This window comes from Amblyomma mixtum, chromosome 7 (genome assembly GCF_055824585.1).
Source record: "Amblyomma mixtum isolate Tamu chromosome 7, ASM5582458v1, whole genome shotgun sequence".
Lineage (NCBI taxonomy): Eukaryota > Metazoa > Arthropoda > Arachnida > Ixodida > Ixodidae > Amblyomma > Amblyomma mixtum.
In genome coordinates this window covers 36,996,397-37,068,485 of record NC_143018.1, presented here as the reverse complement: position 1 = coordinate 37,068,485, position 72,089 = coordinate 36,996,397, and the positions used below count along the sequence as shown (strand labels likewise).

Below are 72,089 nucleotides of genomic sequence, written 5' to 3'. Positions count from 1 at the left end.
GCAACGCTGACACAGTGCAAATGGTGAGAATTTTGTAGCCCTCCAATCTCCGAGATTAGACATGAAGGCATGCTGATGTCCTGCTGCATCCCAGTCTCCATGGGTCACACATGAAGTATTGCTGATGTCCTGCTCCATAAGGTCGGTGGTCATGTCTTCATGCAGATGATGTTAAACTAGTCGCGAAACCTATGCCGGGTTTTCTATCAGTGACCTCACCACATTGCATACCTTGAGAGCCATCCCTAAGCTCATACCCATGACATTTGTTAGGTAGTCCTCAGTAAACATAAAAAAACCTTCCCTGTCAGTTAGCTGTGCAGTGAATTCTTCGACGCATCCTGTGCAGCTTGGAATTTCCGCGATGTAGGGAATAGCCTCCGGAACCGTCCAGCCACGAGGGCTTTCAGACCAGCAACGCCAGATGCTCCAGCAGGTTTTCCACTTTCTTTTCGTCAACCATGTTCCACTGAGGATCATAGTCAGCAGTCGTGTTGTCCGGGATCCAGGCAGCAGGCGGGGTAGGGGTCCTGAAGCCAGTGTACTCCTGCGTAGAGTAAATATGCCGACTCTAGATCGAGAGCTCCACATTCTTGGAACTGCTGTCGCAGCCTTTATGGCAACACATCTTAGCCAAATTATAGTGGCAATGTATTCTAGACACAATGAACAAATATTACTATGCAGACCAAATACAGCGCGTACTCAGTAGTGTTCTCCAAATTATAGTACCAGTATAATGTAAGCACTTTGAACAAATTTTACTGCACACAAAATGCTGAGCGTACTCAGCAGCGTCCTGCCGCACCGCGGTGGCTCAGTGGTTACGGCGCTCAGCTGCTGGCCCGAATGACGCGGGTTCGATCCCGGCCGCGGCGGCTGAATTTCGATGGAGGCGAAATTCTAGAGGCCTGTGTGCTGTGCGATGTCAGTGCACGCTAAAGAACCCCAGGTGGTCGCAATTTCCGGAGCCCTTCACTACGGCATCCCCCATAGCCTGAGTCGCTTTGGGACGTTGAACCCCATAAAACCAAATCATAAACCAATCAGCAGCGTCCTGCTCCGTTGATGTGATCACGTTATCTAACTATTTCCGTGATAGCAGGACTGCGACGCTTTTAAGTCCTCAAATAGGTAAAAAATATTCTCCTTAATAATACTTAACTGGGAACGCGGGCAGAAAATTTTTTACTGGGGAGGAGCGGAGAATTAATTTTTACGTAGGCATGGTGCCTGCGTGACTGTTTTTGCCGCTGCCCGTCGCGTACCCTTGACGCCGTCACTGATTTTCAACGCTTGTTGAGCCTCGTTTTGAGCAAGCATCGCAGGAGTTAACTAACACGACTTCCCCTCAGCGCTTTGCCACCCTTCTTCCTGGAGCACAGCCAGTAATTTTTTCTAGGGCTATCTGTTGTTTTTTTTTTTTCAATACATAATGACATGACCATCGACCCGCAAGCGCTAGATTGATTTGTGATTTTGTGACTTGTGATTTTTTTTTCCTTTCAAGAACGCTTGCAACATCGAATGGCGATTCATTCCCGCCACCTGCATAGAGGCGATTACAAACCCCGCCAGCCCAGGAGAAATAAGCCGGGTGCCGCTTCCAAACCTGTCTTCCAGCTTAAAATAAATAGAATTTGCACATGGCATGCTTACACGGAGAAAAATTTGGGATTTACCTTTCTCAGCTCGAGCAGAATACGCCAACGCTTTTTCGAGGTGGTGATCCTGCTAAAAACAATCGCCGCGAGAGGCGTCAATCGTCGAAAGCACGTTGTGGGCATTTAAAGCACTGCATCCAACGCAAAACTGTCGCAAAAGTAGGCCCTCACAGCATACATGTATATTTAGCCGGGGTATGTTGCGTATTTAGCGAATGGAACATATGTGATCGTGCACGGTGGCCAAAGAGTTGCGAAGTCATCTGACCAATGGTCGTCCTATTTAGTTTCATTAGCATGGTATGCAAACCATTTCCTATCAAGGACGTAGGCTGCTAGCCAAGTGTGATGGACATTGAGAGGATTCCGAGACGTGTCCAATGATAAATGATCGGCCACTGCAGTGTCCCCTGCGGGAGAGGAATCAACGCTGGTTCACGGGGCTTTCGCTTGTGCCCCACTAATGGATGAAATAGCATGCACTTCTTTCCATCTGTTCTTCCGAAGCGTACAACTAGTCGAATATTCTTGAGAAATTGGAAGGCCCAGCATCAGGTTTGAAGTGCTCTCGTTTCAATGATGTTTTCCGAGGGTCCTCAACAGTGTGAGACTTGTCCTGCAGCCGACGTTGACGAAATGGTCCGAGCAAAGAAAGTCGTTTTCGGAAAGTGTCTTATGTCGATCGAGATAGCTGTGCCGCACTGACCCATGCCCTCTAGAGATTGCTATCCTTTCGAAAGGGTATCACAGCTCGTCAGCGCCACACACGATGTGTTACACGGTGGAGGCACACTCTAATTAACTTTTGCAACAATTTTTATCCGAGCAAATACCCCCTGCGTCCTGTTTCGCCGGTCACAAAACTACATATTGCAATGCAGCAGATTGAAGTGGCCAGCTACCATATAGTACACCAGGTGACTGTGCTATCCGTGCTTCCGCTACTTGAAGGACGCATCGATGCAGCTGCAGCAGGGGCGCGCCGTAGGTGACACCGGGCTAACCGCGTGCTGTGAAAAAGTGTGACGTCATGGCTGCCAAGAGGCTGCTGTGTCAAGCCCCCCTAATGAACTTGCGCAGGTCACGACTGTACGCAAAAGCGGCGTTGGATGACTGAAGGTGCTGGACGCGTTCTCCAAGTGCGGCTTCGGACGGCACAGAGCTCACCGTCGCCGAGGACAGGCACACGGTGAGCAGCTCACTCATTTCAGCCCGCGCGAGAATGCCGCACCCACAGCTATACGGTCTGTAGACGAAGCACGAGCACGTACAGTCGGACGAGTAAAAGCAGGACAGCGTAGAGTGAAATTTTAGTGCGAAACACCGACTAAAAAATTTGGCTGTGGCTTAGCTAAGGTTAAGCCTGGATATCTCAAAGCGAAAAGCTCTCGCTGCTTTTCAGCCAACTCCAAAGCTACCACTTCTGGATCGGTGTTGATGATGATGACGATGTCCTCAGGCTTAATGGCACATACCCTTGGCGGGGGATTGGCCAGGGTGTTTCTGCGCCGTCCGACTGTTGCTTTTTCTTCTCCTTCTATGGCGAGTGTCTGCGCCTGTTCTATGGGGAAGCGCGCCTTATGTACCCCTCCTTACAAATGCGCACTGCGCACGGATGTGGCGAAAGGTCAAACGCTAAACAGAGCGTATTTCTCTTTGACCAAAAATGCCCTACATGAGGCACACACTCTGCCCACGGTTTCACTCAATGTTGTACCAAAATCTATGTCCAACCATAATTGACCAAGCCAAACACGATGGCGACCTCCAAATTTGAATTGAGGCATTTCCAAAGTATGACCCGGGCCACACCCGAAATTTGACCTTAGCCTATTGGGACCAAATAATACTTGGTATAGGCAAAAACTAGAGCTTTCGCACTAGTAGGTTTAACCAAGTTAAAACCCTGACATCTTTTCTTGGATGCGTTTAGTATGCGCTCCCCGTACTGTCACACTTGTGTTGTAACCATATGTTTATGAACTTTCACAAGGCAACCATTTTTGGTGTATTAATGATGGAATCAAGCTCTTCAGTGTGATTTTTGCAATGGAATGACTAATTTTCACAAAACTACCTGCGGCAGAGAGACGACGACAGAACGAGCGTTTTCTCTCAAGTGCTACTTATAGTATACAAGCCACGAAGCTATCCAAACTTGCATTACTGGAAAGACGCGCCGACGCAGCTGCAGTAGGGGCTCGCCGTTGCTCGCACCGCGCTAACCATGTGCTCCGGAAAAGTGTGACATCAGGGCTGCTGTTTGAAGCCCCCGTAACGAATTTGTGCAGGACTCGACTGTTTACGAGCGCGGCGTTGGATGCCTGGAGGTGCTGGACGTGTTCTCCACGTAGCTCCAAGTGCAGCTTCGGATGGCAGAGCTTACCGAAGACAAGCACACGGTGAGCACATCATTCATTTCAGGCCGCGCAAGAATGCAGCACAGTTTACTGAATGGTCTGTAGACGAAGCACAAACTCTGACAGTGGCGCGAGTAGCAACAGGACTGCGGAAAGCGCAGTTTTTTTATATGTCTATAGTATGTGCTCCTCATGCATACAGCGACAGCGGTGTTGTAGCCGTGATATTTATGAAGAATCCCAAGGAAACCTGTTTTTGGTATACTGAGAGAGCAATCATGCTTGTGTGTGATTCTTGAAGTGAAGCGATAACCTTGACAGGAAGGCCTGAAGCAGAGAGACGACAAACAGAACGAGCGATTACTTTCAACCGTTTTATTTTTTTGGCGGGAAAAGCTTTTCTAGGAATGGCGGAGGGTGGGCACACACAGTTATGCCTGTGCTGTCTTGGTGAGCTTGACGGATAGGCTGCTCACATAGTCATCCGTCAGTGCATGTCAGTAGGACACGCACGAAGGTATACGTCGTCCAGAAAGCGTAACCCCCCCCAAGAGGCCATTCACAACCAACAGGCTCATCTCCACCGTCACGTACACCATATACCACTCACCAAGGAGTCGAACAATACATTCAGACAAAAGAATTCCACACCAAACGCAGTTACGCAGGAACAAGCAACCTGTACATTAAAGGGGTCATTTATGATCTCCCAACAAATCGTGGCGTTCTAGCCACGACCGTTGTTATGCATACTTAAAAAAAGAAGCAGGGCTCTACGTGGGCATTTTAGCTAAAAATTGCAATTTGAAGTTGACTCTAAGCCCCTCCCCCGACAGCGCCGCCGTCTGGTGGAAAACCGATGCAAAATCACCTTGACACATTACAGTTAAGCCGCCGAGATCGGCAGTAGACAGAAAAGGGAAGGACACGGACCTCTGTTGCCTTTGTCCCCCTGCCGTCACTCCCCCCCCCCCCCCTTTACCCTCAGCACTCCTATCCCGAACAGCGAGCCACCCACTCCCCTACGCTCGTTACGAGGAGTGCGCAGTTCACTCGTTCAGTTGAGAGAAAGCACCTGAGCGTTGGTTCACGGCGTCATGAATCGCGAGCGCGTTAGTCTTACCTGACTACCACACGGTACAGCACAAGTTTTAAAAATTCAATTACAAATTACTCGTTGCACCAAATGACCTCATTCCCATTTGTTCCGAGAGTCATAGCGAACAAAATGAGTCTGAAAAACGCAGTCATAACCCATTTAAATGTTATTCGGTGACAGCACCCACACATCACACAGCCATCCTCACTCCTTAAACCTTACCAGTTATCAACAGTACACCGACACAAACCTAAACACACCCGCAAGAATCGGCACGTGTTACATGCGGGCCCTCGGTGACCTTGCTTACATATGCAAGCCCGCACGTCTTGGTTAAGCCACAGGGTGTCTTAGCAGATTATCTCGGCAGCAACCTCCCCATCTTTATCACTATCCATACATTCAAAACCAAAATATTTCTTCCCCACTCTTCTCTTCCGTGATATGTCAGTGCACATTAAAGAACCCCAGGTGGTCGAAATTTCCGGAGCCCTTCACTACGGCGTCCCTCATAGCCTGAGTCGCTTTGGCACGTTAAACTCCGATAACCCAAAGCACTCAACTCCTCTGAGAGCGAGACAAACTTGGCTCTCATCTTGCGCCAGAACCAGCTCCCTGGGCGAGTAGGATTGAGCAAGCTTTACACACCCCCAGCAAACGAGGGAACAGGAACAAGGAAGGGGAAGGGGGCTTCTGTTCACCTGGGCCATACGAAGTCTTCTTGCCGAAACGCTGGCAAGCATCCTGAGGCTTTCCTCTTCCTTGTTCTCTTTGTGATTGCGAGAACCGTCTCGATACCTTGATCTACAAAAAGGGCACTGACATCAACCGAACTCTACAAGACATATGCACTGCGAAAACAATTCTATCGATTGGGACGGACAAACTTGTCCTGGGCCCCCTCGGCCTAATCCGAACCTCGACAAGGACAACACCCTTGATGAAGTCGAACGATCACTGATTACCATACGCCGCCCAACAGCCCTCGGACCAGACCACATGACACACAAGGTCCTCCGCAACCTTGACGACACCTCACTTTAGGAACTGATGGAGCGCTGCCCTCCACCTGGAAACATGCACACATCACTTTTATTCCCAAACCCAGCAAGGCAGTCATCCTCCGAAACCTTTGCCCTGTCTCCCTCATCAGTTGCGTGAAAAAACTGTTTGAACATGTTTTCCAGCGAGCACTATACTATCCGTCCCCATCCAGGTCAGGTATGTTGGTGAGTTGTTTAGCCAGGAACTGCACCTTGTGGAGTGTTCTGGATTGGGAGGGTTAATAAAGGTGACACTCCACAAGGTGCAGTTCTCTGCTCCCTCCTACTGAAATTAGCGTTAGCCCACTATCATACCTGACCTCCGCGCGGCACTATACACCTACGACACCACTTCATGGACGACAAAAGGCTCCATAGGAGAGGCATAAAATACTTTACAATATACAATTGATATTATCACTTCGAAACTGACCTTTATGGGCCTTAAGTGTTTTCCATTCAAATGATCACTCCACGTGATCAGACAACTTCCTCGGGTTCTACGCATACACTGCGACGCACCCCTGGCCAACAGACTTGGAATCCTTGGCCTCTATATATACAAGACACTTTGGGTGCCACCCTCATATAGAACTCCTAGACAAGGAAACCGAAATTAACGGCAGGCTTAATTCGCAGATTTGCTATATGCAATCACGGCCTGCCGAAGAGGGGAACCCTTAACATGACAGACGCCCGAATCACCAGCCGATTGAGTTATCACCTTTCCTACCACTTTCTCATAAAAACACAACAAGATAAAGCTGATGTCCTTATCATAAATACGACCGCCTGAGCACTCCGCCTGCAACTGTCAGTTTGGTACATTCCTTATTAGATTATGGGTTCACTGTACGGTTGGGCAGGTCTGTCATGCCGTAAAAATTGGATCGAGTACAAAACTGAGGCCTAGCGCTCTCATGTGGCGCATACAGAACAACTCCCATAGTCAACCTCTGTGCAGAAATAAATGAAACCTCCCTTGAATACAGAAGAATCGCTACCAAAACATATATACTATCCAGTTGTGGCGAAATGTCGTTGTTGAATATTATTTACCCACAAACCGCAAGCTACCTGGCCACTGGTATTGCGATTCGAAGAGATATGCCAGAATCTCAATATACAGGACACATTACCTGACAAATAGATTCACAACAGCGCTACGGAACGAGGACAGAAGGAACACGAAAAACACAGGACGGGCGCTGTCCTGACATTTGTGCAGCTGCAGGAAAAATAGTAAACGAGAATCTCACGAACAGTATTATTTACACAGGCCCCCTAATGGTACTGACATCTCTTCACTCTAGAAGTGCAGTCACTCCGTCACTGGGTGACACCATTCACAACATAGCAAAAGACAAAATTATGCTGGGTCCCCAGTCATGTCAGAATGAAAGGCAACGACAGAGCAGATTTGTGCGCTGCTGAAGCTTGTGGGAAGACAAAATAAACAATGTATACCATTTAAGGATTGCACGAATTTAGTACAACGTAAATTAAAAAAAAAGGGCATTCGCCTTGGAAAAATGAAGTAAATAGCAAACTGCGCTTGGTAAAGATAGCTTTAGGGTGAATGGAAGTCATGTGTGCAGCAGGAACGTTTCAAGCAAGTGGTTCTCTGTCATCTCCGAATAGGCCACACACACCTTACGGACCAATTCCTGCTAACAAAACAAGACAACAAGGATAGCTGCTGAGGTGTCCAACCCCCTTTAAAGGTTTTAATATTAGCCATTTCTAGAAATTCTTTCCTATGTGATCACTAGGTCGCACTAACGTTTTAGGCCCCCTACACCACCGATGATTCTTCACTTTTCTATAAAATTCAGCGGAAAAATTTTCGTAACACCGTATGCTTGGCGCATGATGGCCTTAGTTGCCTGTGTGCCATAAAACACTACACACACACCAACCGCCCGATGCATCCCGAGGTCTGATGGCAAAATCAGACAAACCGTTGCATCTCCCCCTCCGTCCCAAAGCAGAAGAAGCCCCAGCTTGTTCATCCTCAACACGTACAGCGCGCCAAAAAGCAGCGGAGCCCCCCCCCCCCCCCCACCCTTCGCCCCCTCCGCTTGCGGTTATTACAAAAGTGCTAAACAACCGCGCGAAGAACCCGAGGAGATTTTAACGCAAGAAACGTAAGCTGGGGTTACAAGCAAAAGTGCAGAAAAGAATCGCAACACTGGACATTAATGCAAAATGAGGCCCTAACCCGTTAACGATACACAACAGCGCGCAGCTAAACACCAACCCAATCCCACGATCACCAAAAACATCGCACAGTGTTTGTGAACCAACACGCAGACCTCCCTAGGCAGCGACGACTACAACATTCAAACAACTTCCGCACTGAAGTCAATCTCTCCCTCTGTAAAAAGGACACTAAAAATCACAGACTGGGATAAATTCAGGAATCTCCGGAAGAAATCCACTGCTGAGATAGAGAACCTTGCAAACTGGGTGAATGCACTCACATAGGACGTCGGAAGTGCCACATCCCGAGTAATCGGGAAACGAAAATCGTGGACAGCAGACTTGTCCACATGTGGGAAACACACTCCAGTATGCAAAAAAGATGGCTGAAAAACAAACACGGCCTCTTAAACTAAGGATAGCAGCCTTAGGAAAAAGATTGAAGCACACGCAGTACACCTAACCCGTCAACAGTGGGACCAGATTTGCAACTGCATGGAAGCAAATCTGGATTTGCTTCCATGCGGTTGCAAATCTGGGACTGAAAAACACGTGGAAGCTTCTACGTTGCCTCTTAGAAGCATAAAACACTAAAGACTCCCAACAACGTAACGTAAATCGCAGCGCTAAGAAATTAAATGTGGAAGACAGCGCTTTGATCCAAAACTTAAAAGACGGGTATCTCACAACCACAGCTAGAAGCCTACCCCTCAAATACTCAAGCCCTCTGAACCCCGTGTTTGACGAAGACATATCGACAAGGGAAGTGAGAGTAGGTATGCACAAGCTGCGCACCATGTCGGCGCCGGGCGCGGATAAAATCACCAACAAAACATTACTGAACCTGGACGAAAATTTGGTTCAAGCCGTAACCAAGCTTTTCGATGAACACTGGAGAGGGGCACCCCCTCCCGGAATGGACCTACGCTAAGGTCACCTTTATTCTAAAACCAGGTAAACCAGTTCAATTGGCAAGCCTCCGTTCCATGACGGTCACCTCGTGCCTAGGAAAACTGTACGAACACGCTATCCTCGGCCGTTTCCAAACCCACATGCAAAAACACGGCCTCTTCCCCCATGCGAGGCTGGGATTTAGAAGCAAACTGTACACGACGCAGGACGTGATGCTTCAAATCTCAGAAGTAGGGGTGTGCGAATATCAAATTTTTCGAATACGAATCGAATACGAATAATCAAGGACAGACACATTTAACCAGTACAAAACATTTATTTGAGCACCCAAGAACATCACAGTTCAACTATCAGTGATGAAATGAGCACGAAAGGTGCGTGTGGCTGCACAAAAAGTATCAGTCTCGAACACTGTTCTTAGGAGAGTGAAAATATCAGAGAAGGTGGCTAGGACACAGCATTGATCAAGGCTAGCTTGCCATAAGCACAAAAGCGCGTTGCTGGGATGAACATAAAAGGTTGTCGGCTGCTCTACTTGGTCAGGCAGAAGTAGTTCCCTTCTAGCTGAAACAACTTCTCCAGCTACAGAAAATGCCCTCTCAATTGGCACTGAACTGGCTCGTATTGCGAGGTATTTCGTGCACTGCTCTGACTATACCAGCTTCGCAGGTATAGCCACAAAAAAGTTCACCAGTGCAGTCAGCTACTGCATGGCCCAACTGTAGTGCCTAGAACCCAACGTTACGCATTGCTCTGGGCGCCGCCATGTTGTTATGTCTCTGTCGATAGGACTTGCGGACCGAAATGAACGCCGGTGCTCGCAGTAGAATATTCGCGTCGTGTCGAATAATCGAAACAACACGAATATGTGGATTTCGAATCGAACACGATTAATAAAAAAATAATATTCGAATTATATTCGAAAATTTCGAATATTCGCACACCCCTACTCAGAAGAAATTCTACACCTGAGACACGGCAGACGCACGAAACCAAACTAAACGCACTATCTTACTGAGGTGTAGGGGCTAGAGCACACGCGTATTTAACCGCCTTTATGAGTAACAGGACGGCGGAGATATGGTTTGGGTCCACACAATCCCCCTCGTTAGCTCTAGAAAGCAGGGGCACATCTCAAGGCTGAGTTTTATCTCCACTACTCTTCGACACCACTCCCATACCCATGGGCCGAAAATAAGAGCGGATCCCACTCCTACGCAGATGACCACGGCAAAATGCCGGCGAAATGGAGGAAAGCCTCCAAGCGGAAGCGGTACGGACTGCGTGGCCTGTATAGGCCTTGCACACTCGCTGACCGAATCCTGCTGCTCCACCCGACTGCGGGCCGTCACAAAAAGGGAAAACCCTCTATACAAGTGACGGTCGACGGCCTCCCAGTATCGGAGGTACAGAAACTCCGCATCTGGGAACGTTTGTCCAAACACACGGTCATGACACATCAAAGCATCAGGCTAATAAAAAAAATACCAAACAAGCATTCGTGATTAGCAGAATGGTATACTCACTGCCCTATATTCCACCTCACAAAGATAGAAGAGGAAAGAGTAAGCGTGCTAATAAGACAGGGAGAGACGATCTCACCTATGCTATTAACCGCATGTTTACAGGAGGTATTCCGGGGCCCGGAATGTGAACAGATGGGGATAAGATTTAGCGGAGAATACCTTAGTAATCTGCGATTCGCTGATGATATTGCCTTGCTAAGTCGATCAGGGTATGAACTGCAAAGTATGATCAATGAGTTATACTCAACCGTCTAGGAAGAAAATATGGCTGTTTAGGGCAGGTAGTGACAGCTGATCATGATCATGAGAGGGAACTAACTAGAAGAATAAGAATGAGGTGAAGCGCATATGGCAGTTTACCAATACCCCTCAAGAGAAAAGTCTACACCCAATGTATCTTACCGGTACTCACCTATGGGGCAGAAGCGTGGAGGGTAACAAAGAGGGTTCAGCTTAAAGACAACGCAGCGAGTTATGCAAAGAAAAATAATAGGCGTGACGTTAACAAATCGGAAGCGGGCGAGGGAACAAACGCGGGTTAATGACATTCTAGTCGAAATCAAGAGGCAGAAATGGGCATGTAATGCGAAGGCAAGATAACCGCTGGCCCTGATGGGTAACGGAGTGGATTCTAACAGGAGGCAAGCTCAGCAGGGGGTTGCAGAAAGTTAAGTGGGCGGATGAGATCAAGAAATGTGTAGTAATACGGTGGCCGCAGCTGGGAAAGGACAGGGTAAATTGGAGAGGCATGGGAGCGGCCTTTGTCCTGCAGTGGGCGTAGTCAGGCTGATGCTGATGACAAATCGGGCCTAAATCCGCCTCAAGGGACTTCAACCAACAGGCTCCTCCGCATGTGGGTCCGTAACACTCTACAAGAACTGTCTGAAGCCCGTTGTACTGCTGGCTATCCTCCACAAACACAGGCAGATACATCCCAAGCCCCCCCCCCCCCCCCCCCCCTCTGGACAACACCCTCAGCAAATCACGGAAAACCTAATCGTCCACCCAACCAACAACCGGGAAAGAGCTGATTTCACTTCATTTTTTGCTTGAAAGTAAAGTTGTTACTAACACCATGCTACAAATGCTTTTCCCGCCTGAAGAATAAGTAATGGAAACCGAGTGCTCGTTCTGTCAAAGGTAACGTTTACATTTCGAAAATGCTATAGCAACTGGCCCGAATAATCGGGTGAGTGTAAGTGTCAGCTCCGAACTGAATTCTCGAAAACTGCACAAGTGTGCTTTCGGTGAAGAGTGAGTGTTATGAAAAGTACGAGAGACTGATGTTATATTCCGAGGGTTGCCTTGCGTGAGCAATTCGAAGTCGAAGGCAGGATGAACGTTATAATTGTAATAAAAAAAGAAAAAGAAATGAGCACAGTTTTTGCATTGACTGCTGCGCAGACATACAGGCCGGAATGTATTGCGAAACCTCCCCCGGTCTGGTTCCGGTCCTAGGCCCGAGCTAAATGATGCAAGTGCTCTCAGCAGGTGTGTGGACGACCGTACGCAGAAAATGTTTCAGAAGGCTAGGCCATTAGGGTGTGTCCCCGAAGACAGTACAGGATTTCTTAAAAATAAAAGTAATGAGTTAGAACACTTTTTTTCGGCTTAGAATTGTCATCTGAGTATTACATCAGAATACAGCTAACACATTCTAAATATCAGGCTGATTAACAAATACTCATTAGCTGTCTTTTTAACTATTACTAGTAGGCTGCTTAGTTATTGAGACCCCTGTAGCCTATCGTAATTTCTACATCAGTTTTTATAATTTCGAAAATACGCTTACCCTCGACGGTGTGGGCCAACAAATCTTGGCTATTTCGACGAGTTACGTGGCTACATCGAGGCAAAATGCACGCTCTTTCAAGAAGCTTGGAGGCACAGCAAACTCCCTAGTGCATGTAAGACGTCGAAACAGACAACGTTTGTTGGGCCACAGCGCTGAGGGTAGCCGTTATTATTGTAAAAACTTTGGATGCTACTGTGGGCTGCAGGCCTCTTAAAGGTGCAGTGAAGCGAAATCTGAACTCGTCTTTTTGCCGCGGGAACTCAATCAACACGTTTCTCGCATTCTTAGAAACTGCGATTTATTGCCCTGTGTGGTCGATTTCCCTAATTAAATCAAATTAACGTCCGGCTCCCACCTTTTTTTTTGTTTTGAATTCTCCCCGTACGGTGGGCGGAGTCGACCAACGCGCCACCCAGTGCCGTGGCGGAGTAATACGTATGCTTCGTCTCACAAGATGTTTGCAGCACTACGGAAGGCAGAGCACTCTCGTCCAATCAGGGCTGCAGGAACACAAAAAATAGTCCCTCGAATATTTGAGCAGTGTAGGACTATTAATCAAACAATGAGCACAGCAATTGAAAGCATAATGTGGACTAAGCCGCCGCGGTGGCTCAGTGGCTATGGTGCTCGGCTGCTGGCCCGAAAGACGTGGGTTCGATCCCGGCCGCGGCGGCTGAATTTCTTTGGAGGAGAAATTCGAGGCCCGTGTAATGTGCTATGTCAGTGCACGTTAAAGAACCCCAGGTGGTCGAAATTTCCGGAGCCCTCCACTACGGCGTCTCTCATAGCCTTAGTCACTTTGGGACGTTAAACCCCATAAACCAAAGCAAACCATAATGTGGACTGGTAGATTTAGGTGGTATATAGTGCTTCAATCACTGGTGAAATTAACAAAGCCCGTACGAACACAGCTCTGTGGAGGCTTGCTGCGAGGTAGTGATGCATCGCCATTTTCCAACATGGCGCCGGCCGAGTCGGTTGTGTCTTCAGTGTGCCCTACACCGACAGTGCGCTGTTTTTTTAAGGAGACCATCGCAGTTGGCTTCTTGAAGTGCTTCGTGTCGAGAACGGGGGCAGTTCAAGTACGAATGCGCTCACCAAGAGGAGGGTAAAACTCACTCAGGTGAGCGAGCGAACGCTTTACCAGTGGACAACGCAGACGTTGAAGGCGGGCCGAATGTTGTCCCTGAAGAAGCCGGCTGCGTTACAGCGATGGACAACGCGCCATATCATTCTGTGAAGCAGGATAAAGTGCGGCGGATGAGTAGCCTCAAAAAAAGACATAGACCTGGAAAACGGGTCGCGTGGAGTAGCGACATGGTGAAGGCCGAGCTCATGAAGCTTGGCAACAACGTGAACACAGGTGGGGACCGATACCGTGTGGACTGCAGCGACGAAGCTGCTGGCCGTCTCGATGAGCGCCTGCCACCCTACCACTGCCAATCGAACCCGATAGAGTTTGTTTGGAGCGATGTCAAGGGCTTCGTCGCCAGTCAAAACAAGACGCTTAAGCTCTAAGACGTGGAGCCTCTGGTTTGGCAAGGCATCATGCAAGTGACTACTGAGAAATGGAAGAATTACGTGCAGCATGCTATTAGTGAGGAAGATGGGATGAGGAAACTGGACCATGTCATTGACGATGCTGTTGACCAAGACCATCTGTTGTTGTCAACCTGGACGACGACACAAACCAGCAGAGTTGAGTGGAGTTGTGATAAGCCCCATTAATGTGCTAACGTACGCGCGAAAGTCGGAGTACCCTCGCAGCGTCTCTCATGAGATATTGCAGACACCGTAGCAGACGGCTCCGGATTAATTTTGACCGCTTGTGCGATGACTGTAACGCAGCGCATGGGGTTTTGCATTTCGCCAACATCGACATTCGGCTGCCCCGGCCTGCATTTGACCCTTGCATTTGCTTAATAGTGTAGTGGCCATGCTGGAATAAATAAATTCATTTAAACATAGCAGGAACATTGAAAATAACTGTGACGTGACAACAGAGGAAATGATACAAACAGGTGGCGACAGGAAAAAAAGAAAAAGCGGGGCCAGTGCGTCTGCCTGTACAAAAATAAACAGACATCAAGCGTCCCCTGCTAGATGTAGAAAGAAGCTAATTAGCAGTACGCCTTCTTTTATATGGAACGAGCCACCTGATGTCCAGCCAGGTGGATCGAGCAACAGGCGCGTAGGAACACACTAATGTAGTGCGCGCCATCCTGATTGGACAAGAGAGCTCTACCTTTCGTAGTGCTGCAAACATGTAGTGAGACGGAGTATAGTAGCAAATAGTCCGCGCGTATTTTGCGACTATATTATCTGCGAATGAAACTATTTATTCGCGGAAACCAAAAAGACAAAATAAAGCGAAAGCAAAGCTTCCACGGGACTGGCTGAAGGCACTCCACGCATTGGTCGACTACGCCCACCGTACGGGGGAGCAGTCAAAAAATAATGGCGGGAGCCGGACGTTAATTCGATTGAATAAGAGAAATCGGCCACACAAGGCAACAAGTCGCAGCTTCTAACAATGCTCGGAACGTGTTCAGATTTTTCTTCACTGCACCTTTAATAATCAAGGTTCGTAACAGTAACAGTTTAGAAGATAGCTATTGAATATTGGTTTATCGTCTTGCTAGATAGCACGCAGTAGCTGCATTCTGATGTACTACACCGCCGACAGTGCGAAAAAAGTGCTTTTTGAACACAGAAAGCCTATTTTAGAAGAAAAAAAGATGTGTAAAGTCTGAAGTTGAACACTCACTATATACATCCTTCGCGGTCGCGTTTTGCTAGTTTCCCGGCAGCTGCGCACCACTGCCTGCAGGCTTCTCTAGAGCGAAGGAGTTGCTATGGAAGTTAAAACATGCAGAAAGTGCAAAATCGAAGCGGCGGAATGTCGGCGCGAGAAAAACGGGTTTCCACGGGCCAAACCAAAGATACGGTGTACGCAAGACGACTGCGCTGCATGAGTAAATTCAGCGGGGAACTACTGATTGCGACCGCAGGACGTTGATTGGCACGGTGCTGGAGGTGCCGTGGAGGACAGCTGCGAGCGTACATCGACCGGACATCCGGAAACGCGACGTACGCGTCTGGTTTTTTTGTTCCTGGATAATTGTTTTAGCATCCTCTCATATCCTGATGTCCCGTAAAAAAAAAAAAGGTCTGCCTAGTGTCTTTCTGATGTGTGCTCGCTGCGGTCTATTATGGTATTTGCAGCGGCATGCCTATTAGTATAACGATATAAAATGATCATCATAAAAGGAAATTGTTTACAGTGGCTGCGGTCCTCATCGACTCTCTCTGCACTTTCCCCATGTTTGTGACATGCAATATTGCTGTAGCACCGCGTGAACTGCACAATGTAGAACTACGTAGCGCATTCAAGACGGAGGCCAGTAATTAGAGAAGACGCGCTAAGTGTTAACGGTTCCACTTACCGGATTCTCGCAGACTTTTTTGTGGCAAATGGCCATCAATTCGGCAGTTGCAACGGACTGTGATAATTGGAAGTGGTGAGCCATTCGCACAAGGAGAATAAATTCCAATGATTGTCTGCAGCCTGCACCTTACGTTGCTCAGTTGTAGCAAGGCGATATGGACCAGCTGGCAAAGCAATAACTAGAGCTAGTGAATTTTACGTTGTGCAGTGCGCGCGCTAATACAGCAACAATACAAGACACGAAGATGTTGACAGTGCAGCCGCTGTATTGTGCGTACTTTCATGAATGTGCTAGATATTATGATACGAAAGGGCACGCTGCTGCAGGTGCCTGAAAGACCGCAGCAAGCACACACTGGGCAGAAATACGAATCACACTGCGTACGCACTTTTTCTCTTTTTTTTATGGAACATCAGGATATGAGTGCATTAAAAAAAAAACCGTACGTAGCGTTTTCGGATGCATTTCAGTATCAACATGCTGCTGCAGGTACCGTAGAAGTCCGCAATAGCAACCAAACACCGGCCAGACATCCGAAAGGCATCACGTACCCTTCTTTTTTTGTTTGCTGGACGTTTTGTTTTTCATGAACGTTCATGGAACAAAACGTCCAGTAAAAAAAAAAAAAAGAGCGTGTGTACATGGTGTCTCTCGGACGTCTCGTCAGTGTGTGGTTGCTGCGGACTTCTGCGGTGCCTGCAGCAGCGTGCGCACTCCTCCCTCGAATTCGGAACGATGGGAAAGAAAAAAAGAAACTTCCTCCCCCGGGGAAACCTCCGCAGGAGCAACGGGCATCCGCCCTCTGGATACCCGGGGGACAGCGAGAAGAAGAGCTGTGCGAAAAAGCACAGATCCTCCCCTTGTCCTCCACACACGGCGGCCGAGCTGTGACGCTGGTGGGATCAACAGCCGCAGTTTTTTCGACAGCGATCCGCTGTGCCTGCGCTGGGAATCGAACCAAGGTCGGTGGGGATATTCGCCCAAGCATTGCCAACTGGCGCGCTAACCACTCGGCTACCGTGCGGCTCTGTTTCTTGTCGGCGTCCGCGAGTGCTGATAGAAGGGAAGCGAAGAAGACCGAAAGCGAGCATGCGCGGGGGATGCGGTTATCTCGCCATCGGGCGTGGAGCGGCCGCACTAGGGCGGAAGTGCGATAGCGCGAGGGGCACCAGCCCCGTCATGGTGGTTCGTCCGTGCAGATAAAAGAAAGGTCGGAATGCCAAAGCCGCAACTTGAAACACGATCGGTGCGATTGTTCGGCGGTGAAAAAGGTAGCCGCGCGGCGAGGCAAGATGGCCGGGAACCTTTTGAACGGGTATAGGCCTCTTGCGCTGGAGTTTGCGGTAACGTGGCGGCGCCTGGTGGCAGCAAGGAAAAGCTGGCTGGGTAGTACCAGGTTGGGTAGTAGTGAGCCCTGGCTGTGACGGCGCAGCTTTCTAGCCTGCGTTTTGCGTCGATTCGCACGTTTTTCTGCACTGTTGTGAGTGCGACAAGGCTCGTCACTTGTGACCAACCACGCCGCAGCCTGGCCGTGGCTTAGTTTTTAGAAAACCGACGCTCCGTGTGCCTTAGGACGAAATGCAGGCAGCAGAAGGAATCTGCGACGCCGATCCGCCCGAGAGACCTCGCTCAGTCTCGAAAAACATCTCCGTCGTTACTGCTGCGTCGTGGGCTGCCACGAGCAAGAAGGTCTGAATCCCAGTATCAAATTCCACCGTTTTCCTTCAAGGTCTCACGAAGCGGAGCGCCGGGCGCGCTGGATAGCTGCAGTTCGACGCACTAAGTAAGCGAACCTTCGCGTTGTGCTGGCTGCTTCGCTTGCCTTGATGTTTGTTTGGTTACCCGCGTTGCTGAAATTCGTTCTTTTTGCACATGCAGTCCGGACGGCATACCGTGGGATGCAGTCGCCACTTTGTGGGTAACGAGAAAAACAATGCCAGTCATCCCTCATATATATACCTACAATCTTCCCCGCGGTCTACAGCCGGCCTCATCCTCCTTGTGTTCGTCTTCTTCTGGCGCTCACCTCTCTCAAAAAATGTATATTTAGCGAGCAGCCGCATATGCAGGCGTAGAATGAGAATTTATGCTTTCTACAACACAACTTGTGTAGTACATCCCTGCATAGGCAGTTGGACCAAGCAAGCAGCAAAGCAGCAAAAAAAAAAAAGTGTACCATGACAATCACCAAACAGTAGGGAATGCGCAACAGAGCAAGCAGCAAAAGGTGAGAAACGAACAGCATAATTCAGAGATCATATCAAGGGAATGCACAACACATCAAAGAGCACAAAAAAAAATGCATGGTATAATTCATATGTCATACCAACATCTCACTTCAGATAATCACTATTAAGGCAAATCGGCATATCAGCAGGCATGGCTGGTGGTTCACGACTAGAGACCCGGCCACTGAGACAATTGACAATTCGACCGGTGAAACGTGGTGAGGTGGCCAGGTGCGTGCAAATGACCACAAATGGGCGGGTTGATGAGGTGCGAATTCGCTGCGCACTACGAGCAGCCCAGCGTCGAGAGTGAAATGTGCACATTGTCGACCTCAAACCAGCAGGTATGTGGCAGCACGGCATCACTGATAGCAGCGGACGTGTTCGAGCGATGTCGTTTTAAGGATGAAAGGCTACATCAAGAAAACGACATCAAGCGCGCAGCGCACGAGCTCGCGCTGCAGCGTTATTCGGCGGCGAGCTCATATATGCACTGCATCATGTTAGCATTTGCTGAAGGAACAGATGGCTGCTACTACAAAGCAGGCAGTTTAGCGAGATGCAGTGCACAAAGACGGCAGGAGGCCCACCGTTTCGTGGCATGCTGAAAGACCGCTGCTGGCGCGGCGTGTACCGTCGTGCGCTCGAGCAGTCCCGTATACATGTCTGTTTAGCGCTGCTGCGAATTCATATGCAAGTATTTCATCGCGTTGGTGCGCTCAAATCTTGAAGCATGCAGACCTTATCTGAAGTTCGACTTCGTACGCGACTGTCTTCACTTGCGAATGACACCGCGCTGAAACTTCGCCGATTATTTCTTCAACAGAGTACACGTACTTGGCGTTGCATAATTTCTTCCCTTTACACAGCGTGCCAGCCCTGAAAAAATCTTCGGCGCCCGATATTCGCTGTAGGCCATGGCAGAGCACAAGCGAAAGTCGCGGGTACATACTAGCTGCCAACGTGCTTTCCGAAGCAGACGCCAGAGCCCGGTACTACCCAGCCGAGGGCAGAGGGCGCTCTTTAGCACCATTTTCGCAGCGCCCCCTGGGCAATGCAAGAGGTCTATGGCTTTGTTGTAGGTGTAGAAGCGCAAGCCAAAAACTGTGACGGCGCAGCTTTCTAGCCTGCGTTTTGCGTCGATTCGCACGTTTTTCTGCACTGTTGTGAGTGCGACAAGGCTCGTCACTTGTGACCAACCACGCCGCAGCCTGGCCGTGGCTTAGTTTTTAGAAAACCGACGCTCCGTGTGCCTTAGGACGAAATGCAGGCAGCAGAAGGAATCTGCGACGCCGATCCGCCCGAGAGACCTTGCTCAGTCTCGAAAAACATCTCCGTCGTTACTGCTGCGTCGTGGGCTGCCACGAGCAAGAAGGTCTGAATCCCAGTATCAAATTCCACCGTTTTCCTTCAAGGTCTCACGAAGAGGAGCGCCGGGCGCGCTGGATAGCTGCAGTTCGACGCACTAAGTAAGCGAACCTTCGCGTTGTGCTGGCTGCTTCGCTTGCCTTGATGTTTGTTTGGTTACCCGCGTTGCTGAAATTCGTTCTTTTTGCACATGCAGTCCGGACGGCATACCGTGGGATGCAGTCGCCACTTTGTGGGTAACGAGAAAAACAATGCCAGTCATCCCTCATATATATACCTACAATCTTCCCCGCGGTCTACAGCCGGCCTCATCCTCCTTGTGTTCGTCTTCTTCTGGCGCTCACCTCTCTCAAAAAATGTACATTTAGCGAGCAGCCGCATATGCAGGCGTAGAATGAGAATTTATGCTTTCTACAACACAACTTGTGTAGTACATCCCTGCATAGGCAGTTGGACCAAGCAAGCAGCAAAGCAGCAAAAAAAAAAAAAAGTGTACCATGACAATCACCAAACAGTAGGGAATGCGCAACAGAGCAAGCAGCAAAAGGTGAGAAACGAACAGCATAATTCAGAGATCATATCAAGGGAATGCACAACACATCAAAGAGCACAAAAAAAAATGCATGGTATAATTCATATGTCATACCAACATCTCACTTCAGATAATCACTATTAAGGCAAATCGGCATATCAGCAGGCATGGCTGGTGGTTCACGACTAGAGACCCGGCCACTGAGACAATTGACAATTCGACCGGTGAAACGTGGTGAGGTGGCCAGGTGCGTGCAAATGACCACAAATGGGCGGGTTGATGAGGTGCGAATTCGCTGCGCACTACGAGCAGCCCAGCGTCGAGAGTGAAATGTGCACATTGTCGACCTCAAACCAGCAGGTATGTGGCAGCACGGCATCACTGATAGCAGCGGACGTGTTCGAGCGATGTCGTTTTAAGGATGAAAGGCTACATCAAGAAAACGACATCAAGCGCGCAGCGCACGAGCTCGCGCTGCAGCGTTATTCGGCGGCGAGCTCATATATGCAATGCATCATGTTAGCATTTGCTGAAGGAACAGATGGCTGCTACTACAAAGCAGGCAGTTTAGCGAGATGCAGTGCACAAAGACGGCAGGAGGCCCACCGTTTCGTGGCATGCTGAAAGACCGCTGCTGGCGCGGCGTGTACCGTCGTGCGCTCGAGCAGTCCCGTATACATGTCTGTTTAGCGCTGCTGCGCTCAAATCTTGAAGCATGCAGACCTTATCTGAAGTTCGACTTCGTACGCGACTGTCTTCACTTGCGAATGACACCGCGCTGAAACTTCGCCGATTATTTCTTCAACAGAGTACACGTACTTGGCGTTGCATAATTTCTTCCCTTTACACAGCGTGCCAGCCCTGAAAAAATCTTCGGCGCCCGATATTCGCTGTAGGCCATGGCAGAGCACAAGCGAAAGTCGCGGGTACATACTAGCTGCCAACGTGCTTTCCGAAGCAGACGCCAGAGCCCGGTACTACCCAGCCGAGGGCAGAGGGCGCTCTTTAGCACCATTTTCGCAGCGCCCCCTGGGCAATGCAAGAGGTCTATGGCTTTGTTGTAGGTGTAGAAGCGCAAGCCAAAAACTTGTGGGATGCTTTAGCGTACGTATACAGTAGCACGCAAAAGCGTTGGAGGGTTGTTACATTTGGGATTCCTGGTGCCCCGTATCGGTGAGATTGACAGGTCGGGAAGGGACCTGTCGGTAATGGCGCGCGCAAAGGAGCGTTGTTTCTGTGAGCGAAACGTATGTAACCTCCTGGTAATTAATGATTCGTGAATGGCAGACATTTTGTGGCATGTGCGTGGCCTACCGCACAGAGATGCTGCCGTACTAATAATGGCAGTGTCACGTGCATTGAATGAGGAATGCGTCATCGGAGTTGTAACGACCATATGTAATCTCCACCCTCGCAGGCAGTGGCACGGATGGGAGGAGCGGAGATTTCAGTCCCAGGCCGAGGACAAGGAGGTGCGTGGACATTGGTCGTGGTGGGGCCACTACCCAGCGTGGAGTGCTCTTTCACACCTGCACGAAGGGACAGCAGGATGTAAGTTACTGCAAGAAACACAAGGTTGAAACGGCAGTGCCATCGCGAGAGACCACTTCAAATTCGCAGGAGTTCAGGTGCTAGACAGAGTGTGATGCGTTTCATTTATTCATTATACACTGTTCACTTTCCATTTGAGACACTAGACTGTGTAACTGGTCTCTTGCGTTCAGTATACACTGTCATTTTCTATTTCAGACACTAGACTGTGTAACTAGTCTCTATCGTTCAGTATACACTCTTTATTTTCCATTTCAGACACTAGACTGTGTAACTAGTCTCTATCGTTCAGTATACACTCTTTATTTTCCATTTCAGACACTAGACTGTGTAATGGATATCATGTATTTGGTATACACTCTTTATTTTCCATTTCAGACACTAGACTGTGTAACTGGTCTCTTTCGTTCAGTATGCACTGTTGATTTTCCATTTCATACACTAGACTGTGTAACTGGTCTCTATCGTTCAGTATACACTGTTGATTTTCCATTTCAGACACTAGACTGTGTAACTGGTCTCTATCGTTCAGTATACACTGTTCATTTTCCATTTCAGACACTAGACTGTGTAACTAGTCTCTATCGTTCAGTATACACTGTTCATTTTCCATTTCAGACACTAGACTGTGTAACTGGTCTCTTTCGTTCAGTATACACTGTTCATTTTCCATTTCAGACACTAGACTGTGTAACTGGTCTCTTTCGTTCAGTATACACTGTTCATTTTCCATTTCAGACACTAGACTGTGTAACTGGTCTCTTTCGTTCAGTATACACTGTTCATTTTCCATTTCAGACACTAGACTGTGTAACTGGTCTCTATCGTTCAGTATACACTGTTCATTTTCCATTTCAGACACTAGACTGTGTAACTGGTCTCTATCGTTCAGTATACACTGTTCATTTTCCATTTCAGACACTAGACTGTGTAACTGGTCTCTATCGTTCAGTATACACTGTTCATTTTCCATTTCAGACACTAGACTGTGTAACTGGTCTCTATCGTTCAGTATACACTGTTCATTTTCCATTTCAGACACTAGACTGTGTAACTGGTCTCTATCGTTCAGTATACACTGTTCATTTTCCATTTCAGACACTAGACTGTGTAACTGGTCTCTATCGTTCAGTATACACTGTTCATTTTTCATTTGAGGTACTAGACTGTGTAACTGGTCTCTATCGTTCAGTATACACTGTTCATTTTTCATTTGAGGTACTAGACTGTGTAACTGGTCTCTTTCGTTCAGTATACACTGTTCATTTTTCAGTTGAGGTACTAGACTGTGTAACTGGTCTCTTTCGTTCAGTATACACTGTTCATTTTTCATTTGAGGTACTAGACTGTGTAACTGGTCTCTTTCGTTCAGTATACACTGTTCATTTTTCATTTCAGATACTAGACTGTGTAACTAGTCTCTATCGTTCAGTATGCACTCTTTATTTTCCATTTCAGACACTAGACTGTGTAACTGGTCTCTTTCGTTCAGTATGCACTGTTGATTTTCCATTTCAGACACTAGACTGTGTAACTGGTCTCTTTCGTTCAGTATGCACTGTTGATTTTCCATTTCAGACACTAGACTGTGTAACTGGTCTCTTTCGTTCAGTATGCACTGTTGATTTTCCATTTCATACACTAGACTGTGTAACTGGTCTCTTTCGTTCAGTATGCACTGTTGATTTTCCATTTCATACACTAGACTGTGTAACTGGTCTCTTTCGTTCAGTATGCACTGTTGATTTTCCATTTCATACACTAGACTGTGTAACTGGTCTCTATCGTTCAGTATACACTGTTGATTTTCCATTTCATACACTAGACTGTGTAACTGGTCTCTATCGTTCAGTATACACTGTTCATTTTCCATTTCAGACACTAGACTGTGTAACTGGTCTCTATCGTTCAGTATACACTGTTCATTTTCCATTTCATACACTAGACTGTGTAACTGGTCTCTATCGTTCAGTATACACTGTTCATTTTCCATTTCAGACACTAGACTGTGTAACTGGTCTCTATCGTTCAGTATACACTGTTCATTTTCCATTTCAGACACTAGACTGTGTAACTGGTCTCTATCGTTCAGTATACACTGTTCATTTTCCATTTCAGACACTAGACTGTGTAACTGGTCTCTATCGTTCAGTATACACTGTTCATTTTCCATTTCAGACACTAGACTGTGTAACTGGTCTCTATCGTTCAGTATACACTGTTCATTTTCCATTTCAGACACTAGACTGTGTAACTGGTCTCTATCGTTCAGTATACACTGTTCATTTTCCATTTCAGACACTAGACTGTGTAACTGGTCTCTATCGTTCAGTATACACTGTTCATTTTCCATTTCAGACACTAGACTGTGTAACTGGTCTCTATCGTTCAGTATACACTGTTCATTTTCCATTTCAGACACTAGACTGTGTAACTGGTCTCTATCGTTCAGTATACACTGTTCATTTTCCATTTCAGACACTAGACTGTGTAACTGGTCTCTATCGTTCAGTATACACTGTTCATTTTCCATTTCAGACACTAGACTGTGTAACTGGTCTCTATCGTTCAGTATACACTGTTCATTTTTCATTTGAGGTACTAGACTGTGTAACTGGTCTCTTTCGTTCAGTATACACTGTTCATTTTTCATTTGAGGTACTAGACTGTGTAACTGGTCTCTTTCGTTCAGTATACACTGTTCATTTTTCATTTCAGATACTAGACTGTGTAACTAGTCTCTATCGTTCAGTATACACTCTTTATTTTCCATTTCAGACACTAGACTGTGTAACTGGTCTCTTTCGTTCAGTATGCACTGTTGATTTTCCATTTCATACACTAGACTGTGTAACTGGTCTCTATCGTTCAGTATACACTGTTCATTTTCCATTTCAGACACTAGACTGTGTAACTGGTCTCTATCGTTCAGTATACACTGTTCATTTTCCATTTCATACACTAGACTGTGTAACTGGTCTCTATCGTTCAGTATACACTGTTCATTTTCCATTTCAGACACTAGACTGTGTAACTGGTCTCTATCGTTCAGTATACACTGTTCATTTTCCATTTCAGACACTAGACTGTGTAACTGGTCTCTATCGTTCAGTATACACTGTTCATTTTTCATTTGAGGTACTAGACTGTGTAACTGGTCTCTTTCGTTCAGTATACACTGTTCATATTCCATTTCAGACACTAGACTGTGGAACTGGTCTCTTTCGTTCAGTATACACTGTTGATTTGTCATTTGAGGTACTAGACAGTGTGATGCGTTTCATGTATTCAGTATACACTGTTCATTTTCCATTTCAGACACTAGACTGTGGAACTAGTCTCTTTCGTTCAGTATACACTGTTAATTTTCTATTTCAGACACTAGACTGTGGAACTGGTCTCTTTCGTTCAGTATACACTGTTGATTTGTCATTTGAGGTACTAGACAGTGTGATGCGTTTCATGTATTCAGTATACACTGTTCATTTTCCATTTCAGACACTAGACTGTGGAACTAGTCTCTTTCGTTCAGTATACACTGTTAATTTTCCATTTCAGACACTAGACTGTGGAACTGGTCTCTTTCGTTCAGTATACACTGTTCATTTTTTATTTGCGGTACTAGACAGTGTGATGCGTTTCATGTATTCAGTATGCACTGTTCATTTTCCATTTCAGACACTAGACTGTGGAACTGGTCTCTTTCGTTCAGTATACACTGTTCATTTGTCATTTGAGGTACTAGTCAGTGTGATGCGTTTCATGTATTCAGTATACACTGTTCATTTTCCATTTCAGACACTAGACTGTGGAACTGGTCTCTTTCGTTCAGTATACACTGTTGATTTGTCATTTGAGGTACTAGACAGTGTGATGCGTTTCATGTATTCAGTATACACTGTTCATTTTCCATTTCAGACACTAGACTGTGGAACTGGTCTCTTTCGTTCAGTATACACTGTTCACTTTCCATTTCAGACACTAGACTGTGTAACTGGTCTCTTTCGTTCAGTATACACTTCATTTTCCATTTTAGACACTAGACAGTGCAACTGGTCTCTTTCAATCAGTATACGTTGTTCACTTTCCATTTCAGACACTGGACAGTGTAACTGGTCTCTTTCGACCAATTTGCCCTTTTCCTGTTTTGTTGCCTCTTTGGGTTAGTGCAACACGATTACGTGTGAGCGTTCATTTCTCGCGATATTTTTTCCGCTTCGGTCCGGCTGCAAGGGCCAGAAATCTGTATTATATTTAATAAACAGTACAGAGTGCTTCAACGCTTTGGCTGAATGTGTACAGCGATGTACTCCGTGCCATGTTGGTCCCATCAACGCTTACATGGCACCAATCGAGTTTCAGGTTGCGGCTTTCGCATTCCCAACTCTCTTTCATCTGCACGGACGAAATACCATGACGGGGCTGGTGCCCCACGGGGTATCGCACTTCCACACTAGTGCGGCCGCTCCACGTTCGACGCGTAGCATGTTTCTGCTGGCACGCCCGATCTCGAGATAACCGCATCCCCCCCCCCCCCGCATGCTCAGTTTCGGCCTGCTTCGCTTCCCTTCTATCAGCACTCGCCGACGCCGTCAAAAGTCAGAGCCGCACGGTAGCCGAGTGGTTAGCGCGCCAGTTGGCAATGCTTGGGCGAATATCCCCACCGCCGTTGGTTCGATTCCCAGCGCCGGCACAGCAGATCGCTGTAGAAAAAAAACGGTGCCTGGTGGTCCCACCATCGTCACAGCTCGGCCGCCGTGTGTGGAGGACAAGGGGAGGATCTGTGCTTAAAAGCACAGCTCTTCTTCTCGCTGTCCCCCGGGTATCCAGAGGGCGGATGCCCGTTGCTCCGGCAGAGGTGTTCCCGTGGGAGGACGGTTCTTTTTTTTTTTTTCCTCTCATCATTCCGCATTCGCGGGAGGAGTGCGCACGCTGCTGCAGGCACCGCAGAAGTCCACAGCAACCACACACTGATGAGACGTCCGAGAGACACCACGTACACACGCTCTTTTTTTTTACTGGACGTTTCGTTCCATGAACGGTCATGATAAACAAAACGTCCAATAAAAAAAAAGTGTTCGTGGTGCCTTTCGGATTTCTTGTCAGTGTTTGGTTGCTATTGCGGACTTCTACGGTACCTGCAGCAGCATGCTGGTTGATACTGAAAGCTAACACTCCGATGCCGAATAAAATATTGCAGAGGACACTTGAGCTCCACCTTGAAGGTGGCGCGATAGCATACCGGGTGTTTTTTTTTAGAGGTTCAAATTTTTAAAGAAAGGTAAATTCCTTTAGATTTATTTTAACCCTGGGGCTATACCGAGGGCTACGGCGGACAGCAGGTAAGAGGCAACCTACTTTAATTAGTTCGCTGATTAACTGAATACGCTTGTTAACTTTTATTTTAGGGGATATGTTGTATTAGCAGAATTGTAGATCGTCTTCCAAACAGTCCAGCCAAGAAAAAAGATTTTCATGCAAAAATTTTTTGCGCGCGTAACGAAGCGAGAAAAAGTCACCCTGGTAGGCAGCTTCACACTGTAACACAGCGTCTGTGAGCGCCTGTGACGTAGCTCGCTCTCCGCCCTGCACTTTGTGTCAATGGCCGCATTTGTTTTTCCAGTCCCGGACTACTTGCTGGCAGGTCTCGGCTTCCGCTCGGACAGGAAAAGCGTCATGGTCACATGACCTACTTGCCATAGACTGCTTTCGAACACGGCGCCAGAGTCGGGCTCCCCCTCGGTTACCGTACAAGGACGCTGTCATCTGCTAGCAGACGATGCAAGCCACGGCCACTACGACGCCGAAGCAACGCCGTGCGCTCGATCATGATACTGAGTCGATTTAAAGACTGTACTGTCAGCTTAGCGTAGGTGCATTACAGAACTCAGCTTCGGAGGTATGCTCGCCGCTACTGCTTGCGGCGAAGTTCGCACAAAGTAGCCCAACTCGTTGCGGAAAGGCGGATAGACGAAAGCCTCCGCAAAAATGTTGACAACAAGCTCTATAGCTGCTCCAGTATACGAGTGGTTCACCTGCGATGCTTTCAGGTAAGCGTACAGACAGCATGTGGCAAAACAAGCGAACAAGAACCTCTTGACGACACGAGCAAACAATACGCGCTCGCAGCTCCGAACGCGCGTCCGTGTGCGGTGGATTTCAAGAAAATAAACGAAGATGCAAGAACAAAAAGTCTTGCGATGGCTCAGAGAGGAGCTACGCAGCTCATGTGAAGGTTTAACGCATGATATCGACCTCCAGGGACACGAAAAGCACTCAAAATGCACACGGAGTCTAACTTAATATGGCTGCCAGCGCGGCGCGCAGCTATCGTCTGCTGCCTTCTCAGCAGCCCCAAGCAGACCGCGGACTGCCATAGGCTAAAAACGAACGCGTTGCTATGGCGATGCAAGCAGGTGGGCGGAGCTTTCGGGCTGCGCGAGAAAAACAAATACCGGACTCGAGTCCGCAAGTAGTCCCGGACAGTCCGGGACTGAAAAACAAATGCGCCCAATGCGTTTTTGTTCCAGCGCGGCATTCCGAGAGGCCGCGGAGCGAAGCGAGATAAGCAGCGATAGCGAAGGGCGCAGTGAACTACGTCAGAGGCGCTCCCGCCGCTGCGTTACGGTGTGAAGATGCCTACCAGGCTGAATTTTTCGCGCCTCTTAACGTGCGTGTAAAATTTTTAATTGAAATTGTTTTTTCTCGGTTCGACTGTTCAGAGGACGATCTCCAATTCTGCGAATACAACATAGCCCCTAAAACAAAAATTGGAAATGTTAATTAACATATTTAGTTAATCAGCGAACTAATTAAAGCAGTTTTCCTCTTGCCTGGCGCCCGCCGTAGCCTCCAGTATAGCCCCAGTGCTAAAATAGATCTAAAGCAATTTACCTTTTTTTTAAATTTCGGGCCTTCTAAAAAAAAACACCCGGTATAGTTGGTTAGGCTTTCCATTCTGGTCAGTTTGGCACCTTTAAACAGATTTTGCATTTTTTAAAAATTGTTTCAACTGCTTAATCGATCAATACTGATAGTAATAATAGTGAGTTTATGCTGCCCGACGCGCTGAATCCTATGACACCATCCGGAACATTCCGCGGCAAACGGCTGGCATGACACGATTTTTTTTTTATGCAACCCCCAATTATTGCCGGCACGAGGTGCTGTCGGGTAGAAGCCCTCCTCTAGCTTAGAGCATATTCTTAAAAACTGTGCAGAGTCTTAGGTGAAATACCCTTATTCACAATCTGCAAGAATGGCGGCCACGCCTCCGAAGACAAGATTGAGCGATGATGATGATGAGAGGGAAACGTACCAAACGGTTTGCGGTTGCAACTAACCCCGCTCTTAATGCCGACGAGAAGCCTGAGTGGACAGGTATTCTACGCAACCGTTCAGTATGCATTGCAGACCTACTTATACGGCACAGTCAACGAAAAACAATCGAATTGGAGCATACCCGTCGCTAACCGGATCTCACGGCGACAGAAATAATTAAGGAAAAGAAATTCGAAGAACGAAAGTACTTAGGAAACCCAGGCAGGCTGGTGTCACAACAGTGCCCCGTTCCCTGCCTCCTACTAGAAACACGTCAGCCCTGAGAAGAACTGCGCGACTATTAATAGCGAGTCTTCCATTAGATCTGATAACATGATGAACGTATCCAGCCTGGCACTCAAATCTTCGGAATGAGTTCCTCTCTACGTGTCTAACCTTCTACCCCATGACGGGAGAAATTTAGTCAGTTCCAATTATACCAGGATCCAGATAAGTTCGCATGGAACTTACGCCTGCGTGAGTGTTTCCAAAACCGCGAAACAGACCGTGAAATGAACGTACCAGGGACACCCGGCAAATCATGGATTCCAGCCAAACACAAAGGTAAACATTTACATATGTATACATCACTGGTATTCAATAGCATTTCCTATCATCATATTCAAAATCTAAACCAAAAGCAGCCCACAACAACCCCTTAAGTCATCAAGCCTGTGGACCAAGGCGACGCTATCGTTGTTAAGGACAAGACCGATTACTTAAAGGAAGGTTTCTGACAATTCCAAAATAAACACTTTTACACTGAACTCACTGGCGACCCCATAGGAGACTTCGAAGTCGAAGTTAACAATCAGATAACATCTCTCCTTCAAAAACAAAAGATGTCCCAGGATATGTTTAAAGCAATGACACCGGCCAGACCAGTCCCCGCACGGTTCTACCTCCTCTCGAAAATTCACAAACCAAACCGTCCCGACCGTCCCATTGTCTCAAGTAACAGCGAAAGAAGCTCCGAGGAATATGCACTCGTCCCACTATGACCAGCGCCGCAGAACACGTGCGATGGCACTCCATCGAGCGTACGGCTCCGAGCCAGACGCCGTATGGGTGGACGCTGCCTGCACGGATGATGAAGCGACAGCGGGTGTGGTGGCCTCCTCACACTACCTCTCCCTCCAGACACTTCCCCAGAGGCTGCAGAGGAAGCAGCCACTGCGCTTGATATCACCCGCCCGGTACATTTTAAGTGACTCTAAAACTGCGATTCTAAATTTTGCTCGATACCGAGTCTAAGTCCCTGCTTTTGGCATACTGGACTCGCCCGATGCACCCCCACCCCGCCAAATGGAGTTGATATGGGTGCCTGCGTACTCCGGGAATCCCGGATACGAGGCCGCCAACCATTTAGCCCGAGGTTCTTTAGACCGGGCTCAGGTGGTCTCGGATCGGGGATTCACGGAGAAGCGCATGCACTCGTTCAGCGTGCTGACGTAGGCCTACAGGGCCTCACGCCAGTTCTGCCCCCTCCCCACCCCTCCCTAGATAACAAACAAACAACACTCTGGTACAGACTACACACTCTCTCCCTTCACTCCTTCCCTTCGCCTCTGCCCGGCGGACCCTCCCCCGTGGGACCTAGAGAACCTCAAGACATGGGAGGACTGGGAGACCCTGCTGGGCTGCCAGTGTTATCGACCTTAGGATCATAACCAGGGTGTCGAACCGGAATTTTTTCGGGTTCGGTTCGGGTTCGGGTTCACGCCTTTCGGGTTCAGTTCCGGGTTCGGCTCCAAAGCGACATTTCGTTCCGGTTCGAACCGGTTCGGTCAGCTCCGAACCGGTTCAAACGGGTTCGAATGGGTTCAGACAAAAAAAAAGTGCTAAACGTAGATGGAATTTAATTAACCTTATTATGTTCTCTACAGTTCTGTGTGACATTGACATATTAAATGAAAAATGTTTTCACCACAAAATGTTGTCAGTGCACCTACTTAAGCTTACTGTCCGCGGCAAAAAGATAGGAATTCACGATAGGAGACGTGAAATCAAATGAACTCAAACTTAGTGTAAATTGGCTATGCATACTTTAGAATTCATCTGACGAGATATAGAAGGAGAAAAGCTGGTGGATTTTGCATCTACAAAACACTTCAGCTTGAGCAGTTCCGTCACTCGAGTAATAGGTCTCCCAAACGAAACGTGTGAGTCGAGAATGTCTCCTACGCAGAATATTTACACGGGAACCCCCTACGTCCCGTACACTAATGAGAGAGGAAGCTCTTCTGTATTGTACCGGCAGGTATGTACAGAGAAGGCGCTTTTCCTTCACCCCAAAACCAACTCCCTCTCCCCATCTCCGGCGCACCTCCAACATGCATCTCGAGAGCTTGCGGACAATGTTTTATTTAAATCACCTGTTCGACACCTCCTTTGTAGCTCGCGTTATACATCTCGAACCCCTACAGCTCTGTGTCTCCAAAAAACACAGCAAATTGTGGCTTCTCACCAGGACAGCGCAAAATTAAGACTTTCGCCTCTGCTGATGTCGTCGCCATCTTTAATCCTGACAAAAAGCGTACGATAAAAAAATGCAGGCTTGGGTAGGTTGGTAGCACTTTGTTTCTGTACGGACATATTTAGCAACATTGTTGCGACGCCGCGCTGTGACACTGTTGCAAGTGCTGTATTGTGCGAAGAAAAAGGTAAATTAGCTACAGAAATTTTGCGACCTTTCTGGGACGCTATCAAAGGAAGCTTATGCGTCAACCAAATTTTTTAATATGTTGATAGAGTTTGGTGAACCTGTCGGGTGTATACTTCTGGTTCGAAAGGTCTACTTAACGGTGTCAAACCCAACCAAGAATCTTGTGTGAAGCCTCGGAATATATTATCCGGGTAATTTCGGAGGAGCGTCGCGCCAGCTGCCGCCGAGTGGAGAGAGGGTGAGACGATGAAGAGCGAGAAACGAGATTAATCGATTTAGCCCATGTAGTGTCTGCCTCGTGTTGTCCTTGTTTCCAAACGCTGCAGTCTTCATACCAACTTGCGCAATCAGCTACCCTCATCGGGAAACGGGATTGCGTGCACTTGCAGATGCCAGAAAGATGAGGCGCAGAATTATCACGTCGTTTCGCATGTCTACTCGGTTTAACTACGGTATAACCCTATTAAGTTTTTGTCCACCAACTAGATTCAAGGTTTTTAATTTTTCATAACCACAAACGACCCCTTCCTGGCCGTTGTGCTTATTAGGTGATTAAGTCCTCATATGTAATTTCCGGACATGCCCGTGAGAGAATTTCGCGCTGATACATTCGGTTTCCTCTCTATATTTCCTTGGAAAACTGTACGGCCTCTACAAATGCAGATGAGAAAGGTTCTCATCGTCACTACTTCTTCTTCCCATAAACGTGCAGCTTTACCTAGCCTTTCTTGACAACGGTGTATTAGAGTGAGTTCAACGGATGCAGATTCAATGTGCCGTAAAAACCTTTTTTTGGACTGCAAAGCGTTTTTTGGACCAAACGCGTGAGTAGAAAAACCTTTTTTGGACTTACGCGTATAGGCCGTGCATCGCTCCAAGGGACGTTTGTGCCACCGTCAGTGAATTGCTACCTGTGCTAGCAATAAAAACTATTTGTGTTCGTTTGACGGAAACTTCAGGAGTCTCTTAAAAAGGACATTGAGATCATGCCTTACACTATAACATTTCTTCCTGTGATGAAAGGCGCTGAAATTTCGTGTGAACTTTTCGTGATAATTGGACTGTTTAGCGTGTGGAAACGCCGCATGATGGATGAACACGCAAAACCACCGCGTTCAACGCGGTCAATGTTCAGAGTACAGTGTATTTCAGCGCAGGAGGTATATGCTACGCAAGTTAAACCTCCAGACTGGTTGCCGCTTCTTCGTGTGTGCCTACCGGAATTTTGATGCGCGGGCGGAATAAGGAAGTGATGGTGGCGTGAGCGCGCATGCCGAGATCGCTGAATTCGACCCGCGGTAAAGTAAGATACGAGGCGGTCAGGGAGGTCCCTAGTATTCCATAAGACAAAAGAAAAACAAGCTTCGGAGATGGCCGAGTAGATTAAGCCTGATGACATCGTCATCATCATCATCACCAAAGGCGTCAGAAAATCGAAGCTTCCCTCTTGCGCCGCGACTGGTTCGAATCTCAATAGGGGTTAGAGTGTATTGTGTTTGTGTGCGTTCGCGTGAGTGCGTGTGTGTGCGCGCGCGCGTCTGTGTGCGTGCGTGTGTATGCGCGCGCGCGTCTGTTTGCGTGCGTGGGTGTGCGCGCGCCTGTGCATGTGCGTGTGCAGCCTCCACTCTTGATGCACATTGGACACTTGCGCACTTCGGTGGACGCACATCCGGGCATTCACTGGTAAAAATGGCTGCTGGTTTAGCATTGCTAAGCACGAAATATAGTGAAAAAGCACGATTTTTTGCAGGTGCACATAACCGCCTTGTACCTTAAAGCGCTGTAGAGGTGTCCACTGACCCAGGCAGCTAGTTATGCGCCTTTCCTAACCTAAAAATCAGACGTTAGGCCATCCGGCTACTGAGCCGGAGTTCCTGGGATCGAACCCGGCCGCGGAGGCAGCGTTTCGATGGAGGCGAAACGCACAAAGGCGCGCGCGTGATGTGCGATGTAAGTGCACGTTAAATATCCCTATAGGTAGTCGAAATTATTCCACAGCCCTCCACTGCGGCGCCTCTTTCTTCCTTTCTTTTCTCACTGCTTCCTTCATACCTTCCCTTACGGCGTGGTTTGGGTGTCCACCTAGATATGAGACTTACTGCGCCCTTTCCTCCCTCTAACCCCCCTCCCCCCCAGTTGAGTTTGCGGGCCGCCGGGCAGCGGGCCATCTCCATATCCCCCCCCCCCCCCCCCCCCCCCGGGCGCCGCCGACTTGGTCCTTATCTTAAGATGCTTTAGGCGGCGTAGCTTTTAAGCAGACAGAGGAAACGCTGGGGTCAAAGGGCTGCCGCCCCAAAAGGTAAAAGCAGCAATGGCAGCGAGGGGTGCCGGAAAGGGATCCGTTCCGCGGACAGTGCGTACGAGTCGCGTACCCCGGCTATTGTCGGGGTTAAGTACAATGACCCTTCGACCGCGGTGTCGAACAGTGCGAAAGAAAACTTCAGGGACACTTGAGGGGGAAGCTTGCGTGGGAGGCAGCTGAGTGCAATTACGAATGGTCGTGAGGCCTGATGGAAGTGGTCATTCGGGTAACGAGTTGTGATTACTCTGCCTCTGGCCAGAGGGCTCAGATGCACCCTATAGTGTTTGGAGCCACAGCTGATGGAAGTGGTGCTTGCGTGCTTTTGTGGTGTTGTCAAAGTGTTTCACTGTGTGTGGAAAAGCGCAAAAGCGCTATCGGCTTCTTCAAAGGCATGCGGCTCTCGCGAGCAAACAAGCTCGTGGGTACCGGCGTGTCTCTGATTGGTTGTAAGAAGCCCATCTCTCATTGGTCACTAAGTTTGTCCCCAGAATGCTGGGGAAACTTATTTAAGGAGGCGTTTTGGCGCCAAAGGGGGAGACTTGGGCAGGGACTCTTGGTGGAGAGTCGGAATCGCGAGACGGACAGGGTCTAGCTTTGCGCTGGCCACGTTCCGAAGGACGAGGAGCCGCTACGTGTAGCGCGAGTTCAGTCGGCCAGGCAGGACAGGGTTTCGTAGGGGCGAGCTCTGGCCTGGCGCTCCCGATCGTCCTGAATGCTAGCGACCACCCTGGTCGATGTGTATATGTGTAAATAGTTGTAAATAAACCCAGCTTGTACATTTCCGCAAAGAAGTCCGTCTACGTCTCATCTCCCTCCTGCAACGTGTCGCGCCCAAACGGACCCCCATCTCCACCACCACAAAAGAAGAAGACCTGAACCCGAGTCTAACTCCCCCCCAAAAAAAAGTAAACCTTCCGCTGTTTTTGCCACAGGAAAGGTGCATAACTGCCTCAATTGGTGGACGCCACTGGTACTCACAGCGGGATCGAGGCGTCCACTGACCCAGTGAGCCCGTTACACTTGCTACTGTGAGGCTTGACACACACAGCTACTCGCAGCTACACATAGCTTAAATCTTGAGAACGTGGCTAGAAGTGCTCGTGCTCTAAAATGAATCTCCCCGCCCCCCCGCCCACCCCCCTTTTCTGCAGCCGATGTAGTCGAGGCGGATTGCTGCTAATGCTTCACGTAAGCCGTCGCCAAAGCATTCTACAAAAGAACGCCTACAAGCATAAGCTTCTCATCTGAGACACCAACAGCACCAAGTGGGACACCGAGAGGCAGATACAAGCCGCCCGTCAGAGAATTCAAGATCCAGCAGTCCGAGAACACATGACGAAGCCGTCCGCTAACGTTTGGAATTTTTATATATTGTTACGCCCAGGGTTTATTAAGACCGGGACGGAGGACTGAAAAGCAGCTGGGTCCGCTTGCCGAGCACGAGACAACACCAACCTCGTTCTCCTCATCTTCGGCTTAGTCAGCAACGCCGACCATGTAGAATAGGAATAGGTAAAATAGGCCTTTTCATGGGCGTCACACTTCCCCTTACGCAGCCGAAGCCCGCTGGGCGAGTTAAGAAGCGCCGCGCGAATGGTAGGGCTTCAGCCGGGCAACGTGAGTGACTTCAGGTCGCGCTGAACGACGTCCGCTTGCCGTGAGACGAGCTACGCTGGAATTGATGGTTGGTTGGTTTATGGGGTTTAACGTCCCAAAGCGACTAAGGCTATGAGAGACGCCGTAGTGGAGGGCTCCGGAAATTTCGACCACCTGGGGTTCTTTAACGTGCACTGACATCGCACAGTACACGGGCCTCTAGAATTTCTCCTCCAAAGAAATTCCAGCCGCCGCGGCCGGGATCGAACCCGCGTCTTTCGGGACAGCAGCTTCTGAGACAATCCTCGCTTTCTGATAGGCCGCCACAACAAGACCAAATCACCAGGCCTGTAAGTGACGTGACGGCGGCGGGCATCGTAGCGCGCTTTGGACCGATCTTGGGAGGCGAGAACACGAAGACGAGCAAGGCGTCGGGCTTCTTCGGCGAGACAGAGTGTCTCAGCGATGGAAGGATCTTCAGGAAGCTCGTCAGAAAATGGTAGTATGGTGTCCAGGGTGTAGGGGGGGGGCCGAGCATAGAGTAAAAAGAAGGGGCTGTAGCCAGTAGTCTCATGGCGCGCGGTATTGAACGCGTACGTGATGAACGGCAGGACGCTGTCCCAATTCTTGTGCCTTGAATCAACATACATTGACAGCATGTTGGTGATGCGCTCAGTGAGTCCATTTGTCTGGGGATGGTAAGGCGAGGAATGGCGAAAATGCGATGCACAGGAGCGGAGGAGCTGCTCCACGACGGCAGCGGTGAACTGCCGACCACGGTCACTGATAATAACTTTTGGAGGTCCATGACGTAGAACTATGAATCGTAGCATAAAAGAGGACACATGATCCGCTGTAACTGCGGGTAGGGCTGCCGTTTCACAATAACGAGTGAGGTAATCGACACAAACCACTATCCAGCGGTTCCCATGATAGGATTTCGGAAACGGGCCAAGGAGATCTATGCCCACTTGCTCAAATGTGCTGCAGACGGTGTCACAGGGTGAAGCTGACCAGATGCAAGGCTAGTAGGTCGCTTGTATCGTTGACACTGAGTGCAGCTGGCGACGTACCGCTCAGTCGTGGTCCGCATTTTCGGCCAATAGAAGCGTGCCTGAGGACGGTGCAGCGTCCGTGCTGAACCAGGATGTCCAGATGTAGGGTATATATATAAGCATAACAGTTTCAGCGCATCGGTGTAACACAATCATTTCATCATAGCTGCATTTCATTGGAATAGCATCTTTCTGGACATTATCGCATGCCAGCGCGCACATGCATATGCATTGCCTTTTTGCGTAATAATTTTCTTTAAGTACCTGTACCGCTGCTACAAGCCCGTCTTTCATTGCTTACTTCCATCGCGTGCAACGAAGAATGTTCGCATACTGAAAAAAAAATCTGCGCCAATTTATACTTCCTTTATTTTGTAATAGCAGTAGTAATATCTGGGATTTAACGTGTGGAAGCGACATGGGGGGCTAACAGGCACGCCGCATTGGAGGACTCAAGATCAACATAGACCAGCTGGGGTTCTTCAACGTGCGCTCGAAACGCGGCCTCCGCTACCGAGATCGAACCGGCGACCTTGGCATTAGCAGTCGGTCGCCCGAGACATCATGAGGAGTCTTATTTAGTATCTGCTGTTGGAGATAACGAATGCCTCCGAACGTAAATGTTGCACAACGTTTAGGTCGTTGCGCCTGTGTTTCACATATTTATGCCACATGACACAAAGAAAGGGAGGCTATTCTCACTAGGTTGTTTATGAGTTAGAGCAGTGCTAACAATTTTATTTTATACGCAGAGATGCTAAATGGGAGACAGTAACAAACCGAAGATTTTACATCAATCTGGAGTACAATTCTTTAGAATTGCCGAAAGCGCATTGCAGAAGCGCCAAAAAATCCATTCCTGGACACCAGACTTCCTTGAGCTTTGTTTTCGCATAGACTGGATGTCATTTTCGCTCTGCGTAACGGGAACAGATTTCGATGGGTAAATCTACGCGCGAGTACATCTCATTTTGTCTAAAAAAAAAGAAATAAAAGCATGCCGAGTTGCAAAAAAAGTGGTGCTGAACCGGGTCCCGAACCGGTTCGGAACGGTTCCTTTGAATCGTTCCGGTTCGGGTTCAGTTCCAAGATGGCGAAAAAATATGGGTTCGGTTCGGTTCCGGTTCCGGGTGAAAATTCGGGTTCGGTTCCGGTTTCGGGTTCAGGTTCGGTTCCGGTTCGACACCCTGATCATAACACTTGAGTGCAGTGGTGTCGTGCGGGGACCCTGGGGCGTGCCCCGAATTTCTCTTACAATAAAGTTTTTCTCTTTTTTCATTTATTCCCCCCCCCCCCCCTTGTCCGTGTTCGTTCTTCGTTCATCCTGTCCACTCTTGCGCCTTGTACCAATTGGGATATTCGTAAACCGCCATTCATAATCTGAGAAAACCTGCCATAAGCGCTCCACCCCATTCTTATTCTTCTAGTTATTATCCACTCATGACCCGTTCTACACTGACTGTCTAACTCATTGATCATGCTTTTCACTTCATCTCCTGGGTGACTTAGGAAGGCAATGACATCTGTGGATCGGATACTACTTGCATACACTCCACTCAAGGTTACCGCTTCTCAGTCGCAAGCTCCCAAATGCAAAATGCAGTTAGTGTGAACGTCTCTAAAACAGCTTATCTCTTTCCACAACCATTTGAAAAAAGTTTAACTCTTCCACTACTGTTGCACTCGCTCGCTGGTTCCGTATGGCTCATCTTTTAAATGTTCGGATGCCTTACTTGACACTGAGTTCGCCTGGAATGACCGCCTGATTTATGTATGCTAATGACTTACGATTCTCGAATTTTAACTTCCTGCTCACAGAACCGTATTCTGAGCCATTTTTGGTCTCATACATCCTCATCATCAACCTGACTACGCCTACTGCAAGGCAAAGGCCTCTGCCATGTCCCTCAAATTAACCCTGTCTTATCCCCAACTGTTCCCAAATCAGGCATCGGAATACCTCGTGCAAACAGGCGATGAATAGCATTTGCGGAATCGTGTCTCCCTGCCTCACACACTTCCTTATTGGAATTTTATTGCTGACCTTATAGAGGAATGCGGTAGCTGTGCAGTTGTTATAGATATCTTCCAATATTTTCACATAACACTCTTCTACACCCTTAATCCACAATTGCTGCACGACAGCTGAGATTTCCACTCAGTCAAACGCTTTCTCGTAATCAATTAACGCGATATACCAGATGTCCCAGCTAAATGTAACCAAGCTTTTTAAAAACACACGGTGGCCTAGCCGTCTGAAACCAAATGAGGGTTGTTTATAGTCGCGTGACCTTGTCTGCAGTATTTTTTCGTTCTTCAAGGTTGACGAATTAGTTAAGCTTAATTAACTAACTTTTTAATTATTGACTTGAGGAACACGGTGTCAATGGAGAAGTTCTAGATCGCTTTGAGAAACAGCTTACTGAGACATTTGCAGCAAAGTAATATTTACGTAAAGCAGTTTTTTACCAGCCTTTAACCATAACCCGCACAATAAGGAAAAGCTTCCACATGACAACTGTGCCACTTCAACGTCCCAAGACGCGCCTTAAAGAATAAAATCCATTTTTTTCTGAAGTCCTCTCCTCGATGAGACTTTGGGTGCACATTGGGGCAGAGAAGTGAGCGAGCAGCTGGTCACGTGACAACTTTCTTTTAATGCCAATAAATGAATCTACGTAAATCGTAACTTGACAGAAACAGCACTACTAGCGGTTTTTCGAGGTGATCTAAAACTTTTGTATTGACACTTTCTTCTTGAAGTCAATAATTAAAAAGTTAGCTAATTAAACTTATCTAATTAATTAACTTTGAAGGGCGAAGAAATACTCAAGACTAGGCCACGCGACTTATGAACAACTCTCAGTTGGTTTCACTAGACTATGACACTTCGCCTTTTTTAAAAGTTTGGTTACATTTAGCTGGGACACTCGGTATATATAGGGTTTGGTTATATTCTGCTCATTTCTCTATCACCTGATCAATAGTATGAATATGGTCTGTGTGAAGTGTTCTTTTCAAAAGCCTGCTTGATCATTCAGTTGACTGAAATCTAAGGTTATACCTACTATTAGCGATTACTTCAGTAAATACCTTATAGGCAACGGACAGTAAACTGACCAGCCTGTAATTTTTCAAGTCCTTGACGTCTCCTTTTCTATGAATTAATGTTCGCGTTCTTTCAAGCTTCTGTTTTGACGCTACCCTATTCTTCTTGCCATTGTTGGGAGTTTTCGTACCATGTGCCACTGCACACACACTAATGCATTTCTATACATTACCGACTTCCCTAAAAATGTAACATCTTCAATAGGACTCTTTGCAGACGACGTTCCATCACTCCAGGCAAAGCTAATACCTATCTCTAATTGGTGTTCGCAATGGCAAATGACGCTTAACGCGGCTATGTGTAATGTAATGCACATTTGCGTCGCAGAAATTCATGCTACGTTTCCTATTTTATTTCTTTTTCTATTCTGACACCCCTAACATCTTACAAACATCTCGGCGTCATTCTAACCGCATGCTTGGACATCTGAAATTTAATTTTTATTTAGCACCGGCACCTGTCAAGCTTCTTGTGTACAAGTCACGTGTCCGCGCTAAATTCGAATATGCTAACTCTGTTATGCTAATAGGGTCAGGACAACCCTAGACTTACATCAACCAAATTGTTGGTTTGGTTTATTGGGGTTTGACGTCCCAAAGCGACTCAAGCTATGAGGGACGCCGTAGTGAAGGGCTCCGGAGATCTCGATCACCTGGGGTTCTTTAATGTGCTGTGACATCGCACGGTACACGCGCCTCTAGAATTTCGCCTTCATCGAAATTCGAACCCGCGTCTTTCGGGTCAGCAGTCGAGCGCCGTAACCACTGAGCCACCGCGGTGGGGCCAATCAACCAAATGATCAGGCAGGCTTTCGTAAAGGATACTGGACGGTAGACCATATTCACGCTCTCAATCAGGTGATAGAGAAATGCGCAGAATATAACCAGCCCCTATATATAGCGTTCATCGATTACGAGAAAGCATTCGACTCGGTAGAAAACTCAGCTGTCATTCAGGCATTGCGGATTAAGGGTGTAGAAGAGTTTTATGTGAAAACATTGGAAGATAATTATAACGATTGCACATCTACCATAGTCCTCCATAAAGTCAGCAATAAAATTACAATACGGAAGGGTGTCCGGCAGGGAGACATGATCTCGCCTTTGCTATTCACTGCCTGTTTACAGGAGGTATTCTGGGGCCTGAAGTGGGAGCAGTTGGAGATAAGAGTTAATGGAGAATACCTAAGTAATTTATGATTATTTGAATTAATTGGAGAGACATGGGAGAGGCCTTTTCCCTGCAGTGGCCGTAGTCAGGCTGATGATGTTATTGATGACCTGGAAGCAGTACCGAGCCGAGCTGCCCGTCTTATCACCCGTAACTATGACGGGCTGTCGAGGGTCAATGAAATAAAAAAAATAATTGTCCCTAACCCCTCTTTTCCTTAGCAGGGCAGTATCACTCATGTGTCTGTTTGTTCAAAATTTACAGGATGAATTGAATTCTTCGAGATGCACTGACGACGCACATATGGTTCACCCCACATTGATCGATCATGCAAAGTTGGCGTTCCCCGGTGCTGTACAACAATATGCATTAATTCTTTCATTCCAAATGCATCGTCGGCGTGGAACCACCTTCCACCACAAGTTTTACTCGGAAATGAGATTGAAGAGTTCAAGAGGAAGATGCCAGTATATGATTGCTTACCATAGTCATTTTTGAATTTTTCTATTCTGCGTTTCATTTGGTTGTACCCATGCATTCTGTTACATTATAGCCTTCTATAACGTGCCCATCTGAGTGTTCAACATTTGCACAAATGGCGTTATTATATTTCTCATATCAATTTGCCTCCTTGTGTGAATTTTTTCCTCTTGGCATATGTATTCATTCTCGTGCTTCGGTTTATCGACTGACATATTTCCGCCAGTTCATCATCAGCCTGACTACACCCACTGCAGGGCAAAGGCCTCTGCCATGTCTCTCCAATTAACCCTGTCGTTTGTCAGTTGGCGCCACTGTATCCCCGCAAACTTCTTAATCTCATCCGCCCACCTAACTTTCTGCCGTCCCCTGCTACGTTTGCTTTCTGTTGGAATCCACTCCGTTACCCTTAAGAACCAGCGGTTATCTTGCCTTCGCATTACATGCCCTGCCCAAGCCCATTTCTTCCTCTTGATTATTTTTCATTGTGTCACAAAAGTGGTTTTTTTTTTTTTGCTGTATGCGTTATGCCCTCCTGTAACCAATGAATTTTTTCTTTCTATGTATCGCTCAAATCAATAATGCTCTGTGGGCCATGGGAGTATCGGAGCTGAATAAAAAAATATACGCCGCCCGTTTTTATCGTAATTGAGCTAGTAAGGCTTTCGATTGAAAGGTTCCTCGCGCTAAGCTTGCCGGCTTAGCGCATTAATCTGCGAAAGCTGATTGGCATTAGCGGATTTGTGCTCAAGTGCACACTCGGCCTTCTGCCGCTCGCGGATTTCCCAGCACACTTCACGGACTCAAGGGCCAGCTTACACGAAAAAACTGCCTAGTTTCCAGTGTTATCTTTTCCGCAGCATAAAAACATTCGTTTTTGAGGAACGGAAATGCCGCTCTAACTTCCTGACGTCTCGATAGACACCCGAACCTCGCCGAAATAGAAGTAATAAAGGAGGGAAGAAACGTGTACTCTGGTAAGGCAATACGTCTACCTAGGTCACGTAGTGACCGCTATTCCGGATCATGAAAGGGAAGACAAATTTTTATCTCCTGGCTTGTTATATCTATTCTCAGAACAATTAAATCCCATCAAATTCTGGTGTATCCTCTACCCTATAGACATAAATCTAATCAGCTCGATTAGATTTATTAGATTAGATTAGACGCTTAATATCTACCCCATCATTGCACACGGGAAGTATTCCTGATGATCGTACGATAGCCCAAATTGTTCCCATCTTCAAAACAGGTGATTGCGCATGCCCAGCTGTCATATAATATCCCCTACTAGCATAAATTCTAAACTTCTAGGGAACATTATAGCATCAAACTCAATGTCCCACCTAGATTCAATTAACCTCTTTTATTCGCATCAGTATAGCTTCAGGAAATCGCTTTCACGTGAAACACAGCTGGCCGTGTTCACCCAACACATACTTAAGGACATGGACCATAACCTCCAGACAGATGCAATCTTTTTAGACTTTTTCAAAGGCATTCGAATGCGTATCTCATCATCGTCTGTTTGCGAAACTTTCGTGCCTCGGGATTCCTACCAATCTAATTATGCTGGCTTGAACATTTTTTTAAAAGAGCGCTCGAAGTTCAAATCCGCAAATGACATCTACAGGTTTTCCCACTGAATTTAATCCTAGTGCCAGTAGAAATAATCTGAGCGCCGACAGATATAATCTGCCTGCTATGTAATTTAATCTCAATGTCATGCACTTAATCTAAACGCCTGCGTATTTAATCCAAGCGCCAACTCGAACAAATCCAGCGCCAACCAATTTAATCCCAGTGCCAACGCAAATAATAAAAGCGCCAGCTGTTTTAATCCAGGTGCCAACCAATTTAATCCGCATGCGAATAAATGCGAACAGAGAATAAATAAAGCGAAGTTAAGATAATTTCTGAGACCATGCAAGCCTGTGAGTCACATTCTCATGCACTATTTCGTTTTCTTCGCATACCTTGTAACATCAAAGAGCCATTAGCAGCTGTTAAACCTCAGTATTTTATGCAACTCTTGAGGCTTGTGACTGTCGTGTATTAATTAGTTGGGTAAGCACTGCTGATTATGGGTTGTCTTATGCGCTGAATCTGCATGCTAGTTACAATTCCGGCCTTTATACTGTTTTCATGCAACCGGTGCAGAATTTTTTCGGGAGGCTGTGATAAAGATTCAACACCACTAGCAGAAACAAAGGTAGCAGTGTAATGCAGAGTTCTTCTAGGTGGGACGAGTCACAGAACCGGAGGAACGGTTCTTCACTTCAAGGTTTATTTAGTTTTAGAACGGAAAGTGAGAGAAGCTACACCGGAGCTTACAGCCTAGGTCAAGAATAGCTACTGGCGGCTGCCTTATAGCGGTGTTAACAATCTAGGTTTATACAAGCACAGAAGGGGCCGTCTTTGAAATGCAGTTTTATTTTCTGTAGGACATTAGGTGGCGCAAAGTGTGATCTCACATTTTACGTGTCATCTTCACGCAAAGCTGCTGGTATAAAAGAAAAGTTATGGCGGTCGAAAGCAGCGCATTCTACTCGCTGTACTTGCTGCATACAGTGTGGAGCAGTGTCGAGCAATAAACTGCGCCGATGCTCCCTTTTAGTCAGTCCGGGCGGAGTGGTGAGCGCCAAGTCTCTCCGCTCGCTGAGGAAAGCTTTGACTTCAGACTTGAACTTCGAAAACACTTCCTCTATAGGGTTAAAAAATGGGCTGTAAGGAGGCAACCTCTTGATTAAGTGCAGCTGACTGGCCAGGATTGCCTGTTCCGCTTGGCTGTGAGCGGGAGCATTATCAAAAATAAAAACGGCTTCTGAACCAGGCTCTTCACTTTCGACACGGGCTGATATATCGCTCAAAAATTCGTTAAACACGACCCAGTGAACCTTGTCGACAGCCGTCCAATGTATGACACCATTTGCTGACATACAGGCGATAATGTTAAGGTTTGCGCCTCTGGTGCCAGTCGTCGTCTGCACCGCAGGTTGCCCCTTAATCGCACGGCCGAAGCTCCTTGAACACCATATGTTATAGTTGGTCTCATCAACGTAAAACCTGCACAAGCGGGGTCCTTCACACTGCAGCCACTGCGCATATGTTTTGCGGGTGCGTTTCACGTCATCTCTGTTGCGGTCGATCGTCCTCTGAGTCACCAACTTCATAGAGTAGCCGTGCGCATCCAGTAGGCGATCGATGCTACTTGTGCTGATGGCAATTCCGGGCAATTCTTCTTCCGCCGCCTGCTTTATTTGCTTTAGAGTGAAAGCAGGGTTGTTGTCCATAATAATTTTGAGAGCCGCTACAACCTCATTTCCGAATTTCTTCGACGTTCCGCCTTTCTTCAACACCTCTCTATCGGTATAGCTGCAATTGATCTTGCTGTCTTTAAATTGATGCCCAGCGTGTCTGCCATTTTTTTTTTTCACATCTCCTCCGCGCCTTGACACATCGAGAATTCTGGCCCTGTCATGTTCAGAGACTTTGCTGTTCTTTCTTCTTGGTGCATCTGGGAGCTTGAATGGCGGTCCTCGTTTTCGGTGTCCAATTAGGACCTAAGAGCACGGCTCATCGGCTTCCATGGAAGAAAATACTGCGCGTTAATGTCCATGCGAGATGTAAGAAAAGTGGTACACTATCACCTGCTTATAGTATACGAGTGCGTACCACCACCGTCCGGCTCTACTCCGTTGTGCAAATGTAGCCACAATGCGGCACACACAAAGCCGTCTGCTTTGAAACTTCCTTTTCTTCTGTGTTTTTAACAATGCTTTTTTACGTGCCTGAGAAATAAATCTTATTTCTTGAAAAAGAAAGTTCACAGATTTCTATAACGAGTGCACATATCTATGTCTTTTTCTGTTGTCCTAGCATATTTTGCAAAAGCAGACGACAATCCACAAGAAATGGAGGCGCAAAACTTGCCTTTTGCTTTGGAACTTTCCATCATTGGCTGTGTACCTTTTTTTCACACGAAACTACGTAGCGCTAATCTAAAGTACGGTTTATTAACACTTTCTTTGATTATCTGACAAAATAATCGCATCTTTTATTGAAGACAGTGGATTCAATGTTACATTATAAACAGTGTGTGCATTTGTGCCCTCCTCCGTTCTATGGTCGTAATAAAGAGCCAGTAAGCCATAGCACTGAGCCCCTGTGCAGCTTTTTAATGCTGATATTGTGCGCTTGAAACGGCGCTTTAAAACACTTGTATCAAAGTAGTGTTGGTTATAATATTGATGAAAGCTATGCAATATGTGGACACTTCGCTTAGGCATCGCATGGTTTGAAAAATTACCTAATCTTTATTCCTGGTATTCGTGTTCTATGCTTTGGAGTCTTCTACAGCATTCGTTTTTCGAGTGTGGATTAAATTGGTTGGCACCTGGATTAAAACAGCTGGCGCACGTATTATTTGCGTTGGCATTGGGATTAAATTGGTTGGCGCTCGCATTGTTTCAGTTGGCGCTTGGATTAAATACGCTGGCGCGTGGATTAAATGTTTTGCACTCAGATTAAATTCATGGCACGCAGATTATATCAGTCAGCGCGTAGATTATTTCCACTGGCACTAGGATCAAATTCAGTAAGAAAACCTGTAGTCACCCTTACGAGATGTAACATCACGTGTCCCTCAAGGGGCCGGCCTATCACCATTACTTTTCTTAATATACATTAACGACCTACCCTCTAACATTCAATGCAAATTACGAGTCTTCGCGCATGATTCGCCATTTATAATGCAATAAATATCCCGACTGATAACCTTGTTTTGCAACAGGACCTTGACGTTATTGCATCATGGTGCGAAAAATGGCGAGCGCCATTACATCTATCTGAATGCACATCATTTTCCTTCACTCACAAACCCACCATATCGCATGTGCACACTAACAGTATCTCATCAGTGCCGATCACCGCTGCAATATCTTATAATCACCTAGGTGTACATCTCGCACCATCATTTTCATGGGTCACCCACATTACAACTATTTGCTCCGATACTTCACTCACACTTGGCTGCCAGAGAAGTAATCTGAAATCTGCATCCCCTAACATAAAACAGCTGGCGTACGAAACATTTGTACGGCCAAAATTATAGTGTGCATCATCCATCTGGCACCCATGGCAATCATATCTCACCGTCGATTTGGAATCGATCCAAAATCGTGCAGCTCGGTTCATTACTTCATGTTACTCAAGAGAAACCGGCGTCACCGCCCTCAAGCAGTCCCTCCGAGTCACGCCCTGTCGTTTCCCGCCTATGATTACTCAATACATTTGTCATAGCACGAGAACACGACACACTCTATTAACCACGTCACTACGAACGTCCTTACGGCTCAGTCACGGAAACCCGATAGCACGCATAGGGTGCCCGCACGAATGCTTACAACAACCCATTCTTTGCCAACGCGAGAACACTCGAATTCACAGCCTAACGACATCGTTTCATGCACTGATCACAAAACATTCCGGGAGAAAATAAAAATTCATCTCATACAGATCCTGGTCGCATAAGCGCACTTTGCAGCAAATATTGTTTAATCTGTCTTTCAAGAGTGGTGTATCACCTGTTGTCGAATCCTGTCATTGTTGGAGCCCTTGCCATGTGAGTGTGCACGTTTGATTTCCTGTTTGTTATGCATGTTCACATCGCCTTACGCCGTTTCAACAATACGTCCCCCCTTATGTAATGCCTTCAGGCGTTTAAGAAAACAATAAATGAAATGAATTAACTGAAAGAATAAGAATGGGGTGGACCGCATATGGCAGGCTCTCTCAGATATCATGAATGGTAGTTTACCAATATGCCTCAAGAGAAAAGTATACAACGGATGTATATTACACGTACTCACCTATGAGGCAGAAACATGGAGGCTAACGAAAAGGGTTCAGCTTAAGCTAAGGACGACGAATCGAGCTATGGAAAGAAAAATCATACGTGTAACGTTAAGAGATCGGAAGCGGGCGGAGTGGGTGAAAGAACAAACGCTGGTTAAGGACATCCCAGTCGAAATCAAGAGGAGAAAATGGCCTTCGGCACGGCATGTAATACGAAAGCAAAATAACCGGTTGTCGTTAAAGGGCAACTGCATTGGTTTCAGAAATCGATGAGCTTAAATGGGTCGGATGTGTGAAACTTGCAGGTAAAGCATGCGTAGTCCTTTTGGGCTAGCATTTGAAATGGTGAAGTAATCGCCGATTAAAATCGCGACGGCCTTCGGGCTTCTCCGCAGACCACAACGCCAAGGGGGGGGGGGGGGGGGGGCATGATGACGTCATCGAAGGTATCGGTACATTTTCAATGCATACACGCCCAATTTGAAGGAAAAACCAACGTCACCAAAGGCAATGCCCTCCGAACGTTGCTAGGCAGCATTCAACAAGGAACGCTAGTGTGTGGCTGACGGCAGCGGTAACTTGAAATCATACCTTCTGTGACGTCACGCTAAACTTCTCCGCACTCCTCTGGTGCTTTGAGGAGAAGCGCAAAATTCAATCGTCGATTACGTGACCATTTTAAATGCTAGTGCAAAAAAACTTGGCATGCTTTACCTACAGCCTATATAGATTTGAATCCTTGAACATCGCGAAATTCTCAAAAAGTGGTGCAGCTGCCCTTTAAGCTTACGTTACGTTATTTGGGGTTTTATGACGCATAAGCAACTATGGCTATCATGCGCCAAACACAAGGTTAGATGATGTTATGTCAAGTGTACAGAGGTTACATTATAATAGATTTAAAACATTGGCTTTCTTTAGAAACTTACAAACAAGTGAAAACTCGACAAGTGTTTGCTCGCCTAAAAGCAATGCGGGATGAAATGGAATGTGTTCATTGTAAAATGCCGTAAAAAACTTTTTTCTAAGTACTTCGAGAAGCGAACAAGAAATTAAAATGTGATTTACTGTGAGCTCCTCACCACACATTTCACACAGAGGTCTGTCTTTTTTTGTTAATAAGAAGTTATGGGTGATGTGTGTGTGACCTATGCGTAAACGACATAAAATTACTTCGATAAAACGCTCTTTATGGCGGCATGATTTCCATTCTTTTAAAATGGGCTTTACAGTATGCAGCTTGTTGTTTCCTTCATTTTCCCAAGAGGCTTGCCATTTGGCTCTTAGTTTGCTACGTACTAACTTCATGTAATCCCTAGGAGGCAAAATCACATGTTTTATTTCCATGGTTCCGGCTTGTGCAGCACACATGTCGGCTCTCTCATTATCCCTAATGCCAACGTGACTGGGAACCCAGCAGAATTTTATAACATGTTTTTGTGTTGTGATCTTTACTATGTTGTGTATGATGCTTCCTATCAGTGACTCCGTGGCATTTTTGGATTTTAATGCTGTAAGAACGCTCAGTGAATCTGTATAAATGATGCTGTTTTTGATGTTTTCATTTGTTATTTTCTGTACCGCAACACAAATGGCATAACACTCAGCGGTGAAAACTGTAGCACAAGACGGCAGTCGTACTGCATTTTTATTTTCTCCTTGTATTACTGCGCTTCCTACATGAGCATGAGTTTTTGACCCGTCAGTATAAAATGACGTGTAATTTCTGTATTTTTCTTGTAGTGCTAGATATTCTTGTATTATATGGTCGTGTGGTGTACAGGTTTTCCTGAGGCGTGTTAGTGTGACGTCACACACTGTGGGGAGAGTGTACCACGGTGGTAGCGCTTCGTGTCTTGGGGCAATATTTTTGATTTCGTTTAGTATGTTCAGAGTTTGACATTTTTCTTCGAAGCGCAAGAGCAACGGCTTAATCGCATGGGGCTTGTTGTTGAAGAGTATTCGGGATGGGCATTTCGTGACAATTGGGTAACAGAGATGTTTGGGCTGAGAAAGGATTTTGAGGATGTATGTACAAGTTAGTGCGGTTCTTCGATCTTCTAAGGAAGGTTAATTAGTTTCCACATACAGACTTGCTATTGGTGAAGTTCTGTAAGCACCGGAAGACAACCTTAAACCAAAATTGTGGACAGGATCCAGTCGTTTTATGTAGGACGGTCTTGCTGAGCCATATACTATGGACCCATAGTCTAACTTAGAGCGAACCAGAGAACGATATATATGTAACAGGGAAGCTCTATCAGACCCCCAGCGTTTTCTTGATAGTATTTTCAGCACATTGAGGGCCAGGGAAGCTTTTTTCTTTAAGCTGTTTATATGTGGCAAGAAAGTGCGCGTTTTATCGAAAGTTATCCCTAGGAATTTATGCTCTTGTTTGACAGGTAGTGGGGTTTGGTTTAAATATAGTGTGGGGTCGGCCTGTAGGCCTCGTCTCAAAGAGAACAGAACCGCTACTGTTTTCTGAGGGGAAAATCTAAATCCGTTTCTATCTGCCCAGGTAGCCAGTTTATTTATTGTTATTTGTATTTGCCGCTCACAGGTAGGTATGCTGGAAGACGTGCATGCTATTTGGAGGTCGTCTACGTAAACTGAGTACATTATCGATTTTGGATTACTTTTCCTATGGAGTTCATATTGATGACAAATAAGGTCGTGCTGAGGATGCGCCCTTGGGGCACTCCAGTTTCTTGGATAAGTCTTGGAGAAGGTTGCGCCTAGGCGGACTCTGAACGTTCGATTGGTCAGGAAGTCGCTCAAACAGCTCAGCATCCTGCCGCGGATACCTAGGTCCGCTAGGTCACGGAGAATACCGAACCTCCACGTGGTACCGTAAGCCTTCTCCAGATCAAAGAAGACTCCGATACAGTGTTGGCTGTGGATGAACGCTTCCCGGACTGTGTTCTCAAAGCGTACAAGGTGATCGGTTATGGAACATGTCTTTTTAAAACCGCACTGGTGTATATCTAAAAGTTGCTGGGACTGAAGTATGAAGGTTAGTCTGATGTTAGAATGATTTCGAATGATTTTGCTATACAGCTAGTTAGTGCTATTGGCCTGTAACTGGTGGGACTAGTTTGTGGTTTGCCAGGTTTTAGAAAGGGTACTATGATTGCTTTTTTCCATGCTTGGGGGATTTCTCCACTCATCCATATTTTATTGAAAAATTTTAGGAGAGCCTCTATGGCAGCCTCAGAGAGGTGAGCAAGCATGGCATAATGTATATTGTCTGGGCCTGGTGCTGTCATTTTACCGGATGTTAGTACTGTGTTTAGTTCCTGCATGGTAATAAGCTGATTGTAGTCTTCATGTATGCATGTTCCAAAGGGCAGGCTTTGTTTTTTCTACTATTGTTTTGTGCTTTTGAAATGTGTGTGTGTAGTTTGGATGCGCTTGAAACTGTGGAAAAATGCTCACCCAATATGTTGGCCTGCTCTTCTAATGTTGTTTGAGTACCGGGTGTTGTTAGCATTGGAAATGTGAACGCAGTAAAATTTCCTGTGAATTTCCGCACCTGCTCCCACATTTTCTTTGATGATATTGAGCTGTTTATGGAGGATATGTACTCTTGCCATGATGCCCTTTCTGCGCTGCGTCTAAAGTATCGTGCTTTGGCTCTAGCCCTTTTGAAGATGAGCAAGTTTCCTGCAGTGGGATATCTGCGAAGGTTGCCCCAAGCCTTGTTTTGCTGCTTTTTAGCCATTGAGCATTCATTGACCACCAAACTTTATGTGTTTTTTGTGAAATTTCAGATGTTTGTGGGATGGCTTCTATTGCTGCAGATATTAAGCATGTGACAAATTTTTCATTTAGTTCTTCTATAGTAAGGGTTTCGGCATATTCTTTTTCTAGTGTGGCCTTCGTTCTGAAAAGTGCCCAATCGGCGAGGTGAATTTTCCATCGCCGTGGCTTCGTAGGGAGGACGAATGTAGCTGATGTTAGTTTTAAAACCGTAGGTAAGTGATCACTTCCCCGGGAGTCATCTAAAACATCCCAAATAAAATCATTAAAAACAGATGGTGATGCAAATGCTAAATCGAGGCAGGTCATTTTTCCAGAGCTGGGGCAGCAGTACGTGGCTTTTCCCGTATTCATTAAACATATGTTATTCGAAAGAATAAAATCCTCGATGAGCTGACCCCTGGAATCAGTATGCTCACTTCCCCAGAATGAGGAGTGTGCGTTAAAATCCCCTATTATTACATATGGCTCTGGCAACTGTTCCAGAAGTTCTTCTATGTCATGCATGGCTATTGTGTTGTGTGGTGGTATGTACACAGAGCATATTGTTATTGTTTTATGGCTAATGATGTTTACTGCGACCGCTTCTAAGTTCGTCTTTAATGATACCTCTCTTGCAGGGACATCGCTTTGCGTTATGATAGCGACGCCTCCTGAGAGTCGGCTAGCTTGTACTCGGTCTTTCCGGAAAAAAATATTATATTTTTTTAAGATGTTTGTGTGCTGTGGCCCAAGGTTCGTTTCTTGCAGGCACACAGCTGTAGGTGCCATTGTTTTGAGCATATCGGTTATGTCTGTGTAGTTTCTGTGTAGACCTCTACAGTTCCATTGTATTAGATACGCCATTGTGATAAGTTGGGGATTGGGGAAAGTTACTTATTCTCAGGGGCAGTGATTCGTGGTTTCCCTTTTTTCTCTAGGGAGTCTCGCCGCCGCTGCAGCGGTGGCGAACCAGGAGTTGTATCCATCGCCACTTTCGTGGGGCCGGATTTCCGCGTAGAATCCGCGGATACGTGTGTTTTAGATGTCAGCGGACTTTCGCTGACATCCATCTCCTCCACGGTGGACGTAGAGGATGTTTCTTGTTTGCGATGGCCCGTGGCCTTCGCATTCGTCTTTTTTGTTGGCAATAGTGAATCATGCTCTGCTCCAGGGGCAGAGTCTCTTGGGTCAGCAGTTGCCTTCTTAGGGGGGTGGGGCAACAGGTCCAGTTCAGCAGAGCTGTTCTGGGTGTCTGTCGCCGAGGATGCCGCTGCTGAAAGTGGGGCCTGAGGGCCTCCGGCGAGGATCGCGTGGTCTTCCCGCGAAATTTTCAGCCCTGTGGACTGTGTCACCGACTTCTGTGGTGGGGACTTGGTTGTCGTCCCCAGGTCCTTCGGATCGACCTGTGTGCCGACAGAAACTGAAGGCGGCGGCGGTCCCCGCGTCACCGCTTCAGAGTATGTCCCTTTCTGTTGGAAAGAGACGCGTTTTTTTGCTTCAAGGTAGGACAGGTTTTCTGTGGTCTTCAAAGTTATGATTTGTTTTTCTGTTTTCCAGACTGGGCACGACCTGGAGTACGCGCCATGTGCGCCATTGCAGTTGATGCACTTTGGTGTGCGTTCGCATCTTTCTTCTGTATGTGCGTCTTCTGCGCATGTGACACAAGTGGGTTTGCCTCGGCAGGCCAACATGCTGTGTCCAAAGCGCTGGCACTTGAAACATCGTCTCGGATTCGGTATGTATGGGCGGACTTTACAATGGAGGTATGCGGCATGGATGGAGTCAGGCAGAGTTGTGCTATTGAAAGTTAGTACAATATGTTTGGTCTTGATTTCAGCATTGTTTCTCCGGATGGTTATTCGTCGGGCTGCTATTACTCCCTGTTCGGCTAGTTCTTCCATTTCCGCATCGGTACTCTGTAGGAGTTCATATTCAGATATGACGCCCTTTGAGTGGTCCAGGGTGCGGTACGGGGTTACCTGTATGCTCATTTCTCCAAGATTCTGTAATGACATCAGTTTGGTGCTCTGTTCTTTTGTGTTTATTTCTACAAGGAGGTCTCCGGTTCGTTGCTTTTTTGCTTTGTAGTCTTTGCCTACACAACTTTTTAGGGTGTTGGCGATGACAAATGCAGATAGGTTGGCTACCGGTACATTAGTGTTTGAGTGCAGCATAAAAAACTTCGCAAACGTTTCTGGCTTCTGTGGACTCAGTTTCTTCACATCGGTGCGACCCCTTTTCGGGGGTCGATCAGATTTTTTTGCAGATTTTTCCATACGGCATGTATAAACTAAGGGTTCCTGATACTTTGTCGCCTCTGATTCACCCTTATACACAGAGGAAGGTCCCGGGACTCCCCGCCTGGTAGACAGACGAGGAGCCCATCGGCCGAGGATTGACCACTTCCTCGACCGCCACCGTTCAAGGTTTCTTCCCTCCACCTTTCAACCTATCGCCACGGTACGGATGACAGCTTCGGTATGGGGACTAAGGGTCCGTGGTGGCGCCAAGCACCAACACCTCGTTACACAAGGTGCCCTTGCGGGCTGCCCTTTAAGGGTAACGGAGTGGATTCCAAGAGAAGGCAAACGTAGCAGGGGGCGGCAGAAAGTTAGGTGGGCGGATGAGATTAAGAAGCTTGCGGGGATACGGTGGCCGCAACTGGCAAAGGACATCGTAGATGAAATCAAGAGGAATAAATGGGGCCTAAGCGGAGCCGCGGTGGCTCAGTGGCCCTCCCTTGCCTGGCGCATACTGCAATTTAGCTGCCGATGCGAAGATCCAGCTTCACGCAACCTGATTTGGGCATACGGTCACCAGGGACTCCAGGGAAACGAACAGGCCGATCAGGCCGCTCGCGCACTCTCTCCCCGGGCTATCTCCCTGTCCTTGGAAGCCTACTCCGAATCAGACAATCTGGCCCTTACATTCAAACAAATCACCGATTACTACAAGGAGGAGCACCGGCACTACCCGACCCCTTATAAGAGACTGGACGCGCTGACGAGCGCCTCCTCATCAAAACTCTAACACTGTACTGTGCCCGGCGGGGCTTAAGTATTTCAACACATCCTTTGACGGCGCGTGCCAGCTCTGTGGGGAGGTGGTTGACACCTCCCGCATGGTTTGGGAGTGCCCATCTATCCCCCCCCCCCCCCCCCCGCCTCAACCCCACCAGAGAGGACTGGGAGGCGGTCCTGTTCGGCTGTCAAGACCTCAAGACCCAAAAAAGGTCTCGGTTCAACGGACGAGGATGGCGTTGCTTGCCAATGCGATTACGGAATAGGGGCTTCACCTAGTATTTTGAGGGGAAGGTGCCAATAGGGCCCTACCCCAATCACATCTCTGTAATTGTTTAATTGTTGATAAATGTTTTTCGCCACCGCCACGACGGCCCCTCTTCCTTTCTTGTACCAAATTCTTCACCATAGTACTCGCGACGGCGATCCAACTCATCGCTCAATCATATGGGTCCCCGGCCACCAAGGCATGCCATGTAACGAAGCCGCCCATGAGGTAGCCCGCGCTCTCACTCACCGGGCACCAGGCATTCCTTCGGAGGACCTTAACCCAGATCACAGCCCTCTTATTTCTTCTCAAGACTTTGCTGAGCACTAACGTGCCGCACGCCGGCGCTACCCGGTTCCTATGAAGGGACTGGGTAAAGCTGGCGAACGAACTCTCCTCAGGCTCTTTACAAACATTAAAAACATCCTGCTGTGCCCGGCGGTTCTCAAGCACTTTAATCCTTTTTGGAAGGCCGCTGCTCCTTTTGTGAGGAGGTGGCCGACACCTTCCACATGGTTTGGGCATGCATGAAAAATCCTTCTCCCCCCCCATCACCCCTTCCCCTACCCGCGAGGACTGGGGGGCGGCCCTGCCCGGCTGCCAGGAACTATCCGCCCAACAGGGCCTGGTTCGGAGGACGTGCGCAGTGGTCATGACCAACGAGATCCCGGAATGAGGGAGTCCGCCAAGTATTGCAAGGGGCGAGACCCACTAGGGGCCTCTCAGGGGCAAGCACCTCTCTGTAAATATTGTAAGGGAAGACTTCACGTAAGACGTTTATTCTAGCCCTTTCGCCAGAGACGTCTTCCAAGCGAGCAGCCTCAAGCGATGACGATGGGAATCATCAGGTGAAAGAGAATGAAGTCGCAGCCAGAGAGGCGACGACGACGAAGGCGAATAAATTGCTTACAATATAGCCGAATAAATGCTTTTCACCACCACCACCCCCTTTCTTTTTTCACTCCCTCCTTTATCCCTTTCCCTACGGCGCGGTTAGGGTGTCCACCGAGATATGTGCGACAATTACTGCGTCATTTCCTTTCCTCAAAACCAATTTTCATTTTCAGGGAATATAATGCGAAGGCAAGATAACCACTGATCTTTCAGGGTAACGGAGCGGATTCCAAGAGAAGGCAAACGTAGTAGGGGGGGAGGGGGGGGGGGGGGGGCATAAAGTTGGGTGAGAGGATGAGATTAAGAAGATTGCGGGGATACGGGTGCCGCAGCTGGCAAAAAGAAAGGGTTATTAGATAGAGAGACACGGGAGAGGTCTTTGCCCAGCAGTTGGCGTAGTCAGGCTGATGATGATCAGGAGGAAGTACGTTGCTACAAAAAACTGAATCGATTCGTTCTAAACCCCCTCTACACACTTAACAGAACGCACGTGCCTCTAAAGTGAGTATTAGGAGACTTGCTTAATTTGATGCTTAACTAATTAAACAGAATTTTAAAGATACGCTGAGGAGCGCCACACGACGGGAAATAATATGTCTTTGGTTGCACCCAAATCCGATTCACCACTTTTTTTAATCACTGGTTCAAGTTACGTGAAACACCCTGTACAGCAAGCTTTCCAAAATGTAAATAGACGAGGAGGGAGAGTATAGCCTAGGATGTGATCATAGATGTATTATTCTGCATATGCGTGCCCTGATCAAAAGAGAAATGTATAAAACACAAAAAAAACGAAAGCAAAATTCAACGTCCAACAAATAGCGCTAATAGCAGCAGGCGTTGAGAAAGCATAAGATTAACGCCCCATTGAAAAGTGGGATTGTAATTAGAACTACTCAGCAGTATGGAAATGGAACAAGCAAAGTTACAAACCGCTGGGAAGGAAAAGGAAACCACGAGGCTGACGCAATAAGGAATTTAAGGAGGTCATTGAACAACTACGGGTGGCTTCAGGGAAACAGAGAGGAAGGAATAGACCGAAAATGGGAATCTTATCGATGATAGAAACTGCTTGTATAGGTCCTCGTCCAGAGTAAAATAAAGTAATCCCCTGATCGCGCAGCTAAAGGTGGGCCAAGGAAATTTTGGAACCATATAAGTTGTTTGGGTAAAAAAAAAGCGAAGCGCATGAGGAGGGTGCACGCTGCTGCAGGTACCGCAGAAGCCTGCAGCAACCACACAGACTTTTTTTTTTATACTGGACGTTTTGTTTCATGAACGTTTATGAAACAAAACGTCCAGTAAAAGAAAAAAGCGTGCGTGGTATCTTTCGGATGTCTTGTCCACGTGTCCTTGCTGTGGCCTTCCTCGGTACCTACAGCAGTGTGCCGATCGATATAGAAATATAAAGGTAACCTTCATTAAACAAAGTTATAAGTCGGAGTCCCTCCTGTCTTCATGTTCACGATATGGGCTATGCCTTAGTTAATGTCTCCGAAGGTTTTAATCGCCTGAGATTCTTTAACGTGCACTGACATCGCACAGCACATGGGCCTCTAGCATGTCGCCTCCGTGGAAACGTGATCGCCGCGGGATCGAACCAGCGTCTTTTGGGCCCAGCGGCCACAGCGCCGGCTTTCGTCATGTTGATGTCTTGTAATTTTGCAGTAGAAGCGTGTGAACTAAACAGTGCAGAACGAATGGGTGGTAAGTGCTGCTTCGCTAGCCAGTTAAAAATTACTGTGGGCACTTCGTTTTCGCAGTTTGTACGTGTCTTCGTCTATGGTCCCCAAAGCGACAAAGCGAATAATTTGTTCCAGTGAACCATGCCGGCAGCCGCCGAACAACGTGCAAAACCCGACCGAAAAGGCGGGGAGAACACGATACCAGGAACCACCCTGATGGCCACCATTGGACGCTAGGGCCTAACCTTCTTGTAAGCTTTCCGCGTATAATGAGGCCATTACGTTCATTCACTTCATAAGCGGTTACAAGCCACATTGTTTTTTTTTTAGCCTCCAGCAGCAAGGAATTCTTGTTCCGCGGAATCAATGCAAGGATGAGCCTGATTGTAAGGGAAAACGTTTCCGTGGGGCCGTCGCTATCTCCAAACGATTCTGCAATGTCTCTGCGCGTCGTCAACAGTCCGCGCGAAATCCGCGTTCCTTTCCACCCCCCCCCCCCCCCCCTCTCTGATTATGATGTTCATCCTGTCTCACAAAAGTAACTGCTCGGGCGCTGTCACCCTCGAAAGAGAAGCTAGGCCTCTTTCTCCTCACATCATGGCGCCTTGTGTTTCGCAATACACTCCAGAATGCGTGTGGTGCGGAGAGATAGCCACCCTCTACCACTCCACATTGGGCTGTCGGGCGAGCCCGATAGAGCCCAAAATTACAAACCCGTCAGTCGAGCAGCGGGAGGAGCTTCTGTCCAGCTCCGACCCGCAAGATCAGCTTGCGCTGGTTGAGCGGGCCGAGGAGGCAGCAAGAACCAATGGGACCCTGTACCTAGGAACACCACCTGCTGCTCAAGACCCCAACCCCTAAACCCCGTCCCATTTTGCGGAATGAAGTTTATACTACTACTCCATAATGCTCACAGTTGAGCAGTCATAGAAAATGCAGTTCGAAATTCCCACTGACGAGCATGATTGGTCCGTTCATATACCGAACATCATTGCCTTGAGATATATTATAAACACCCTGGCTACAACACAACTGTGGGAGTGTGGGGAGCGCAGGTACTTTGTGCAGCCAAGTCAAGTTTGCAATTTCCACAATCCTGCTGCTTCTACAGACCATCTCGTTGACGCTGCGGCATTGTCGCACGGAATGCAATAAGTGACGTGCTCACCGTGTGCCGGTCCTCGGAGACGGTGAGCTCTGCCGTCCAAAGATTCTCGTGTACGTAGAAAACGTGTCCTGCACCTCCAGTCATCCAACCACGTGTCTGCCTACAGTCGTGACCTGCGCAAATTCGTTATGGGGGTTTGAAACTGTAGCCCATTGTCAACTTTCGTCACGATTAGCCCGGTGCCTGCTACGGTTCTCTTCAGGTATTTTCTTTGTTCTTTTCTGTTTCTGGAATTTTTTTCTCTTTTTATACATGCGATCAATTAGCATGCCACTATAGGGACCTTAGAAGACAGGAGTAGTGCGATGTTTAGGGAAATCCCCCACGGTGAAGTAAATTTATAATATGGAAGTAATTACTAAATAGCAGCCATACGGCGTCATTGCTGAATTGCAGTGACGCCTGACATCGCACCCAATTACTCAATCATTCTCCGCATTTTCGCAACGTATCCGTGACTCACGCATCATTCCAATGTGTCATCACTAATTTCACTTGCAACTAGTTCAGCAGGCCCCGGGGTTCCAAATACTCACACAGCACCCAGTCGTCCGCGTAGTTCATGTATATGTAGTTTCGCACACGGATCCTCGCCTTTTTTTTTTTCCCTGATGTGTCACCTCCTTGCTTTTGCACTGCGCGTATATCTTCTACTATAGCGCGCTTGCAGCAGTGCACAGGTGCCAAACAACATGTAAAGCAAGACTGCAAGCATGACCGGTCGTTCAAATATACCAAACGCAACTGATCTTTTATAATTCATGAACATCATGGCCACAATACAACTGTGACAGTAAGGGGAGTTCATATACTCTAGACATCCAAAAAAAGTTCGCTTTCCTTAGTCCTGCTCCTGCGGACTATGCATTTAGATGGTTCCGCAGCATTTTAGCTTTGGCTGAATTGCGCGATGTGCTCACCGTGTGCAGGTTCTCGGAGACGGTGAGCTCTGCCGCCCAAGGCTTCAGGCGCAGCAACGTGGACAACTTCTCCTGTTCCTCCGGTCATCCAGCCCCGCGCTCGGGTACAGCACAGACCTGCACAAATTTGTTACCATGGGGGGGGGGGGGGGGGGGGGGGGGGGGGGGAGTAAGGGAATTAAGGGCAAGATAAGAAAAGATCCAGGCAACCCCTGGATCAGCTTCAGCTTTTATAAGGTGACAGTGCTACATGCTGTGTTCAGTTTAACGCCCCCAAACTGCTCATGAGCTATGAAAGACACCGCAGTGAAGATCTTCACAATAATCTGGACCACCCGACGTTTTAACGCGCCCGGACAGTGCACAGCCCATGGCTGCTGTTGCATTTTGCCTTAGCCCTGTGGTAAGGGTGTTCGGCTACTGAGCCGGAGGACTGGGGTTCAATGCCGAAGAATGCCACTGTCTTCACACTAGAACAGCTTATGAAGGGAATATTGGAAGCCATCATATTGCTGAATTATTGTAATGAAAATCATGGTGGCGGATGGAAAAGCATGGTGGAGGGTAGAGCAGCACGACATTGGGAGAGCGCCCAGGGCTACTTAGTCGGCCAGCTGTGCCGATCCCAGCCAGGCACGCTAGGTGGATTTTGAAAGAAGTATAGGTATTGGGAGGGCGATAAGACAATGGAAGTGGCATTGTCCTAGGTCGGCGTATGGAAGGGAGCAGTTTCTATAGGACGAGTCGGAACGCGCCCGAAAAAACTACAACGGGACTCCAGAGAGCAGTGGGCCCGAATTAATTTTTCGGGGGATGGGGATGCGAGTAACGGAGGGGATGAGGTCGAGAGAAGGAAGTGTGTGCAAGCGAGAGTAGCACATGTTCCGTGATTTGCTTATTTTAGAGGAGGGCTTCGCCCTCCTCCGAGGGTGCACTTGACTAGAGGATCGCAGGTGTTCTCCATAACCACCGCAATAAAATTGCAGTACGGAAGGATGTCAGACAGGGAGGCACTATATTTCCAATGCTATTCACCGCCTAGTTGCTGGAGGTATTCGGAGACCTAGATAGGAAAGGTTGGGGATAACAGTTGCGAGCATCCAGTCTACCCTTCGACCGCCCTAGGCGGCTCATATCCTGCCGAACTCTCTCAAGTGGCCTACAGCGACCCTTACCCTCCCGGCTCTCTCGGGGTTGGCAGAGAAGAAAGCTGGGAAGCAGCATCCACATCGTCACGTGGGCGACCCTCCTTTCCCCCTCGTGTATTCGGTGGCCGCACGGGCAGCCCACCACGGGGAAAGAGTTGAAGGAGCCATGAGACAACGCGTGACGGGATGGACGGGATGGACGGAGCCATGAGACAAACTCGGCTTTTCCAGGTGACATCGAGCTTTCCCCGTGCCCGTTTCCTGCTGCCTGCGCTACCGAGGGCGGTTATCGTATTTTGGAATCACCCCAAATAAACGATTTGCCAGCGGGCTATACCTCGGTGTGTTGGTCCTGTCGACCTCCACAGTGTAATCGGGGCTAGCGGAGTGGCATTGGTCCTGAGTGCTCGCTGTGTCGTCCTTAACATAAGCAGAACCCTTTTCGTTAGCCTCCTCGTTTCTGCCTCGTATGTGACTACTGATGGGATACAGCTGCTGTACAGTTATCTCTTCAGGTATAATAATGGGTGGAAAATGATCCATTCCGCGTGGGTTGTCCAGAAGATCTCATTTAACATCATTAAAAGGTGATGGTGAACTAAACGATAAATCTAAACTGCTAATTTTTGCAGTTTTTAGGGAGCAGTACATGGGCTTTCCTGAATTCAGTAGGCGCACATTACTGCACAGAATAAAATCTTCTAAAATGCGACCTCTGGGATTAGTTTCTCCACTTCCCCAGAAAGAGCAGTTCTCCGACTAACAGATATGGCTCTGGTAGCTTTCCTAGAAGTGTTTCTAAGCATCTGAGGTTGAGGTTTTCATTAGCGACCTCAAGGTCGGATACTGGCTTCAAAAAAATTAAAAATAAATAGAACAAATTTGAGTAGGCAAATAAAAATCTATCGACCGAGAATCATGTGAGAAGCTTGGTAACAACTAGTTACGGCACCTTAGATATGTGGTGTACTGTGATCGAAGGAGACCGTTTTGATCCAGAGGCAAGTCATTTTGCTCGTTTCGATGAGTGGCGCTCCAGCTTGGCCTAAATGCCGAAAATGGCCGCAAAAGCAGCAAGCCATACAACCTCTAATGTTGCGTACCACTTTTTGCACCCGACATTGCATACACTATCCAAAGTATACGCAAGAAGAAAAGCCGGTATTCTGGCATGAGAGCTCGGAGCGTTTATGTATGGCTTCTATGTCGACAGCAACTAATACCGCTTTTTAAGGTCGCTTTTGAGGGATATTTGATGATACGTGTTATATTACCGGTTTGATAAAAAACACAATCATGATCAAACATACAAATTTTGCAGGACACACGCGACAGGAATAACGCTCATTAAGGCACGACAGAACCAAGTTGTATTCATTTATATGTATTTGTAAGCGGCTTCGTTGTATATTTGGCTGTTATTTTTTATTATTTATCACAAATGTCCACTTTCTTTAAATTACACTCGTGAAAACAGGTAGGCCACAACGGCGCATAGGTTGGAATGCGCGTTTTTTACATCGGCTCGCCCGTCAAAGTCCACCTGAGCGAAACCTCTCGCTTCTCTGCAAGGCATCTGAAGCCCCTGCAAAACGCCTGAAGAAAAGTGTAGTGTGCTGCCGATCCTTACGAAAACAGCTCGCCAACCAAACTTATGTCCTATGATAGAAGGAAAGGGAAAGAAAAGAATGATGACGAAGCCATGCCCACGAGAATCGCAAACTAAAAACAGGACTGGTGCCGGAGAAATTAAAAAGGAGAGGACAACTGCGCGCCTATGCACTCCATAACGCCTCTTTGTAATCGATTCGATTCACTAACTGTGAATGAAAAGAATAAATTGAGTGAATAGATTTGTGCGACACCGACCACGAATTTTTCACCATGATCAGCCCAATGCAAAATGTGGCGAAAGAAACACGTGGTAGGTGAACTATTCGTGATGTAGCATCTGGAATATATTTGTTCAGCGTCTAAATAATAGTTCCCAACACAAATGGTCCGGGAAAAAGTGACGCTGCTTACGAAGCAACCGAATCAGTCAAAGCTTATGCATTCGACGTGTATGTCAGTCGCATGGTATTGGCTAGAGCGTCCCTTCATTCCTTCTTTATTCATTTGAGTTGTTTTCCCACTAGCCTATTTTAGCACAACGCTATACTATGTATTCATCAAACATGGCACGGCGTTTCACCCTCATCGTGGTTCGGAATTATATATAGTCGTACCTCGCTAGTACGGACTTCGTTATGTATACGTGGAGAATTTTCGCAAGGACCTAACTTTCTCAGTGTGTTTACGTCTTCTTTGCATGAAAACAAACTTTGGGCAATGGAATAACAAAGCTAAAAACCTCACAGCGGCGTTCATAACGCTGTACTTATCCGCCGCATCAGCACCCGCCGCAGAGGTATGAAGGAGGATGACCTCTGTCGGCTCACGCAAGCTTTCCTCATTAGCAGGATAGTCTACTCCTACCCCTACTATCACCTCCGCCGGAAGGACGAGGAAGCTGTGAACAGCATTATACGTTCAGCGTACAAAGCGGCACTGGGGCTACCTCAGTACGCCAGCACACAGCACCTCCTCCAACTCGGCATCTACAACACGCTCACAGAACTCATAGAGGCACACAAGACCGCCCAAATCCACCGCCTCTCCCGCACTAAACACGGGCGGCTCATACTTGACCGTCTCAACATCAACCCCATAGGCGACGTCCACCCCACGACGCCCATTCCGATAGGGGTCTATAGCCGCCTAGTTATAAAACCAATCCCCAAAAACATGCTACCTGGCCGCCATGATACGCGCCGTCAGCTGAAAGCCCAAGCACTAGATGCCACATACCTTGCCGACGAACACGCAATATACGTAGATGCTGCACGGCAAAGTGCAAACACATACGTGGCTTGTGCAACCACGCCACAGTCTTCTCTCGTCACCGCCGCCACAGTAGTAGCTCACTCTCCGACAGCGGCAGAAGAAACCGCCATCGCGCTGGCCATCGCTGACCCACGTACCCGCACAGTCCTCAGCGACTCCAAAAGAGCAATACAAAATTACTCGGCAGGTGTTATCTGCCACCCCGCTGCACGCATCCTTCGCGGCTGCACTCCCGACCATAAGACCAACCTGGTCTGGGCACCCGCCCACGCGGGAAACTCTGGAAACGAAGGGGTCGACCGACCAGCCCGAGGACTAACCAACCGGGCGGCCGGCCCCACGGACCCAGACGCTCTTGCCGAGGCTCCCCAGACCTTTGCCGAAATTACCAACCTACACAGAGAGATGAGACGCCAGTTCCCGCCTCCACACCCCGACTTGAATCGAGCGCAAGCCACCTTGCTCCGCAGGTTGCAGACACACTCCATCCTTAGTCATTCTAGGCTTTCACTCATCACAGACGGGGAATACGACCCCGTCTGCCAAAATTGTTACCAGGGAGAAATCGCCACCCAGGCGCACATCCTCTGGGGTTGCGCTCGAAATCCGCCCCCTAGAACATTACTGCCAGCTCCCTCCGAGGAAGGATGGAACCAACTCCTCAGAAGGCCAGACAAGAGCATCCAACTGGCACTCATTTCGTGGGCCCAGGAAGTCGCCCCCACCTGGGGGCCACACCAAGCCCACCTGCCCTAAATCCCGCCACTCTATGGCAATAAAGTTCAATAACACTTTTTGCTGGGCGAGTTGGTTCATTTTGCTTGAGTGGATGCTTGTAGCGCGACAAAAACAGACAAGGGACAGAAGACGAACGGGACAAGAACGGGAGCGCTTGTCCCGTTCGTTGGTTGGTTGGTTTATGGGGTTCAACGTCCCAAAGCGACTAAGGCTATGAGAGACGCCGTAGTGGAGGGCTCCGGAAATTTCGACCACCTGGGGTTCTTTAACGTGCACTGACATCGCACAGTACACGGGCCTCGAATTTCTCCTCCAAAGAAATTCAACCGCCGCGGCCGGGATCGAACCCGCGTCTTTCGGGCCAGCAGCCGAGCACCATAGCCACTGAGCCACCGCGGCGGCTGCTTGTCCCGTTCGTCTTCTGTCCCTTGTCTGTTTTTTGTCGCGCTACAAGCATCCACTCAAGCTATGGCAATAAAGTTGTTTCTCTCTCTCTCTCTCTCCTGCGTTTCAGTAAGCATTTCGACCAATGCAAAGCAGTAACCTCGTCTTTGTCGCAGCGCACGAGTAAATATTTTTTTCTCTCGAACCCCTACTCTTAATTTTCCGGAGGCTGACGTGATTTGTGGCCGATGAATTTCCTCACCAGGGAGGGAGCTTGCTAGATAGAGGCAGAACGGTATTGGAGACCAAGAACTTAGGTTTACGTACAACCAATATAAAATATTCGAAAAAAGAAATAGCTGTCACGTGGTTGGACCAAATGAGCAATCCGTTCGCTGCTGTCTCCCGTGCGGCGGTTCTTCCAAAAGCAAAAGGGAGAGAATGAACGCCTACAGCTTCCTTGCCTTCGGCTAGGCAGGAAACTACGACCGCGCCTTTGCCCTCTACTACATGCAGAACTCGGGAGAAGCGCTCAGTAATTTCTTCGAAAAGCGAGACAGCACTTGCCTCCAAGTCATAAGTATCAACAGAGCAGCATGGCTGTCTAAGCGTCTCTCGGGTTACTCGCACGGTCCACGGATCCGGAGCCCTCAAAGCACCCCGCTGCAGCCCGGCCGCGGCTCTGAAACCTTTAACGGCTCGTCAAGGAGACCTGAGCTGATCTGCTGATAACTTCACGCCTACTTGTGGGTTGCCCCTCCACTGTTCTGTTCTCCAGTCACCGCCCTAACAAGCGGAGGGCAGGCAAGAATGCACAAGGCGCGGGTATTCAAAGGCAGCAAGCTGTTACGTCGTCTCGTGGCCTGCTAAAGCGGCGAACAGCGCGTTCCGTAGGTCGACGTGTCCACACAGAAAATTTACAGCAATGGTGAACAAACCTCAGAATACAGGCTGATGGGCTCGTTACATGGGTCAACTGAGAATGCCGATGGCACACTTTTGAAGTCAACAAGGCGGTACGAATGCGCGCGGCGATGATCTCGTGGCACAGAGCTCGTGGCTACGTAAACTCAGCACCTGTTTGTGCCCCGGCCACGGTCACATCTAGTATAGGGAGGTATACGGGGACACCGGAAACGAGCAGGGCGCGAACACTCGTCCAGGGAGTTGAACTCTGACGCCACCAACGCTAAAAACAACCTGCGGCATTCCTCGGAGGAAAAAGGAACGCAACCACTCGCCTAGACCAAGCTGCACAACTTCGTTTTTTTTTTGTTTATTTACAATATTGTAAGCTTATCTTGTGATGTTGCGCTTCGACCCACTGATGCACATCGACGGTGTCAGTACACTAGCTACCACTCTTTCTGAACAGCCAGAACATCCTACATCTCAACCAAGCAAGCTGTTCATGAATATGTAGAAAATTCTTTGGAAGCTGTCTAGTGAAGGCGATGCGAAGCCAGTCGAAAGCCTTACAATGGCCAGCATGAAGTTCGGAAGAATGGAACTGAATGTCCCCAGTGCCGCCGGATGCCCACCGGCGATACAATGGGCACAAGATTCCCCTGGCCTGGTGCTCGGCTTCTTTAGTGTGAAATACTTGGGAAATGGGTCTTTGACCCCACCTTGTGCAACGAAAAAACCTTGTGCCGTGTCGCTCTTTGACCTCTTATGGCCTTGCGCCATAAGAATTCATCGTCATCATCAAGAATGGAACTGAATGCTTCTATGAAGAGCAAGAGTGGCGAGTACACATGCGAATTTAGTGCGCTTATGAAGAAAACAAAAAACACTTGGATTAAATCTAGCCATCGAAGAGTGCTGCCATGGCTTGGGTCTCCACAGAAAACGCTTCAGTATCTTTGGGACAATGGTGACCGAGAGAACGCCCTTCACGTAGCTCAGCTTTGTCTGCATTGAATAATAATGCTCTCCTCGGTATGCACAGAGGCAAACTCTCGTCACCAACTTCTTTTCGTAATAAATTGGCTTGTTTTTCCCGGATATTCGTTTCTATGAATAATTAACTTTATGGACACATTCACGGGGATATTATCATCACTATCAGAATCAGCCTGACTGCGCCCACTGCAGGGAAAAGGCCTCTCCCATGTCTCTCCAATTAACCCTGTACTTTGCCCGCTGCAGCCATCGTATGCCCGCCCACCTAACTTTATGCCGCCCCCTGCTACGTTTGTCTTCTCCTGGAATACACTCCGTTACCCTTAAGGACCAGCGGTTATCTTGCCTTCGCATTACATGCCCTCCCAAGCCCACTTCTTCCTCTTCATTGCAACTAGGATATCATTAACGCCCGTTTTTTCTCTCACCCACTCCGCCCGCTTCCAATCTCTTAACGTCACACATATCATTTCTCTTTCCCTAGCTCGCTGCGTTGTCCTTAACTTAAGCTGAACTCTCTTTGTTAGCCTCCACGTTTCTGCCCCATAGGTGAGTACCGGTAAGATACACCTGTTATATACATTTCTCTTGAGGGATAACGGCAAACTGCCATTCATGATCTGAGAGAACGTGCCATATGCGCTCCACCCCATTCTTATTCTTCTAGTTATTTCCCTCTCATGATCTGGATCAGCGGCCACTACCTGCCCTCAGTAGAGCCATTCTCTTACCACTTCCAGCACCTCGCTACCAATTGCGAACTGCTGTTCCCTTGCCAGACTGTTGAACATTACTTTGGTTTTCTGCATGTTAATTTTAAGACCTACCGTTCTGCTTTGCAGCTCATCTCTTGAGAGACTGAGCAAGGCAATGTCATCAGTGAATCGCAGATTACTCAGGTATTCTCCATTAACTCTTCTCCCCAACTGTTCTCATTCCAGTCCCCGGAATACCTCCTGTAAGTAGGCAGTGAGGAGCATTGGCGAGATCGTATCTCCCTGCCTGACACCTTTCCTTATTAGAATTTCATTGCTGACCTTATGGAGAACTATGGTAGGTGTGCAATCGTTATAAATATCTTCCAATATTTTCACACAACACTTTTCTACAGCCTGATTCTGCAATGCCTGCATGATTACTGAGGTTTCTACTGAGTCGAACACTTTCTCCTAATCAATGAAGGCTATATATAGGGTTGATTATATTCTGCGCATTTATCTATCACCTGACTGATTGCGTGAATATGGTCTATTGTCGAGTATCCTTTACGAAAGCCTGCCTGATCATTTGGTTGATTGAAGACTAAGGTTGTCCTGACCCTATTAGCGATTACCTTAGTAAATACCTTGCAGGCAACCGACAATAAGCAGATCGGTCTGTAATTCTTTAAGTCCCTGACGTCTCCTTTCTTATTAATTAAGATAATGTTAGCGTTTTTCCAAGCTCTAGGTACGCTCGAAGTCACAAGGCATTGCGTATACTGGGTGGCTAGTTTTTCGAGCCCAATCTCTCCTCCATCCTTCAACAAATCTGCTGTTATCTGATCCTCACCAGCTGCTTTTCCTCTTGGCATTGCTCCTAAGGCTTTCTACTTCCTCCTTTGTTAGTGATGGGATGTCCCATTGGTGTGCTCTACTGCCTCTCTCAGTAACATTCTGATTGCAATCGCTACTGTATAGATTTGTGAAGAACTGTTTGGCTACTTTAACTATCTTATCCATATTGCTAATGACATTGCCCTCTTTGTCTCTTATCGCATAAATCTGGTTTTTACCTATGCCTAGAATTTCTCTTCACTGCTTTTAGGCTACCTCCGCTCTTCAGAGCATGCTCGATTTTCTCCATGTTAAACTTCCTGATGTCGGCTACCTTGCGCTTATTTATTAACTTCGACAGCTCTATTAGTTCTATTCTATCTATGGAGTTAGACGTCCTCATGCTTTGCCGTTTCTTAATCAGATCTTTAGTCTCATGAGATAGCTTCCCGGAATTACGAGCCAGAACAAGGGAGAGGCCCCTCATCCATCGCTCACGGTGCCGGAGGCTGGCCTTCTTCGGCACATCCAAATGAATGCAGCTATCACCCCGTCTCGCCTCTTTCTCTATCGCTATCGATCAGACCCTTCCTGTCCCAACTGCCCCTGTATCTATGTGGACCTGGCTCATTGCCCTTCTATTGCCCGGCTGCTCAGCAGTCGGGTTCCTACCCCCACCTTCTTTATCCATCACCACCTGGCTCGACTGGCTTGGCGCTGAAGGGGAGGCAGAACAGCGACTCCTGGTCGCCCAGGCGGTCGACGTGCTCGGCCTGTAAATTTTGGCCGAATAAAGGTCTTGTACTACTACTACTACTACTAGGTTATGCGGGTGGAGGTAAGAGTTCATTATATTTATATTTACTATTTATATGTATGGAACGAGAATACACGGAAATATTGTTCACGACTCGAAGGGAAGCACTCCGATTATACCTGAAAACCTGCGATTCTCTTGCTTTTTCGTTCTTTTTTTTTTGTTAAATGAACGGCTGTATGTGTTAAAAGCTGCCGTAATTACGTCCCCCTGCTAATGTAGTCTGTGTAAATAATGCTATTTGTGTGGTTCTTGTTTAGTATTCTTTCAGTGGCTGCACAGATGGCGTAACATTCGGCAGTGAAGATGGAAGCACATTGCGGAAGCCTTACTATTTCATTCAAATTCCCTTGTGCCACTGTGCTTCCAACGTAAACACCTGTTTCTGGACCATCTGTACAAAAAGCTCTGAAAGTGCTGTACTTTTCCCCGAGCGCAAGAAGTTCTTCTATTACATGTTGCTTTGTGGTTTGTTTTTTTACGGAACTCTGCAAGAGTGAAATCACAGATTGCACGAAAATTGTACCAAGGGCCGCAGTGGATCTCGTCTTCGATCAATGCCAGGTAATGTGTCTTCTACGAAGATGTTTTGGCACATCTCTTCAAAACGCAAAAGCATGTGGCCTGGTAGTTTGCGGTTTATTGTTAAAAAGTATTCTAGAAGGGCACATTGTAACTATTTGGTGACAGACGTGTTTAGGTTGTGAACGAATTTCTAGAATATATGAACACGTAAGCATGGTTCTTCTGTCTGTAAATGATGGTTGGTTAGTTCCTACATCAAGACTATTTATGGGCAACTACCTGTAGGCGCCAGTGGAAAGTTATGTAATGGATCCACTCGTTTATGATACGATGGTCTCGCTGACCATGCAATATACATCCATAAACCAGGACAGAGCGTTCCACAGAGTGGTATATTGCTAAAAGACATGTCCTATCTGCCCCCCAGTGTTTTCGTGAAGGTACTTTGTGTATGCTCAAGGATCGGAAGGCTTTCTTATTCAGCGCGTTTATGAGAGGCTGGCAAGGGAGCTTTATGTCATACGTTATGCCTAGAAATTTATGTTGATCTTTTACGGGTAGCTCAGTTTCGTTCAGGTGTAGGGTGGAATCTGCCTTTAAGCCTCGTTTCAGAGAGAAAAAAAATGGGCACTGTTTTCTCTAAAGAACAGCGGAAACCATTTCTGTCTGTCCATGTTGTCAGTTTATTTCACTTGTTGGCACATTGGACGATGTGCAGCCCATCTGAAGAACGTCTACATAGAGTGAATACATAATGCACCTTGCAATTATTTTAATAACAGAGTTCTCCTTTACAACAAAAAGTGTTACGCTTAAAATACGCCCCTGTGGTAATCCATTTTACTTAATGAAATTCCTCGAAAGGGTTGAGCCTAGGCGTACATGGAATGAACGGTTAGATAAGAAGTCTTTTAGGCAGGTCAACATTCTGCCTTGGATGCCAAGCTCGGCAAGGTCTTGAATAATTCCGAACCTCTAGGTTGTGTCGTATGCCTTCTCTAAATCAAAAGAGACTGCAGTGTTGTTTGTGTACAAGAGCTTCCCGGGCAGCATTTCAAGACGAACTAGGTGATCTGGAGTGGAGCATCCCTTTTTAAAACCACACTGACGGATGTCAAGAAGTTCGGAGGATAGAAGGACAAAAGTTTATCTCATATTCAGGACACTTTCAAAGTATTTTGAGAGGCAACCGGTAAGGGCTATGGGTCTATAATTGTTAGGAGAGGTTGGTGGCTTTCCTGGTTTAAGAAACTGCACAATAATAGTTTTTCTCCAGGCTTCGGGTACTTTCCCCAATGCCCAAAATTTGTTACAAAAAAGTCTTCAAAGTGTATCTACGACATATCTGGAGAGATAGGCTAGCATTTGATAATGTACCGTCTTTTTCAAAAGTAACCAGGCTGCATGGTTTGCTTCTAGCTTGTATAGTGGAGCCCATGGGGCTTTCCTAAAGATCAAAAGAGGTTGGAAGGTAAGAAGACACCCAGTCCTTACCTTTAACGACCATTACAGTTTCAGGGAAGCCGTAAGGGCTCCACTGCACGAGCTAGAAGCAAACCATCCAGCCTGGTTACTTTTGACAAAGACGGTACTTCATATGGGTCGGGTGCAGCCTTTTTATCAGTGGAAATTAGTTCATGGATTTCTTGAAGCGTGATTGAACTATTGCAAGGTTCATTTGTGCTGCCACTTGTTGTCAGTGTGTTTTTCAGCTGTGTTTTTGTATTTTAGGACTGTTTCTGTGTACTGTGACGAACTGGAAACTGCAGGAAAGTATTCACCCGAAATGCTTTCCTGTTCTATATCTGTCTGTACAGCAGGGGCTGTCAGAAGGCGAACTGTGAATGGGGAATAGCTGCCATTTATCTTTAGAGCTTTCTCCCATATGTGTTTTAATGTTGTTGAGCTGTTTATGACGACACATAATTTTGTCGAGAAGTTTTTGCGGCACTGTGACGTATACATCGGTCTTTCGCTCTCGCCTTCTTAACAGACCCGTGTACTGTGCGATGTCAGTGCACGTTAAAGAACCCCAGGTGGTCCCAATTTCCGGAGCCCTCCACTACGGCGTCTCTCATAGCCTCAGTCGCTTTGGGACGTTAAACCCCATAAACCAAACCAAACCAAAGTTTGTTCAATTATCCTGCGTTGCATACCTACGGGAAAATCCCCAAGCATTTTTTTCTATCTTTTTAGCTTCCCTACGTTCTTGTATGCAATACTTTTTTACTCTGTTTTACTACTCCAGAGGACTGAGGGATGACTAGGCGCGCAGCGGTAATAGTACACGTCGTGAAAAGTTCGTTAAGGTTGTCTAAAACTGAGGTTGTCGGTAACTATTTTTTTCTAGGCTGGCCTTTTCTCGGAACAGTGCCCTGTAGACGAGATGCAGCTTCCAACGTCATGATTTTGATGGAGTGACTTCTAGTGAAGATGTTGATTAGTATAGGCAGATGATCACTTCCATGTGGGTTATCTAGGTCATCAAATTTTGTATCTAAAAATAGATGGCGAACTAAAAGATAAATCTATACAGCTCATTTGTCCTGAGCTAGGAGAACAACAGGTTGGTTTTCCAGTGTTTAATAGATAGAGGTCATTGCACAGTATAACATCCTCAATGAATTGTCCTATAGTGTCAGTTTTGTCAGTACCCTGAAAGCTGGAGTGCGCGTTAAAATCTCCAGATATTAGATATGGCTCTGGGTGCTGCTCCAAAAGGTCTTTTAATTCATGATTGCTTAGATTAACATGTCGCTCCAGGTACACGCAGCATACCGTAAATGTTTTAAATGTTTGTAGGATGGCTGCCACAGTTTCTAATCTAGTTTTAAGCTTGTGTTCGCGAAATGCAACTCCATTTTTAACGATGATGGGAATGCCATCCGAACGTCTGCTAACCTGCTCTCGGTTGCGGCGGAAGATATTATAGTTTTTTTTAGAATGTTTTCGTGCTTAGAGCCTAAGTTTGTACCTCGATCGCATGGCATTTGGAGAACGTTGGGACAGAGTAAAAGAAATAGAAAAGCGACAAGCTAGAACACACCAGGTTCTGGCACGCATCGTAGTTTCTTTGTATAGTGGACACCGTAGCGTAAAAGCCCATCGGCATTTCACTTTTCAAACGAAGCGCAGCCGTTTTAACGAAACGCTGGGCCGCGGTTTCGTTTTCT

At 47.4% G+C, this 72,089-nt stretch overlaps 1 long non-coding RNA gene across 1 annotated transcript; it reads right to left on the bottom strand.

The window, feature by feature from the left end:
- Positions 1–21,341: 21,341 nt before the first annotated feature.
- On the bottom strand, positions 21,342–59,083 carry LOC149335674 (uncharacterized). The gene is made up of 3 exons (XR_016284494.1): positions 58,979–59,083; positions 58,059–58,171; positions 21,342–21,707 (listed from the first exon to the last, which is right to left on the bottom strand). It is a non-coding gene; the product is annotated as an uncharacterized LOC149335674 (long non-coding RNA).
- Between the last annotated feature and the right edge of the window lie 13,006 nt (positions 59,084–72,089).